Source organism: Arachis ipaensis, chromosome B7, assembly GCF_059453495.1.
Source record: "Arachis ipaensis isolate K30076 ecotype BB chromosome B7, ASM5945349v1, whole genome shotgun sequence".
Lineage (NCBI taxonomy): Eukaryota > Viridiplantae > Streptophyta > Magnoliopsida > Fabales > Fabaceae > Arachis > Arachis ipaensis.
In genome coordinates this window covers 72,571,274-72,643,362 of record NC_142442.1, presented here as the reverse complement: position 1 = coordinate 72,643,362, position 72,089 = coordinate 72,571,274, and the positions used below count along the sequence as shown (strand labels likewise).

General features: G+C 35.7%; 2 protein-coding genes and 1 non-coding gene across 3 annotated transcripts; 2 read left to right on the top strand and 1 right to left on the bottom strand.

The window, feature by feature from the left end:
• Positions 1-23,490: 23,490 nt before the first annotated feature.
• LOC107607265 (protein FAR1-RELATED SEQUENCE 5-like) lies at positions 23,491-23,811 on the top strand. The gene has a single exon (XM_016309238.1). The coding sequence runs from the start codon at positions 23,491-23,493 to the stop codon at positions 23,809-23,811; it is 321 nt and encodes a 106-aa protein (XP_016164724.1).
• Positions 23,812-23,949: 138 nt separating this feature from the next.
• On the top strand, positions 23,950-38,497 carry LOC107607266 (protein FAR1-RELATED SEQUENCE 5-like). Its single transcript, XM_016309239.1, has 4 exons — positions 23,950-24,035; positions 37,508-37,754; positions 37,874-38,025; positions 38,128-38,497. Exons 1-4 carry the CDS (start codon positions 23,950-23,952, stop codon positions 38,495-38,497), a joined length of 855 nt encoding a protein of 284 aa, XP_016164725.1.
• A 28,152-nt stretch (positions 38,498-66,649) lies between these two features.
• LOC148552980 (small nucleolar RNA R71) lies at positions 66,650-66,757 on the bottom strand. Its single transcript, XR_015892848.1, has one exon. It is a non-coding gene; the product is annotated as a small nucleolar RNA R71 (small nucleolar RNA).
• Between the last annotated feature and the right edge of the window lie 5,332 nt (positions 66,758-72,089).

The window sequence follows — 72,089 nt, the reverse complement described above, 5'->3', positions numbered from 1 at the left end:
TTGGAAGATAACTCTTTTTATAATTGAATTCTTGTTGAATCATAGAAAATTTAAATTAATTAAATAACAGCTTGAAATCAATTGCTCACAATTGTCTGATTATCTGGACTTAACTTGATACGAGACATATAATCATCTTATTTTTAGATACCTAGGGATTGTGTGGCTAATAAACTAGAATTGGATTTAACCTTCTAATTTAAATTAAGTGACTAAGGAATTAGTGGTTGATTTGGTTAGAGGAGATTAAATTACTAAGGAATTAGGATTTAATCACTTAAAGTTTGCCATGAATTAAATCTTTGCATAATTAAAGTGTGTGATAAGAATTATTAAACCATAAATCTAACATCTTCAAAGTCTTAACTGTTTTCTCATATTATTTTCACCAACCATTCACTGTTTGCTTTCTAGCATTCTCTAATTTATGTTTTATGCTATAGAACTTGAAACCACTCTTTTTAACTTGTCTAACTAGCCTAATCACTCAACCATTGTTGTTTAATCCATTAATCCACGTGGGATCGACACTCACTCACCTAAATTATTACTTGGTACGACCCAGTGCATTTTCCAGTTAGTTTGTGGTATTAAAAAATCCGTACCAAGGGGAAAGAGGTTCATTCGTCCGAGTGCATCACCATGGGGAGCTCTGGTATAGCCTGTGAAGAATAAGGACTGCAGGATGAGATTATGTGTATAGATGACTTGATGGACAAGTTAAAGGGTGCATGATATGAGGATTTATACCGGTTCGGAATTTAACAAAATATTCTCATTAATAGCATAGCCCAAACCGACAATTGATCCTCAAATCAAAGTTTAATTTTTGGTTGTCACAAGTCCAACCCAATAAAGATAACCGAGAGTATTAGTCCCAGGTCGTTCTCCCTAGAAATTGCAATCGAATGCTCAATTATTAGTTAGAGTATCATGGGGGGTTGGGTTGATGAAAGGGCAAGAAAATAAATGGCTAGAAATGTAAAGCAAACAACTAAAGAAGGCAAGTAATAAAGAGAGACATTTATGGCAAGGATTGAGAATATAGGCTTTCTGTCCTAGTCATCAATCATAATACAATAATTAACAAGAACTAATCCTATTTAGTCATCTCCAATAATGGAAGAAGGTATAATGTTATCTTCACATGAGAGAAAGTCAAATAAGACTAGTTAATCTCAATCCAAATGTCCTAATTAACTTACTAATTGAGTTAGCAAGAGATTAGAGTCAATGGAAATAATATTAACTATCAACTCTAGATCACCAACATAAGTTAGGTATTAATGACTCAAGATTGCCTAATTTCTCTTTCCAACCCAAGAATGCTCAAAAAGCTACTCTAACATCCAACCAAGCATTTTATCAAACACTTGGAAGACATAAAAGGAAAGCATAACAAATTGTAAAAATTAATAAAATCTACTACTACCCAATGCAAGAATTAACAATAGCAACTCAAATAAGCAAGAAAGGAACATAAAACATAAATTGCATTAAATGAAATTAAAATCAACAAAGTGCTCACAAACATGAAAAGGGGCAAAATAAAGGAAATAGCAAAAGAAAGTAGGAGAATTAAAGTACTAGAACAAGAAATTGAAAAGAAAACAAGATGAAAACAGAAATTAAACCTAGATCTAAGAAGAAAATTAACCTAAGAACCCTAATTCTAGAGAGAAGAGGGAGCTTCTCTCTCTAGAAAACTAACCTACATGATTCCAAACCTAATGTAATTGCTCCCCCCCCCCCTTTGACCCATCTTGAATTCTGCGTGAAATAGCCTCAGAAATGAGTTGGATTTGGGCCTGGGAAGCTCAGAAATCATCCCCAGCGAATTCACTTTAATGAGGTCACATGATCAGCGTCACGCGTGCGCGTGGACGACGCGTGCACGTCGCTGGCAAATTTCGTCCTCACGCCTACGCATGGGCGACGCGTGCGCGTGGCTTGAATGTTCTTCTCACATGTACACGTGGATGACGCGTGCGCGTGGCCATGAATTCTCCACTTTGTATGCTTTTCTCTTCACCTCTTCCATCTAATACTTGCCTTATGAATCTGAAATCACTCAACAAACTTATCAAGGCATCGAATGGAATTAAAGTAAATTAAATTTATCTATTTTAAGGCCTAAAAAAATATGTTTTCACACTTAAGCACAAATTTAGGGAGAGTTACAAAACCATGCTATTTTATTGAATAAATGTGAGATAAGTTGATAAAATCCACTAAATTAAGTACAAGATAAACCACAAAATTGGGGTTTATCAGTGCAACAGTATTTTCAAAGATTGATTTTCGATTGGGCTATCATCAGATCCGGGTAAAGGAATCAGATATATCTAAGATTTCTTTTATAACTAGATATGGTCACTGTGAGTATACAATTATGTCCTTTGGAATAACTAATGCTCCTATGATATTCATGGACTCTATAAACCGCATCTTACATCCATATCTAGACCAATTTTGGTAGTTTACGTAGACAACATTCTTATTTACTCTAAAATAGAAGCAAAACACGAAGAACATATGAGGATTATGCTACAAATATTAGGGATGCAAAAGCTGTATGCGAAACCATCGAAATGCAAGTTTTGGGCAACTGAGCTGGCATTTTTAGGACATGTGATAACCAAGGAGGAACATTGGTGGATCCTTCAAAGATTAAAGCTGTAGTGCAATGGGAGCAACCTATAATGGTCAATAAAGTTTGGAGTTTTCTGGGATTGGCAAGATAATATTGATGATTTTGAAGAGCTGAAGATTGATGGTTTAGAAGTTATAGTAAACTCTCGTTGCAAGTATAGTTACTAAACCAAGCAATCAACCTTTCTTACAAAAGTTTTGGTTGTCACAAGTAACAAACCCCTTTAAAATTGATAACCGAGTATTTAAACCTCGGGTCGTCTTCTCAAGGAATTGCAGGGAGGTGTTCTTATTATTGGTTATGAGTCTTGTAAATTGGGAGTTTTGAAAGTAAGAAAGAAGTATGTTAAATGATAAGAAAAATAAAATAGTAATAATAAAATAAACTCTTGGCAAGGTATAAGAACTGGAAGTCCTATCCTTATCAATTGTGATGAGAATTGGATTTTAATCCCACTTTGTTAACCTCTAACTACGAAGGTAAATCAAGTGGATTAATTAGCTTAATCCTCAGGTCCCAGTTAATTCCTATGGAAAGACTAGAGTTATTGGAGCAACTCCCAATTTCAACCACTGCTTTATTTGATAGCTCAAGCGTTACCAATTACTTAACCAAAGCCAAAAGGAAGAAAATATCTAAATTAAATTAAAAGCATCAATATAAATAAAGCAAGCAATCTTAAATCTGAAATACCTCAATTATATTAAATAAAATATTCAAATCTTAACATGAAAAAGTTCATAAGCCAATTAGGCAACATAACTAATACAAGCATTAAAGTATCTAAAAGTAAGAGATAAATATAAAGTAAAAGAAATATTGAACCTGATGAAGAGTTGAATCCTAAATCCTTTAAGAGGAATCCTAATCCTAAAACCTAAGGGAGAGGAGAGAACCTCTCTCTCTAAAAACTACATCTAAATTATAAAAAGTGAATTACGAAAAGCATGATTATGAATGGATGCATTCTCCCACTTTATAGCCTCTAATCTGTGTGTTCTGGGCTGAAAACTGGGTTAAAAACAGCCCAGAAATCGCCCCCTACGATTTCTATTACGTTCAGGTCGCGGGAAAGTGACGCAGAGGCATCGTCCCCGCGTTCGCGCAGATTGCAATTCGCAGATACGACGTGGGCGCGTCATTCACGCATTCGCGTCACCTAACATCGGAACAGCTATGGCAAATTATATATCAAATCGAAGCCCCGGACGTTAGCTTTCCAACGCAACTGGAAACGCATCATTTGGACCTCTGTAGCTCAAGTTATGACCATTTGAGTGCAGAGAGGTCAGGCTCGACAGCTTTAGCAGTTCCTTCAATTTCTTGTATTCCTTCCACTTTTGCATGCTTCCTTTCCATCCTCTAAGCCATTCCTGCCCTGTAATCTCTGAAATCACTTAACACACATATCAAGGCATCTAATGGTAATAAAAGAGGATTAAACATAGGGAACTTAAGGCCAAAGAAGCATGTTTTCAATCAAAGCACATAATTAGGAAGGCAAATGTAAAACCATGCAAATAGTATGAATAAGTGGGTAAAGAGTTGATAAAAACCACTCAATTCAGCATGAGATAAACCATAAAATAGTGGTTTATCAGATTCATCAAAGGAATTTCGCAAATAGCCTTGCCTTTAAAGTGCCTCACACGAAAAGAAATTATGTTTGTGTGGACAACTGAGTGTGACAGGAGTTTTGAGACCCTAAAGGAGAAGTTAACAACGACACCGAAGTTAACATTAACGAATCTGCAAGAACTTTTTGAGTTATATTGTGATGCTTCCTACAAGGGGTTAGGATGTGTGCTAATGTAAAATAGGAATGTGGTATCTTATGCCTCACAATAGCTAAGACCTTACGAGAAGAACTATCCGACACATGATTTGGAATTAGCTGCGGTGGTTTTCACTTTTAAGATATTGAAGCATTACCTGTATGGTGCTCAATTTGTAGTCTTTTCTGATCACAAGAATTTGAAATATGTCTTTGATCAGAAGGATCTTAATATGAGACAACGTCATTGGATGGAGTTTCTAAAAGATTATAATTTTAAACTGAGTTATCATCAGGGAAAGGTGAACAAAGTTACAGATGCCCTAAGTCAAAAAAGTTGAAGTATTTCTTGGATGATAATAAAAGAAGAGGAGATGATAGCAACTTTTGAAGGATTAAATTTGGGGATAAAAAAGGCACCACATGGAGTATTTATAGTACAGTTGCAATTGTCGTTTGATTTCAAGACCACTATTCAGCAAGTGCAGACCCAAGATTCGAAGATGTTGACTCTTTTAGAATGGACGAAAATAGACAAACCGGAAGATGTAAGTCAGGACAAAGAAGGGTTGTAGAGATACAAGAACTAAATTTGTGTACCCAACCAGGGAAATTTGCGATAGAAGATCTTGAAAGAAGCCCATCAAAGTAGATTTTCTATGCATCCCAAAATGACTAAGATATATCAAGATCTAAAGTAGATGTTTTGGTGGCCGGAACTAAAGAAAGCTGTGGCTGCCTTCATTTCGAAATGCCTTACTTGTTAGAAGATTAAGGTGGAATATCAGAGACCACCAAGAACCTTAGAACCCTTAGATATACCGCATTGGAAAAGGGAGAAAATCACGATGGACTTTGTTTCGAGATTGCCAAGGACGTCCGTTAGTCATGATGCTATATGGGTAATAGTAGACAGATTGACAAAATCAGCACATTTTCTCCCGATTCGAGTTGACTATACCTTGGAAAGACTTGCTCAGATATACATTCAAGAAATAGTATGATTACACAGAGTACCTTCATCTATTGTGTCAGATCGAGATCCGAAGTTTACTTTTAGATTTTGGGGAGCTTTTTAGAAGGCATTTGGAACAAAACTACATATGAGTACAGCATACCATCCTCAAATAGGCGAAAAATCAGAACAGATAATTCGTACATTAGATGATACGCTGAGGTCCTGTGTGTTAGACAACTAAGGAAGTTGGGATAAATATTTTCCGTTAGTGGAATTTGCTTACAACAACAGTTACTAACAAAGTATCGAATCTCTACTCAACAATACTTACCAACAGTTACTCATATATGGCTAAGATGACGTGTCATCAATGTTTTCTTATTTGTTTTCTGTGTGATGCTTTCTGTACTCCCTGTTTGTCTATTGTTTTCTGTACCTTACTTTTTCCATAATCTCTACTCATATATTGTTCGTTGGATAAATGATAAAGCAATAATGAACTTAACTAACAACTCCAATCTTACTAAGAATCCCCAAGTTCTTACCCCCTATCATCCCTTTAGATGGAGACAGGAGTACTATTCTATGAGCTAGACCTTCTATTTATCTAAAAGGATCTGATATCCGGCAGTTACTACGTGTTTGGCGGGGAACCTCGAGTTCGATTATATGTACAACGCGACAAACCCTTCTCATACCAACTGGATAGTACGATGGCAACAGTCATCTTTTTCCCAGCTCTTTAATCCACGCTTAGCCTTTATATCAAGCGGCTCCTGTGCCTAATGCAGGTAAGGGTTACATCCCAAATCCACCTCTAGAGGTCATCATACCTCCAGTACCTCAAGTGCCTCCTTCACCAGCCGAGCAGTTGCAAGCACAGTTCGGCCCAATGGGTAAAGCGTTAGCTCCGGTTTACGCCAGTTGTCCTATATTGGGCGGATATAGAAGCTCATTTGGTGGAGCATCTATACCAGTGGAGTCAAAAGAGGAGGATCCATAGGAGGAGGAGTTATCATCATCTGAGAATAGTTCATATGTAGGCGAACCACACGGGGATCTACCAAACAGCGATATCTGAGCTCAGTTAGGGGGACATCAGTTGGTATTTTTGGCGGTATCTTGGTTTAGTGCTTTTCAGTTTAGTCTCTCCCTTTTGTAGTGTACAAAGAGAATAGGAGAGTCTAGAAGTGCTAGGCTAGTCTGGACACCAGTTTAGTGGCTTATTGTATGGGCCAGGGCCTGAGGATATCATATGTTAATTTATGTTTATATTTATCTATTGGGATGTATACTAACAGGGTATGCAAACATTGTACTAAATATTAGTTGGTTATAACAGGATATACGAATTTTGAATGCTCTGTTAATTCGTGATATTGATTATTCCTGTATGCTTGCGATAATGGATCGATAAACATTTTCAAAAAAATTTACCCCATAAAAATGTCAACATTTTAATAATGAATTAGTGTCATATAATAAATATTAGTTAATAAATAGGAAGGTAAGTTAGTAACACTTAGCTTTTGGTGTGATCATGACATACTAGAGGTTGGATCGTTACAAATTGCGTGTGGTTGGGAGTAGATGAGTGATAAATCCATATTTGATGATAAATTTTGACTTGAATTAAATGGAATTTATCAATTTAACTTGAGCTTATTCATGGAAATTGTATGCCTTTGTGAATCTTCTCTTAATTGAGCCTAATTATTGAAAACATGTTTTTTATGGTTGAAATTGCCAAAATTAAATCACTTTTCTCCCATTCGATGACTTGATATATTTGTTTCAGTGATTTAAGATTTAAGAGGCAAGAATGGCTTGGAAGGATGAAGGAAAAGCATGAAAGACTGTGGAGGATTCATGAAGAATTGAAGATTGGAAATTCTCCAATTCATGAGTATGTATAGATCGTGCGTACGCATCATTCCAGATTCGTGTGCACACCAGGTCCTGCGTACGCATCAGTGGCAACACATGTCTCACTTAAAAGAGCACGTGGCTCACGAGTTTGAGCCAATTTGGGCCTAATCCAGTCATTTTTGAAGCTATACTATTGGAGCATGGAAGGGGAGCAACACACACACTCTCATAATCACATTTTTACAATTTTTTTGGTTTAGGTTTTGTTCATAGTTTTTCTATAGAGAAAAACTCCAACTTTTCTCTAGGTTTTCCTAGGTTTTACTCAATTTATGCTTTAGTTTTGGATTCTAACCTGTTTTAATTATAAGTTGCTCTTAATTTTCTTGTCCTTTACACTATACTTTACTTAAATTTTTTCGTAGTTGAAGTTATTTTGTTAGTTCATGAACTTGTCAATTCTTGATTTTCATTAATGAATTTGATGTTTTGAGTTTTCTACATGGTTGTTTGAGTTGTTATTATTAATTACTTTCATTGTTTAGTTATAGTTTTCATTAATTTTCATAATTTATCATGCTTTATTTTCATGCCCACTAAGTGTTTGATAAAATGTTTACTTTGATTATGGAGTAGATTTTTATCTCTTGGCTTGGGGATTGAGGAACTAAGCAACCTTGAATCATTAATGTCCAATATAGATTAGTAATTTTGGATTTGTTAGTTGATCTTGTTTTCACTGACGCTAGCCTTTTTCTATGGTTAATTAGTAAGTTGGCTAAGATTTCTGGATTAAGACCAATTATGCCTACTTGATTTTTTTCAATATTTAGGGGGTTGATTAAGTGGAATTAACTCATCACAATTTTCATGGTTGTGGTTTATGACAAGGATAGGAAATCTTAACTCGTAATCCCTAGCCAGGACCCCTTTTAGCATTTGAATTACATTCTTCACTAGTTAAATTCTTCAATCTTTTCTAGCTTGATTTAATTATCTTTTGGTATAATTGTCGGTTTAATCATTGGTCTTTACTCATGCTTGCTTAGTTAGTTATTTGTGATCCACTTGCTTTTTTATTCTAGTTTCTTGTAATTTAATAGTTGTTTACTCCTTTAATTCATAGTCTCTTTAATTTCCACATTGTGTTTGAAAATTCCTGATTTCATAACCAATGACGTACAGTCTATTGCAAGTTCAGGGGAGAATAACCCGGTTAATTGTTTGTAGCTTTGTGACAATCTTATCAAACTTTGATTTGGGTTGTTTGCTAGTTTGGAACTATACTCATAACGAATTTGAGCTTTTAATTTGTGAAAATTCTAAACCGAAGCAACCATCAATGAGGCTGGATAGTAAGTGTGAGACAATGACGAAGAGGATAAGGTTAGGGCTCGTGGCAAAAGATGAAGAATAAGGTTAGAGGATTGAGGATTGAGGAAAAAGAAAAAATGAGGTACTTAGGTGAGGTCGGAAGGCCTGTGAGGGGTTGAGAGCTAAGCCTCTAGGAAGTGGCAGCATAAAAAACCCTAATTTCTAAAAGATATATATACCGAGGTAGGTATACCCTAAACTCGATTCCGTCCTACCCTACCAAAGACCCTACCCTGATAAGATTTCGCCCCACCTCGCATCGGATCAGGTAGTTATCTGCTCCAACCGGGTAGGGGAGAGCAGGTACTCGCAGGTTTGAGTACTGCTACCGTCGCTATATTTATACACGTGTTAAGAGTATGACTATTTGGTTGTATTTTTATTGTATATAATCCTTTGATTACGTAGTATTACTTCCTAAATATTGATAAGAAGAAAAATAAGGAATAAAAGATACAACAGAAATAATAAGACAGATAAGGATTTTTATGACTATACCTCTAAAAAATCTATTCTTAGCAATTTAGGCCACTGGAAGGATTTTTCTACTAGACCTTCAAAGAACATGTCCTTGACAACCTAGATCAAAGGGATAAAATTCAAAAGACTAACACTAAGAATTACTTAAGCTGGATCCTTCAATTTCATCATGCAACAAGCAAAGTAAATCACTCATCTTATTTGAAAACACATAGAAAAACGTACATGAAGCAACCAAAAAAATTTTATTCATCAATAGTGCATAAAATGTCTTACAAACTTGCTTAAATAGATCCCCTCATTGATCATCCTAAAAGTGGGTCAAATCTTCCTAGAAAAAAAATTATGAAATCTGAAATTAAATAAATTAAAAATATGACTCCAAAATTAACTTTAACTAATTTCAATCATATTTGATCTTATTAGATTAGATTATATTTGTTTTAAAATTAAAAACCTAAAAGTATGATAACAATTTAAATCAGATTTGATTTTATTAGATTAGATTAGATCTGATTTAAATTTAAATACCTAAAAATACTACCAAATAAATCAAAATCAAATCAAATCTTTCGAAAAATTCTAAAACAAATTAAATTCATCTTAATTAAATAAATTCAAACTTTGTGCCTCCCAATTTAGCACTATTAATTTTGAGATGAATTATTGGTCTCCTTGATACCCAAGATTATTATAGTATAATTCTTTTAGTATTCAAATCCTTGAACATAATAAAATTACTATTATGCATGTTGTCTCTAAAATGAAAAAAATGCTCTCTTGAGTATATATAAAAAATTTTCATAATAACTTGTTATCAAAATCGTAAAAGCTTTAATTCAATTAATATTTTCATACAAGAAATTGAAAAGAAATTAAAGCTTTAGCAGTTGAAAACAAATCCTCACTTTTGCAGGTTAAAATATTGGTAATGCTAGGGAGACAACAATTAAATTTATTTTATTTAATATAACATTTATAGTTTTACGCATATAACATTCATGAAAAAACTAATATTTCTACCCACGAAAGTTCAGAATACTGACAAAACTATCCATAAAAGAATGAAATTAATTTTTTCCCTTTGAAAAATGAGTTGTGTGTGACAAATATCTAGATGTTAAATTTTAATTGACTCTATTAAAAAATTAACAAAAATTTCCAAAATTACCCCTGTCGTTGTCCTCACCTCTAAATCACTACCATTCTTTTTCTTTTCCTAAAATTCTAGACTTTCAAAATCTCCATCAACACCACCTCACCAACATCACTACCACCACCTTGTCCACGACAAAATCTCCAAGAACTCCCAGTAGCCTTAGCAATCTCCCACAGCATCGGCCACCAGACCTCCGCCGATTCCCGGGAACCAGGTGTGTTGTCTCCCATATCCTCGTGATCCCTTACTCATCATCGCACGCAGAAACCGTATTGACATTATACTAAATCTCCCTTTCATTGTCTCAGATGTTGCAGAAGTCGTTGAGAAAACAAAGGAAGCTGTAAGAACCAGGTTATCGGTAAACAGATTTTTCTAGCAAAAAAAATAAAAATAAAAATAAAAAGAGAGTTACGAGGTCAAACTTGGCTTTATGAGAGTAATTAATCCCTCTAAGTCAAATTTGACTAATGGATATTAAATACTATCTTACCATTGGCTAGTTGCCACACCAGAAATTTTTGAGCCGCAAAAACACTTTTAGTGACGATTGTGCGTGTACCGAGAAAAATTCTTGTAACCGGAAACCTCAGAACCAGTGGTAAAAGTAATTTCTACTCAAGTAAATGTGTCTCTAGATTTATATTAGCTATCCCTTTATGATTCACCTTTTTAAAAATAATTGTTAGCCATTAATCATTTTACCGCCCGGTAAAAGTTATATGAACCGAATTTCTGTCTAATATTCCGCAGATGACTTCTAGAGGTCCCGAATCCTCTTACTTACTACCCAAGTAACTTGGCCCCCATCTTTCAGCCTCTAGGCCGAGATTATCTCAGCCTCTCACCCCTCTCTGCTGTGTTTAAACCACAAGTAATTAACCGCGGTTAACTGCAGATAAACACGTCATTATGATGCTGACTGTGTGATGACTTGCATCATCTACCTTTTTTTCTTATCTAAAAGGGACCATAAAAGAGCATAATCTCATTAAATCATTGCAATTAATGAACTAAATGATAAATATTATGGTACATTTCTTTGAAATGGGTTTGTGCTGAATTTCAGGTGAAAAGAGCAACAAAAAGGAAAGAAAACAACAAATAAGGTTGGGCGTGTGGAGCTGGGCGTGCCACTTGGAACAAACGCCATGAAAGTATGTGGGCGTGGCACACCAAGAGCCAGGCGTGGCACGCCAGTTGTATTTTCTAGAAAGGGTTCTCAAAGCTTTAACATGGGCGTGGCACGCCAGGAGCTGGGCATGGCATGCCAGTTACATTTTCCAGAGAGCAAAGTTGAAGGCGAGGGTTCAATAAACCATAAATAAAACAATACAGAGCATCTCAACAACAACTAAATAAACTCTTCGTGACTTCTGCGCCCATATCCTGAAAGAGGAAAAATGTAGGGGGTGAGAACATCATCCTCGAAAGGGTTCTCGGTAGAGGGTTTTTGGGAATTACTGTAATAGGATACGTAAAGATAAACCGTACCAATGATTTATAACCGTCTTATGCCTCTTTTCAAAAACAATGGTTTACAATAAAAGAAGTCGGAAATCTTTTCTGAAAGAGGAACCGTTCAATTCTCAAAAACTCAAAAGTCTTTCAAAAAGGTTTATCTATGCTGAACCAAATTAGCATTTCATACTTTTCCAAACCAGAAACTCAAAACTGAAACCAACCATCGGTTCATTTCGTTTCAACCACTGCCCTAGGCCCAAGCAATCCAACCATCAACCAATCACCACAGTCCAACAGAGTCCTAGATGCAAATACAGATAGGAAGTTCAAGCACAAACAAACAGCTACAGCAAGTAGAACAATTAGCAGTTAATCACAAATAGTCACAAAGGCAAACCAAGTACAATATGCACACCCAAACAATGTCACATAAATGCATATGATGCATGCCTGTCCCTAGTGGCTAATGATATCATCTGTCGGTTACCAAGCCAACCCGACGTATCCGGTAGCTAACCCAGACACAGTCTCTCTGTTGCGCATTATTATCATTAGAGGGTATTTGCGCCCTGTCTCCATTAGAGGGTATCTGCGCCCTGTCGCCATTAGAGGGTATCTACGCCCTGTCACCATTAGAGGGTATCGGTGCCCTGTCACCCTTACAACCAGAGAGAAAACACAAGCATTTTCACATACAATATTCATCTCAGCCGTCCGGCTTATGGTTCAATCCAGAACCAGCCAATTTATCAATAAATACAGCCCTTCGGCTTAAACTCATAATTCATAATCAGCCATACGGCCCATAACTCATACGACAACCAGCCATAAATCAATACCATACACAGCAATTCCAGCCCATAACAAACAGCACTTCCACCATTCAACATCATCAAATTCGTAAAACCGGCATTTAAGCCATAAATCACTTTTCTCAAGCCATTTCACTTTGAAATCAAATTTCAACTCTTTTCAGCCTTGGCTTTAAAGATCTCATTTCTCAAATCATCTCAGGCTCGTAAGCCAAATTTACTCAAAGTGAGTTTTCTTTTTAAAACAAAGCCACTCTCGGCATTCTCTTTCCAAAACTTCCAGAACCATGGAAAGTTAAAGATTCGTTTTGGGAACATTCAAAATCACCCATCCAACAATGGGATTTTATAACAAAAGTTTCTCGGCAGAGTCCCAAGTCTTTAGGAAAGGTCAACTTATATAAATTCTTTAAAATTCATTGAAACTCTTAAAATCATAGATTCTCGGTTCAAGTAAATAAAACTGAATTTATTATGAAACCGACATACAAAATCACAAGTTCCAACCCGGTCCAAAAATCAACTCATTTGAAACGGAACCGGTTCATTTGAATCAAACCACTTTCAGGTTTCTTTTTGGAACCTATTTTTCTAACTCTTCCAAAATGCCTCAAACTTGATTACTCAATCAAAAGTCTAGATTCCTTTAAAATCACTAAAAGCTTTTTATATTGAAATCAATATTAGAGCATCATTCTTTCCTTCAGTGATTCAAACGGTAAAAATAGTTCCTTTCTAAATAAGCCGAACTCAACGCATAAAGTTCATTAAATAAATTAAGCTTGAAAACATAAATATTCTCTTAATAAATCAAATAATACAATTTCTCAAATCCAACCCTTTTTAAATAACTTTTCAAACAAGACTAGGATTTTGTAGAAATTTCGGCAGCACCTCCCCTAAAACTTGGACTTTTGCCACCCGGTTCGGGTCCCAACTAAACCGTTTCTCATTCCTTTTCAACAGCCCAAAACCAAAAATCAATTCAAAAGCAAGCTAAATCCAACAGTCGCCTCAGTGGCATATCTCAAGGAAACCATTTCAAAAATCAACTCAATATCAACCGATTTAACTTATTTCTAAAGCTTTAAAGAATCGGGTCAGCAATAAATCATTTATCAAAACCAAATCAATTAAAGCAACCCAGGCTGAATTTCAAGAGTATTCTATCTTTCACATCATCAAAATAATTGACTCACTTCAAACCAATCCTCAACGGATTAAACTCATATTTCAAATCTTTAAAGAATCAACTTCCAAACATTACATTTCACAAGCCACACAACAATTCAGCCAAACCAACATCCATAGTCATTCGAGTCAATCAAATAATACATAAGGCAGATACAATCACCGAATACATAATATCTCACACCAGTATCCATATGTAATAATTCCAATGATAAACTATAGTTTTCGAAAAGCGCCCCTACCTCAAAACGCAAATTCCATAACCCAAACGTCTCATAGAGTCCTTTCCGCCTCAACCCGAACTGACGGCAACCAAGACCTCAGCTCCCAGCCACTTTCACAATAACCAAAGCAACACTAATCGCAATATATAATAATCAGGACTCGACCCCACGTTATCAAAACTCATATTCATTAACCAAACACAACCGAAAACAAACGCGAGGCTTCTCGAAACATAATTTCTTACCGGAATAACAACACGAAGCAGCTGCGACTTCGAACCGGCCCCAGCAATAGCTCCGGCGGCGGCCAGAATCTCCGATGGATCAACTATAAAAACCACGCAGTATTAAAAACCTTCAAATCCAAAATGGCAGAAACCTCAATAAAACCCTTATCGGCAATTTCTCCGGCGACGACAGAAGTAGCCAGAAGCTCCGACGGTGGTTCCGGCGGCCACAACAACTTCTCCAGCAGCCATACACGATAGGAGACAACTTCTGCAGCCACTGGTTAGGCGACGGCAACTTTCGACAGCGGTGCTCCTCACGTGAGGCAGTCCGGTGGCGCCAAGACCTTTCTCAGCGGACCGAAGCAGCAGACACGGAGGGGAGTTTCATCTCACTTCTTCCTCGCTGCTGGTAAGGACGACTACCCAGCTCCGGCGACGGCGAACTCGTAGAAGCAACGGCTGTATTCAAGTGCGACGGCGGCGCGCAAGACAGCGCCCCTCTCTACGCGACGCCTCTCTCTAGGTCTCCCGCTCTCCTCTGGTCACGATACGAACGGTGGCGGCACGGAGGATTCGACGGTCCCGAGCAGCGCGGCGGGATGCGACGGTGGCAGTGCGGCCTCTCTCTTCCTTCGACTCGGACCTGACGGCAGACTCCAAGGCGGCGCGACGCGGTGAGCTCGCAGCAGTCACGATGGATTGTGGCGGCGGCACGCTCTTCTCCCTCTTCGGTCAGACGGCGACATAGTGGTGGTGCAACCCAGTACACCGGCGTGACTTCTTCCCCTTCCATTCCCCTTCTCCGCGACTAACAGTACTTCGTGGGTGTGTGTGTTGTGTTTTCTGATTTCCCCCTTCTTGATTCCCATTCTTCTTTTCCTCTGGTTCAAAGAACCATGCGTGTGTGCTTAGTTAGGGTAGGGCTGCGCAGCAAAGACAGTGAAGAAGAGGGTTTGAGGCTGCACAGCATGAAGAGAGAATAGAGGGAAGGGTATGCCAAATTAGGGTAAGGGTCAATATAGTAATTTTGCATAAAATTGGGGATAATATAGTAATTGAAACCCAATTTAAATCCAACACTAATTGTATATAGAAAATACAATTTGTTCATCCATTTTACAAATTATTTTCAATAAAATGCTCAAGTCAAATAATTAGAAATAATATACTTAATTTCTTAATTTTCCAAAATAGCAGTATTAATATTTAAAATATTACTTATCCAATCTAAATCATATAAAATCCTTATTATTTTATAACTATCAACTTTATAATTCAAATATAGAAAATAATCCAATAATTGTAAAATTGGATAATAATCATAACTCGTCTCAAATTCAATAAATCAAAACTTGCTTTAATTTTCTTTAATGGAGAAATTTCCGAAATTAAAGCTACAGAGATACTAAATTTGAAATTAGCTAATGATAGCCATTTTTCAAAGGTTTTGGGTCTTACATCCAGCCCTCTTTTACCACCTTTAATTAAGTTAGACTTCAGATTTTATTTAAGGAATTACCAAAGCAAATATTCAATTACATTTTACCATAAACCGCTTTCACCAATCTTTGCGTTTTTACCGAATTTGGCTAGGTAAACTCTTGTTCTTTCTCCTTTTCTTTTTCTTTTCAAAAGAAAAAGTAACCATTATGAATCATTACTCTCCTCTATGTATAGAGAACTTCTCTTGAAGCACCCATGGAGCACGCCTAGGGAGTTAAGGAGTTTCGAGCTCACAGTGGCTAAACTCTAACGTTTTGCGATACTTTAGGCCCAAAAATGAAACTCACCACCACCAGCTGTGTTTCTGCCCTTGTATCCATGTTTTCTAGTGTGAGAAAGGTTTATTAACTGAATTACATAAGAGGTAAGGGTTAGGATTAGTTAGAGTATGGTTGTGCTTGTTTTTGGTGCTTATATGAGCTGTTTTATGGTTAATTTATGCTTGTTTTGAATTTCTGGAAATTTTGTGAGTTACTACTATTTTGGCTTGATAAATATGTGTAAAATACTGTTATATTGCCTCTGGATTTTGTGTGAAAACATCCGGAAACATGGAAGCGCCTGGGGTTTAAGTTTCAAGTTTTAAACGTCACAAAAAGTGAAGAAAAACATAAAAGCTGCACCTCTTAAATTTCAGTCACTAAGAGCACGAAAATCATGATAGAAAAGAGTTAAAAAGTAGTCACAAAAATAGTTTTAATCCTATAGAACAAAGGAGGAAAGGTAAAAAGGGTGTTATGGTCATTTTTGGGTAAAAACAGAGTCAAAAATATAATTTAAATAAAAAATAAGTAAAATTCTGAATTTAGTGTTATTAAGGGTAAAATAGTAATTATATAAATTAGTTGGATCAAGATTATAATTATAAAAAAATTTCAGGCCTAAATAAAAGCTTTAGTAAAAGTTAGAAGTAAAACGGTAAAAAGTAGTAACTAGAATAAGTAAATAAAATTAATAAAGGATAAATTTGGTTTTAGGTCCCTTAGGGTGAAAATTTACATTTAATAAAATTATTAGGAATAATTTTAATCATAGGCAACTAATAGGATTAATCTGGTAAAATTTTGATGCAAAATAAGGTTAAATAGTAGAAACTAGAGTACTTAGGGGCATATTAGTAATTTCAGGTATAAAGTCAAATTAAAAATAAATAATTAACTTAATCAAGGGAAAAAGGTATATTAGAAAAAAATATGAAGATACAATGGTAAAATAATAACATTAGGGATGAAAGCATCATTAAAAACCTAATAAAAACGGTAAAAAGAAAAGTTAAATGAAAGGGCAAAATGGTAAAATGTGACAAGGCTGAGACATTTTAAGAAAGATTCGGGTACAAGTTTTTATAAAAGAAGGGAGGAGAAGTCCCTTAGAAAGAAATTTTGTTGAGATGTGCCGCAGAAGAAGAAACTGTAAACCCCAAGGTGCTAAGAAGTACTTGGCAGAGCGGACTTCCATCCCGCCTGGCCAAAGACTATATGAACGTGGGGACGCCCGCCATATGGACTGCTACTCACTGGGAGCACCTTGTATTTTTGGGCCATTCTTTATTAGTGCTGCGATTGTAGTTCGGGCACTAGTGCGCGACCGACCCAGTGGAGTAGCCATATCCGGACTTGGGCCGGGTAACGTCGGGCTGCAGGTAGCCAACCGACGCATGAGCTCATGACCTGCATAGGACCAGACATGCATCATACTTGGTTGCTGCATTTCCTTGCTTGTGTTTTCTTACTTGTGTATGTGACTGTTATACTGTAATTATATCTGTTTGTATCATTAATTACTGTGGTAACCCTGTGAACGACTAGACTTAGGCTGCGGATCCCCTTAGGTTTTTCGTATAGTACCCTACTAGGAACCCTAGGTTCTCACCCTCTTTTCCCCATGTCCGTAGATGGGGACCGGCGTGATCTTCTTTGAGTACCCATCGTATGGCAGATACGTGGACCCCATGATGGAGAGCGCGGTATTTTGGGGTAGTCCGCGTACACGCACCTACTATCTTCCCGATCGTCCTTTCTCTCACCCTCTGCTCAGCCAGGAGTTTGACCCTGACATGCCTTATGATACACTGCTATCCGAGCTTTACCCCAACAGAGGCCAGTATCCTTTTTCGCCTTACCCTCTGAATATGGCAGAGCCAATACCGCAGTCTCCGATTATTGACATACCTGAGTATCCACCATGGTTCAACCCCGAAGAGGATCAAATAGTTCCTGACGTACCTATGCCCGATGCTCCACCACCATCCCCTGTAGCTGAGCCAGGATTCCACAGACCAGGGGTTCCTAAAAGCTCTGGTTCTGCACCTACCTTCAACCGAGTTTAGCTCAGAGGCGTGGATTGACCAGATGATGGCGGATCTGTACTCTAGTTCTTTTGAGACCGGGGAAGAGGACTCTACAGAAGATGCGAGCAGCAGTAACATCATCGGCGCGTCAGAGTGATTCCCTCGCTTTAGCATATTGTGATAGCAGTTTTTGGAGATAAAGTAACAGGAACATCAGTAGTAGTAGTAGTAGTAGTAGTAATTGGTACGGAAGTTGTAACATGGGAAAACCACAGAAAACACAACTAGCCTCTATTGATTGAGAGGGTTGAAGACTCCTTTTCTTTTTTTTTTATGCAATTATGAATTCCACGGAACTTTATCGATTCCAATGGAAATCCTAGATATGGAATATTTTGAGCTCACAGTATTGGAGCGAAAGGGTATTTTGCCTAGTAGAGGCTTTCTTAGCGAAAAAGTATATTCATGGATGGGGAAAGAAAGAGTCTTCACCTCCAATTCTTAATTAAGACTAAAGATACAACTGTGGTAGCAGTCTTAATAATAGTGGTCATTGCCCTCGCTGTTGAATAGTCTTTTTAGAGGGCTAGGTCTTTTATTTATTTAATAATGTAGAACGGATCCCAGTCTAGGGTGGCTCTTGTGAGCCGGGGCCTGTAAGCATTACAGATGGAGTATGTACATAATATAGTAGTAATTAAGTATGATTGTGTTTTGTGATGAACTAAGCCTCCGGGCATTTTCATGTATGATATGTGTATGCTATGCTATGCTTTTTTGTTTTTTGTATTAACTACTTAATTTACAATTATTCTGACATGCGCGACTAGCTACACGATTCTCGACTAGCGCTACAGGCTCATATGTATACACCTAATATATGGTCTAAAGTATCTAAAGTCAGCTAAATAGTAGCACCTGGCTGCTAGCCTTGGTCATGACAGGCTAGAAGTTGGGTCGTTACAGAAGCCATCAACATCTTGAGATTCAAGGAAGGGAAAAATGTGTAACCATCCATACATTTCAAGAAAGGGACCTCATATTGTGTATGGAATCAAATGAGGTAAGGGTGTTAAAGAGTTCTGGAACATTCCTGGCATTGAGGTTGTGAACATTGAGAGAATGAATTTGTTGAAATTAACACTTTCTTAGGAGGTTTGTGATATAAACTAGGTCTACTTTTGAGAAAGATCATGTGAATATATGTATGGTGTGAAGCAGGCATCTATATATCTATTCTTTCTATCCATAATATCTTTTTTTTCTTTATTTGCTATAACTGTCAGTCATAGAATACACAAATCTCTTTGGTTTTTTTTTTGGGAGTGAAGAAGAAAATAGTGTTGACAGAAGATTTTGAAATTCAAAATTTGAAAAAAAAAAGGGGGAGGGGGCAATCATTTAAAGGTTGAAGATAACTAGTACGGGTAATTTGAAATTTTTGTTAATTTTTTAAAAAGTCAACTAAAATTTAATGTGTGAAATGTTAATTTTGTTCTTTTGTTGATAATTTTGTCAATGTTCTAAAATTTTGTAGGTAAAAATAATAGTTTTTTTTAACATTCATAATTGCACATTTATCACATCTAAAATTACATAATTATTTTAGCAATAATAATGAATATTAAATAAAATAACTTTAAGTTATTTAAATTAATTTTTTATTTACGCATTATGCTCATCACTTAAAGAAAAGATTTATGTTAATTTTTTTTTTTTTTGCACTAGACCAAGATGAAAGCTCAATGACTCATTCTTCGGGTTCTATAGAGGCACACAAGATGGGTGACCATTGAGCTCATTCTTCAGGTTCTACAGAGGCACACAAGATGGGTGACCCTCCTAAACAAGCAGATTTTATTTTCATCTTTTATGGAGAATTAAGGCTGGTTCTACTATGGGAAAAGAATAATGTGGTCCTCTAAGGACCTAGGAGGTTTTATAAAATGTAAAAGTTGTAGGGGTTGATTTATAAATATTAAATTAGTTCAAAAGCTGTGTTTTAGAAAAGTGTTTAGAAATAGATTTGTTATTGATTTAGATTACCATTCTAAACACTGGAAACGGGCAAAACGACGTCGTGTGAAGAGCCATATCTGATCGAACAAGAAAAAGAGCAGCTATAGAGAGAAATTGCTTCGATTGAGCTACAAGGAAGGAGTATCTTTGGCCACTTGATCTGACGGACTAGGGTCGAATCTCAGCATACTCATATCAATATCTCTCTGTTGCGCCTTCTATCCACCAGATCCAGTGATTCAGATCCACAAGGTTAGTGCAGTTTTTTGCTGTATGAATGTTTGAGCTAGGAATTGGGGAAGCCTATAACGACAACCACTAATCTTTAATGAGTGCTATATATTTCACCATGCTAATTTTCTTTCTTTCGTTGGAGCAAACAGATGTGTCTGGGTTGTTTTCCACAATTTTAGTAGTTTGTAAAGTCAATTTTGTGTTGAAATGTGATACTGTGTTAAGGTGTTGTGCATTTCTTTGGTTCAGGGAGGCTTACTCTTCCGAAGCAGTACAAGCTGAGATATTTTGAGCATACTTTTTAATATTGGTAAGTGGTAACTAAGAGCTTTGTTACACTCTTCTGCTTCTGTAAGGAAAATTAAGGGAAAAAAATAAAGAAGGGTCTATGCCAAATATTGGCTTGGGAAAAAAAATTTTATTTATTGATATACTTATTATTATTTGCAGGTTTTTTTAAGATGAATTGAATTGTTCAGAATTTAATATTAGGCTAGGATTTGGTGAGATTGAACAAATAAGGAAATAGATGAAATGATTAAACTTGAGTAAAATGGTGTTGTTCAAATTCAAACAATGAAATAGGGAAAATAATTTCAAATTCCTAGCTCCTATGGAATTTGAAACACATAGCCTTGATTCGCTGCTTTTTTGTTCCTGTGGATCTTTTATTTGTGTTTATGCTTTTTTTTGTATGTTCTCACTATTTTCCTTATCTATCCAGTTGTGTGAATTTGATAAGCCCCAATTAAATTTTGTTAAGAATATTTTAAACTTAAGTTCAATTTCTAAGTACTTTCGTTGAGATGAATACTACTTCTCATACTTGAATTTCATACATTTTGTATTACTTTATGATATAATCTATTATCATAAATTCACAATCACGAGTATAAATTCACTTTCATTACTGAGGGGGACTTTTTTGTTACAAATCTTTCGGTTTATTTTACGAAATGGGAGAATAGGAATTGAGGGATGACAAGAAAAAATTGCAAGTAAGTTAATGATGAAAGAGGGAAGAAGAAACGGATTGTGCTTTCTGTTATAAGCGAAAATTCCTCCAGGCGTATATATTTTATTTGCATAAAGAGAATTGGTTAAATACCCTTCTGAGAAACTTTATTCTAACTTAATTTTGTATTTTTGTTTGTCAAAGTTTTGAAAATAATACTTTCAAGGATGTTTCAGGTTCATAATGATGATGAGGTAAGGGCATTTTTCATGCTACTCTCCAACTCAAGCAATTGTTACTTATATTTTATCAATACCCATCTTTCATTGCTCTCTAATTTTTATAAATTCATTTTCAATTCTTCTTTTTATGATGTTGGAATCCCTTCAAAGTTGGCAGCTTTTCCTTTTTGCATTTTGCTCACCAACTGTTTGTAATTTTGTTTTTGTTAGCATGTTCAGATAGTGAAGGAGACATGGGGGGTTCATGTGGGAGAGATGCAATGCAATATACCCGTTACACTTGGGCTCTGGGGATAAAGTGTTGAGGCAACCCATTTGGTTCATAAGAAGTCTTCATGGCACAAACTTATTGTTGCTTCCATTGGTCCCCATGAAAATTTTTTCAATCATGGTAATCTCATACAAAAGTTATAAAAACTCTCAACTATACAAGTTTAGGTTCAAAATCGATCAAATTTACGATTCTACAAATAAAATTTTACAAGTTTGAGTTTTATTATTGAAGTTTAGGTATGAAACATGTATAATTTGGTCCTAGCATCATTAGTAGAATAACTAGCTATAAGTAGAAAAAATTTAATTAGTATTTAGAAGAGTTATGATGGAATATGATGAGAAATGAAATATAAGTTTCACTTTCTTAAATTCTCTTTCAAATGCTTGAAATTTGCATTGGCTTTTTATTTACCCTATTTTAGGTAAAACTTGTGAGTATGCGGTTGGCATTCAACAAAATCATGAGTTTCTAAAGGTGCAAAATTTATGAATGCAGACTACACATATTCTATGCCTTGAATTTCTTCATTTTTTTTTCTTTTTCATATTTCCTTTTGAAATCAATTAAGATAATTGTGACTGCCCTTGCATATGTCATTTTATTGAAAGATTTGCCTTTACAGGTTGTAAGTTTTTAAAGAAGTATGCAAATTCTCCAATAACAAGAAATACATATATGTCTTTAAAGTAATTACTCCCTTCATATATTAGGCTTAAATGTGTAATCTGTAATGATTTGCTTTTATTTCTTTCGTGTTGCTTATGTGAAGGTTGTCAGTTACTTCTTTGATTAGAATACATAGTTCCTTAAGTTTTATTGAACATAAAAATAGTTCATAAAGAACATATATTTTTAGTTATGCACTCATTGTGGATGTTAACATTTCTTTTTATTGGCATTACCATATTTATTGACTTGGGCCTGATTGAGGTACAGTTGGACAGCAAAGAAGCTGTTTGAGCTGCACTAAGTGAACCTGGTAAAGTAAATAGAAAGACACATTTAAGCTTTCTTGTATCCACATTGAATTAGGACACATGCATGAAAAAAAAAGAGAATAAAGAAAAAAAAATAAAATTGTAGCTGTTATATTGTTTTGCCTATGTCATTCTTATAGAAAAAAAAAGGCAAGCAAAGAAAATCCCCTTATGTTCCTTTTATTTCTAATTTTGAATTTGTATCAAAATGAAACTTTTTACCTATTTTATTCTTAGTTGATAAGTGATATTTGTTTTGTAGATAGTGTTAAGTAACATAACCACTTGTTATTTGTGATGATGGCTCCAACGCCTTCCCCATTTCTTCTATAAGAAAAAAATAGAATTGATAAGAAATAAGATTGTTTAGATCAATTTATGATGTCTTGTCTTTGTTTTTTTATCCTTGGGTTTTTCGTTTCTGATTTAATAATATCGAACAACCTAGAAGATAGTTGTTAGCGGTTTGGGATTTGGCGAGTAACAATGGAGGGGACCGAGGAGGTTTCATCTAATTTTCAAGAGAATGTCACTCCAGGGGTAAGCATATCATCGTAATCTTGATGGAATTTTAAGTAAGGGTATTTTTTAGGACAACCTCGTGGCATCAACTATGTATTGCTATGGTAATGGATTATTTCAGGTGAAAGAGGACCCGATAGGTAATGAGACATTTGTTGCAGAAACGGAATCTGTTCCGATTGGTGCTAGTCAGGCAGACGACCAAAGAGATGTCATCGTTCTCGACGGAATAGGTTCATTTGGTGCAATTGATTTTGATGCGTTGTGAGTTGAGGAGATTATGATGATAGAGTTTGTGGATTTGAAAAATGCTTATGACTTCTATAACGAGTTCGGTCGAATTAAGGGATTTTCCTTAAGGCGGTCGAAGGTAGGGCGCTGCAAGAAGGCAGGATCTGAAGGAGACATTATATGGCAAATTTTTGTGTGCTCACGACAAGGTGAACGAGATGCAAAGCATGTTCATAGAATTGATAGGAAGATGGATCCTAGACCAGTAACGCGATGCGGGTGTAATGCGCGAATAAAAGTTCATGTTGACTCAAGGAACGGGCGATGGTACGTTGAGTTCCTCTCCGATGAACATAACCATGACATGTTGTAGGCAAGGTTTAGGGGAATGATGCGGTCTCACCGGGCACTAAAAATGGGGGATTTACACCAGATTAATACGATGAGAAGCTCTAGCCTTCGAGCTCCGACAATATTTTGAGCTTTTGCAAACCAAAGTGGTGGATTCGAGATGGTTGGGTTCGAGGTGAAAGACATCTATAATGCAATTGAGAAGCAAAGAAGAGCTGGAACCAGTGACACGGATAATGCACTAACGTATTTACAAATGTTAAAGAATCATGATCCCTGTATGTTTTGGAAGTATTCGTTGGATGAACAGCGGAGGCTTGATGAGCGGATAATTTATACCCTTTTGGCATTGTTTTTACATAGTTTTTAGTATGATTTAATTATTTTTTATTATATTTTTATTAGTTTTTATTCAAAAATCACGTTTCTGGACTTTACTATGAGTTTGTGTATTTTTCTGTGATTTCAGGTATTTTCTGGCTGAAATTGAGGGACCTGAGCAAAAATCTGATTCAGAGGCTGAAAAAGGACTGCAGATGCTGTTGGATTCTGACCTCCCTGCACTCGAAGTGGATTTTCTGGAGCTACAGAAGCCCAATTGGCACGCTCTCAATTGTGCTGAAAAATAGACATCCTGGGCTTTCTAGAAATATATAATAGTACATACTTTACCTGAGATTTGATAGCCCAAACTAGCGTTCAAAGTCATCCTAAAACATCTTGGCGTAAAACGCCCAAACTGGCACCAGAATTGGAGTTAAACGCCCAAACTGGCACCAAAGCTGGCGTTTAACTCCAAGAACAGCCTATGCACGAAAAAGCTTCATTGCTCAGCCCAAGCACACACCGAGTGGGCCTTGGAAGTGGATTTCTGCACTATCTGCACTTAGTTACTCATTTTCTATAACCCTAGGCTACTAGCTTAGTATAAAAACTACTTTTAGAGATTTATTTTATATCTTTATCTTTTAGTAGTCTTTTGGTAAATCTTAGACTATTGTACACGTTTGGAGGCTAGCCTCATGGCCATGCCTAGACTTTTCACTTATGTATTTTCTACGGTAGAGTTTCTACACCCCATAGATTAAGGTGTGGAGCTCTGCTGTTCTTCATGAATTAATAAAAGTACTATTGTTTTTCTATTCAACTCACGCCTACTTCTTATCTAAGATATTCACTCTTACTTCAACCTGATGAATGTGATGACCCATGACACACATCATCATTCTCACTTATGAATGCGTGCCTGACAACCACTTTCGTTCTATCTGTAATAGCTTGAGTGTGTATCTCTTGGCCTCCTGGTTCACGACGCATGATTGCCTCTCCTGACAACAGAGAATTTCATTGTGTGAGATCAGAGTCTTTGTGGTATAGGCTAGAACCATTGGCAGCATTCCTGAGATTCAGAAAGTCTAAACCTTGTCTGTGGTATTCCGAGTAGGATCTGGGAAGGGATGACTGTGACGAGCTTCAAACCTTCAAATGTAGGGCACAAGTGATAGTGTGCAAAAGGACAATGGTCCTATTCCGACGCTAGCAGGAACCGACAGATGATTAGCCGTGCGGTGACAGCTCATATGGATTTGTTTTCATCCGAGAGGATCATACAGCTTGCCATAGAAGGAGGTAACGCATGGTTGGAAGAAGGCAATAGGAAAGCAGAGGTTCTGAAGCAACAAAGCATCTCCAGACGCTTATATGAAATTCCCACCAATGAATTACATAAGTAACTCTATCTTATTTTATATTGTATTTATATTTTTATTATCAAAACCTCATAACCATTTAAATCTGCCTGACTGAGATTTACAAGGATGACCATAACTTGCTTCAAGCCGACTGTAACACCCTACCATACAGGGTCTTATGCTTAAGTTATAATTCCAAGATGGCAAGGTATTACGACCTCTAGAATTAAAATTTAGTACGTATTGTAGTATGAATGATTGATTATAACTAGGAGCCTTTGTAGAAAAAGGGGTAAACAAAAACCGTAACTTGAAAGCGCAACACTCCGATCGATAACGTAACGAACAGGGATAAGCTAACACGAGATAATATATATACAAAAGAGTGTCAAAAACGGGAATATCAAAACTCAAATCCGGATGCGAAGATAATCGGTCCGAGCATAGCAATATATACATATAATAAAATAAGGAAACCCCAAAGGAAATCCAAAGGAACACAAAAACAGAGAACCTAGTCTCCAAAATCCCCTCTAAGAGGAGTCATCAGAGTTGGTATTATTCAATAGAGATAAAAGTATCTAAGAGAAATCATAAATTCAAAACAGAGTCCTGAGAACAAGGATCTTCACTAATCCAGAAGTCTCCAGCATGCCTCAACAAGAAGCCTCGCGTCCTGCATCTGAAAACTACAAAATCCGCATGGGTGAGAACCAAAGGTCCCCAGCATGGTAACAGTTCCCCATATATAACATGTAATAATAGAGGAAAGCCGAAGGCAATCCTAGGACTTCCTCCAGATAATATCAAAGCTTATAAACAAGCTAAACCATAAGTGGCAACTGACTAAAGATCCTTCAGTCTAACTAATACTTCCCTTTCCAATTCCTTCAGACCTCCCAACCACCAGCAGGAGTACAATGTAGCAAACACAGCTAAATCAAACAAGAGATATACAAATAGGAATAGATAAGGCATTTAGACAATTAGCAAGTAATATGCAGTCAAATAGGCAATCTCAAACAATTCATATAGTATGCATATGATTAATGCCTGTCCCTAGTGGCTGATGATATCATCTGTCGGTTATAGAGCCAACCCGACAAGTCCTGGTAGCTAACCATTGGACTGTCCGTCTGTCGTGTCTCCCCAACTCGAGTTATACTCAACAAATCGTGATCATAATCATGATCCATATCCATCACCCTCACTGGTGAATATTTATGGGGGTGAGCTCATCCGGGGCTTTCACAGTGCCCGGCCACCCTGACGACATAGGGTCAAAAGAGCTTCGAGTCTCAACCTGGAGCACGTGGTGGCTAGTAACTGCTTCCTCCCAGGGAAACCCTCATCTCCGATAGTGGAAGTGCAAACATTCACAATTCATTCAACAACATATATGCATTTATACTTAGCCATAATCATGGCTCCGCCGTAACATGGCAATGATCCAGCCATCCGGCTCACGGTTAAATCCAAAACCAGCCGATTCATTAACAATTACGGCCCTTTGGCCCATGGCATAACAAGCACTTCCACCGCCATCCTCTGCATCTCACATAATCATCTTTGATCCTCATTGATCATTCATTTTTCTCTTGCTTCACTCGCAAGTTACCACATTCACTAGCTCCTTGTCTCATTGCTAGGCATATCATAATGATTTAAGACATAAGTGGTGAGATCGGAGGCTTAGAAGTATGAAATTTGGCCTTTAAAACTCAAAAATCAACTTTGGGATGAAAATAGGGCCACGCATACGCGCACTCCACGCGCACGCGTGGATGGCCACAAAACTCATCGATGTGTAAGCGACATACGCACGGACGCGCGGATTGAAAAATAGCCAAACGACGCGCAAGCATCAGCCATGCGTACGCGTGGGTGCTCTTGCGCCCCAGGCACAAAACTGGCACAACTCTGGCACAACTCTCGGGAAAATAGCTGGGCATTTGGTGCAGCGCATCGATGCGCCCGCGCACACCACGCCCATGCATGGATGGTGCTTTCTTGAATAATGGCGCGTACGCGCCAAGTGCACCTACGCGCGGAGGGTCATTCTGCTAAAACTTTTCTAAGTTAAAAGCTGCAGAATTCACAGATTCAACCCCCAATCTTCCGACGGACATAACTTTCTCATTTTAAATCGTTTTCTGCCCATTCTTCCAGTGGCGTGGACATTCCGGATCCAATTTCATTTCTAAACAAGTTTGGTACAAAATGGGAATCCGTATTCCAAGTTATGTCCCGTCAAAACATGCCCGAAAACCATGTTTTCATACAAAACCACAAGGTGTCATTTTCAAAACAAACCATTTTCAACTCTTTTCAAAATCAACCAAAACATGCCAATTTCGCCTTTTTCGAAATCAATCAAAATGTACCAAAATCAACATCAAGCCATCCTCAACTCACACATTGACACTTTACCAAAATTCCGCAAACCACCGTCCAACCATTTTAACACTTCTCAATCAAATGGCTACAGGGCAAACACAATATCATATCACACATCCTTCCTCATCCCAATTTCCGATAATACCATTTCCAAATCAAACATCATTATACATAATCATCATCATACTCACCATCAACATGGTACCACCCACCAATTCAACCTCAATCATTCATCAAGCATATATCACAACATGTAGTTTCTCATATATCACACAATCAAGGCATCAATATTCATAATCACATATATGATCACATCATATATCTCAACCATTCAACAACATCATCAATTCAATGCCTATTTTAGGGCCTCTAGCCTAAGTATTTCCTACCACATTACATATTAGATACGAGAAACCGAAACCATACCTTAGCCGATTTCCCAAGCTCAATCGGAGCACTTCCAAACCACTTGTCCACAAGTCCTCTAGGTCTCAACACCTCCAAGAACAGATTTTTACCACCAAAAATCCCTTTTCAAGCTTTCCAAGGTCTCAATCAAGCCCCAATATTCACATATACACAACCTAAGCCACAATCATCATACCCATACACAACATCTCAATATCCAAACATTATAGAACAATAAATTACACTAGGGTTGAGAATCTTACCACACCCAAGGTCCAAGGAGACAAGATTAACCTTCTCCTTCAAGAGAGTTGGGTCCTATAACATCAAAGAGCCCAAAATCTCAACATTTTTGCTCATGAAACTCGAAATCAAGGCTGGAAATTCGAAGAGAAAACGTAGCTTACCTCAAAATTGATTGTATGGGTTTTGTGGAGCTCTTCGCGATGAACGCGTGGCCGCAAACGGTGCGGCGATCGGAGCTCTAGATCAAAAGTTATGGTGGTTTGAATATCAAGTGAGAGATAGAAGTTTGAGAGAGTGTTCTTCCCCTCCCTTACTCCATTTCAGCGTGTGTGTGTAACAAATGAGGAGAGAGAGTGCTGAAAACTAGGGTTTTGGCTTAGTTTAGTTGGGCCAAGGGCTCACTTTGGGTCCGGTTGGCCCAGTTTGGTCCGTTCGGTCCAATCTTGGTCCGATTTCTATAAAATTGGTACCGAAATTCTCGTCTCAATCTCCTCTATCATATTAAGCCGTAAAAATCACATTTTTGGATTTCTAGAATAAATTCTCATTTATGGGTTAATTAGCTGTTAATTAACCGGGTTTCACACCGACAATCTCCATGGGATCGACCCTTACTCACGTAAGGTTTATTACTTGGACGACCCAGTGCACTTGCTGGTTAGTTGTGTGGAGTTGTGAAAAAGAGTTGAGATTTAGATCGTGCGTGCCAAGTTTTTGGCGCCATTGTTAGAGATCACAATTTCGTGCACTAAGTTTTTGGCGCTGTTGCTGGGGATTGTTCGAGTTTGGACAACTGACGGTTCATCTTGTTGCTCAGATTATGTAATTTTATTTTATTTTTAAGCTTTTTATTTTTGAAAAAAATTCAAATATATATATATATATTTGTTCTTTAGAATTTTTGAGAATGAATTCTAGAGTTTCAGATGATATGTAAAACCTGGCTGGCTGCTAAGCCATGTCTAATTCTTTTTGGATTGAGACTTCCACTTATCATTGCAAGAGCCTTTGGATTTCCATCTAATTGGCTATTGTATGTCTGATTTGTATGCTGAAGCTTGGCTGGCCATTTGGCCATGTCTAATCTTTTGGACCGGAGCTTTCACATAAAGCTTGGCTGGCTATTTAGCCATGTCTAAATTTTTGGACCGAAGCTTTAGACTAACATTGCATGATTCCTGGAATTCCTATTAAAAATTTTGAATTTATTTATTCTCTCTTTTTCCAAATAATTTTCGAAAAATACAAAAAAAAATTAATAAAATCATAAAAAACCAAAAATTTTGTGTTTCTTGTTTGAGTCTAATGTCAAATTTTAAGTTTGGTGTCAATTGCATCTTTTTAATTTTTCTTTAAATTTTCGAAGAACACATGCATGGAATTGTTCTTCATTGATCTTCAAGTTGTTCTTGATGATTGTCTTTGTTTGATCTTTATATTTTCTTGTTTTGCATCTTTTCTTGTTTTTCATATGCATTCTTGAATTATTAGTGTCTATAGATTAAAAATTTCTAAGTTTAGTGTCTTGCATATTTTTTTTTCTTAAAAAATTTCAAAAACATGTTCTTGGTGTTCATCATGATCTTCAAAGTGTTCTTGGTGTTCATCTTGACATTCAAAGTGTATGTTCTTGCATGTATTAGTTGTTTTGATTTTAATTTCTTATGTCTTGTGTCTGTTTGATGTTTTTCTCTTTCTTCATTAATTTTAAAAATCAAAAAAATATCTTTCCCTTTATTTTGCTCATAATTTTCAAAATTTTGAATTGATTTGGTCAAAAACTTTTAATGTTTAGTTGTTTCTTGTTAGTCAAGTCAAAATTTAAAATTAAAAATTATATCTTTTTCAAAAATTAAATCTTTTTCATTTTTTTTATTTTCAAAAATTTTCAAAATCAATTTTCAAAATCTTTTTCTTAATTTTGTTTCATATTTTTGAAAATTAATACTAACATTTAATATTTTGATTCAAAAATTTTCAAGTTGTTACTTGCCTATTAAGAAAGGATCAATCTTTAAATTCTAAAATCATATCTTTTAGTTTCTTTTTAGTCAAGTAATCAACTTTAATTTTAAAAAATCAAATCTTTTTAATTTCCTTTTCAAATCTTTTTCAAAATAAGATTTCAATCATATATTTTTCAAAATCAATTTCAAAATCTTTTCTAACTTCTTATCTTTTCAAAATTGATTTTCAAATCTTTTGTATTTAACCACTTAACTTTTTGTTTGATTTTAAAGGTTTACTATTTCAATCATATCTTTTTCAAAACCACCTAACTACTTTTCTCTCTCCAATTTTCGAAAATCACTAACCACCTTTTCAAAAATCTTTTTAATTAATTAATTTATTTAGTTTTCAAATTTTATTTTATTTCTTCCCTTAATTTTTGAATACTAACTAATAATTAAAATAAAAATAAAAATATTTTCCTTTTATTTTAATTTAAAATTCGAATTCTCTCTCTCTCTCTCTCATCTCTTTCTATTTATTTATTTATTTACTAACACCTCTCTTCTTAAAAATTCAAACACTCTCTCCCACTCTGTGTTCGAATTCTTCATCTTCTCCCTTCTTCATTCTACTCTTCTATTCTTCTACTCACATAAAGGAATCTCTATACTGTGACATAGAGGATTCCTATTCTTTTCTGTTCTCTTCTTTTTCATATGAGCAGGAGCAAGGATAAGAACATTCTTGTTGAAGCTAATCCGGAACCTGAAAGGACTCTAAAGAGGAAGCTAAGAGAAGCTAAAGCACAACACTCTGGAGAGGACTTGACAGAATTTTTTGAAAAAGAAGAAGATATGGCCGAACCCAATAACAATGGTGGAGATGCAAGGAAGATGCTTGGTGACTTTATTGCACCCTCTTCTGACTTCTGTGGAAGGAGCATCTCAATTCCTAAAATTGGAGCAAACAACTTTGAGCTTAAGCCTCAATTAGTTTCTCTAATGCAGCAGAATTGCAAGTTTTATGGACTTCCATTGGAAGATCCTCATCAGTTTTTAGCTGAATTCTTGTAAATCTGTGACACTGTTAAGACCAATGGGTTAATCTTAAGGTCTACAGACTTATGCTTTTCCCCTTTCTGTAAGAGACAGAGCTAGGACATGGTTGGACTCACAACCTAAAGATAGCCTGAACTCTTGGGAAAAGTTGGTCAATGCTTTCTTGGCCAAATTCTTTCCACCTCAAAAGTTGAGCAAGCTTATAGTGGAAGTCCAAACCTTCAGACAGAAGGAAGGTGAATCCCTCTATGAAGCTAGGGAAAGATACAAGCAATTGATCAGAAGGTGTCCTTCTGACATGTTTTCAGAATGGAGCATAATATGTATATTCTATGATGGTCTGTCTGAATTGTCCAAGATGTCATTGGACCACTCTGCTAGAGGATCTCTTCATCTAAAGAAGACGCCTACAGAAGCCCAGGAACTCATTGAAATGGTTACAAATAATCAGTTCATGTACACTTCTGAAAGGAATCCTGTGAATAATGGGACAACTCAGAAGAAAGAAGTTCTTGAGATTGATACTCTTAATGCAATATTGGCTCAGAACAAAATATTGACTCAACAAGTCAATATGATTTCTCAGAGTCTATCTAGAATGCAAGCTGCAACAGGCAGTACTAAGGAAGCTTATTCTGAAGAAGAAGCCTATGACCCTGAGACTCCTGCAATGGAAGAGGTGAATCACATGGGAGAATCCTATGGAAACACCTATAATCTTTCATGGAGGAATCATCCTAATCTCTCATGGAAGGATCAACAGAAGCCTAATCAAGGCTTCAATAATAATAATGGTGGAAGAAACAGGTTTGGCAATAGCAAACCTTTTCCATCATCTTCTCAGCAACAGACAGAGAATTCTAAGCAGAGCCACTCTAACTTAGCAACTGTAGTCTCTGATCTATCTAAGACCACTCTCAGTTTCATGACTGAAGCAAGGTCCTCCATTAGAAATTTGGAGGCACAAGTGGGTCAGCTGAGTAAAAGAGTTACTGAAATCCCTCCTAGTACTCTCCCTAGCAATACAGAAGAGAATCCAAAAATAGAGTGCAAGGCCATCCACACATCCAATATGGCCGAACCTAGTGAGGAAGAAAAGGTAGTGATTTCCAGTGAGGAAGACCTCAATGGACGTCCACTGGCCTCCAAGGAGTTCCCTAATGAGGAACCAAAGGAATCTGAGGCTCATATAAAGACCATAGAGATTCCACTGAACTTACTGTTGCCATTCATGAGCTTTGATGAGTATTCTTTCTCTGAAGAGGATGAAGATATTGCTGAAAAGCAAGTTGCTCAATATCTAGGAGAAATCATGAAGCTGAATGTCAAGCTATTTGGTAATGAGACTTGGGAGGATGAACCTCCATTGCTCATCAATGAACTAAATGATCTGGTTCAACTGAAATTACCTCAGAAGAAATAAGATCCTGGAAAGTTCTTAATACCTTGTACCATAGGCACCATAACCTTTGAGAAGGCTCTGTGTGACCTGGGGTCAGGGATAAACGTCATGCCCTTCTCTGTAATGGAGAAACTAAGGATCTTTGAGGTGCAAGCTGTAAGAATCTCACTAGAGATGGCAGACAGTTCAAGAAAATAGGCTTATGGACTTGTAGAGGATGTCTTAGTGAAGGTTGAAGGCTTTTACATCCCTCCTGACTTCATAATCCTAGACACTGGGAAGGAAGAGGATGAATTCATTATCCTTGGAAGACCCTTCCTAGCCACAGCAAGAGTTGTGATTGATGTGGACAGAGGAGAGTTAGTCCTTCAATTGAATGAGGACTACCTTGTGTTTAAGGCTCAAAGATCATCTTCTGTAACCATGGAGATGAAGCATGAAAAGCTTCTCTCAATATAGAGTCAAACAGAGCCCCCACACTCAACTCCTAAGTTTGGTGTTGGGAGGCCATCATTAAGCTCCGAGTCTCTGTGAAGCTCTCTAAGAGCTTCACTGTCAAGCTATTGACATTAAAGAAGCGCTTGTTGGGAGGCAACCCAATGTTATTTAATTATATTTATTTATTTTCCATTGTTATTTTATGTTTTCTTTTGGTTGATGATCATGTGAAGTCACAAAAACAAATGAAAAATCAAAAACATAATGAAAAACAGCATCAAAAATAGCACACCCTGGAGGACAAGCTTACTGGCGTTTAAATGCCAGTAAGGATAGTAGAATGGGCATTTAACGCCTAGCCTGGCAGCATTCTGGGCGTTAAACGCTAGAATGGGCAGCAGACTGGCGTTTAACGCCAGGAAAGGTAGCAGAGCTGGTGTTAAACGCCAGATTTGGCACAGAATGGGCGTTTGAACGCCAAAATGGTGCAGGAACTCAAATTCCTTGACACCTCAGGATCTGTGGATCCCACAGGATGCCCACTTACCCCACCTCTTCTTCTCTCCTCTTCACACCTTTCCATAACACTCTTCCCCAAAATAACCTCCACCAATCACCTTCATTTCCCTCCCAAAGCCAACCCTATTACAAGAATTCCCTCTCCACTCCACTCCTATATAAGCCTCTCATCACTCTTCCATTTTCACACATCATAACCACCTAAAACCCCCTTAACCGAACCATTCACACCTCCATCTCCTCCATTTCTTCTTCCTCTACTCCCTTCTTTCTTCTTTTTGCTCGAAGACAAGCAAACATTCTAAGTTTGGTGTGGAAAAAGCTCTGCTTTTTGTTTTTCTATAACCATTAATAGCACCTAAGGCCAGAAAACCCTCTAGAAAGAGGAAAGGAAGGCAGTTACTTCTAACTCCAAGTCATGGGAGATGGAGAGATTCATCTCAAAAGCCCATCACTAAGAAAAGGATAGAGCAAAAAAGAGAGCCCACTCATGGACCTCAACAAGAGCATAAAGAAAGTCCTCATCATGAAATCCCTGAGATGCCTTAAGGGATGCATTTTCCTCCATAAAACTGTTGGGAACAAATCAACACCTCCCTAGGAGAATTGAGTTCCAACATGGGACAACTAAGGATGGAGCACCAAGAGCATTCCATCCTCCTCCATGAAATTAGAGAAGACCAAAGAGCCATGAGGGAGGAACAACAAAGGCAAGGAAGAGACATAGAGGAGCTCAAGCACTCCATAAGATCTTCGAGAGGAAGAACTAGCTGCCATCACTAAGGTGGACCCGTTCTTTAATTTCCTTGTTCTTATTTTTCTGTTTTTCGAAATATATGCTTTATGTTTTATTTATGTTTGTGTCTTATTACATGATCATTAGTGTTTAGTGTCTATGTCTTAAAGCTATGAATATCCCATGAATCCATCACCTTTCTTAAATGAAAAATGTTTTTAATTGCAAAGGAACTAGAAGTACATGGATTTCGAATTATATCTTGAAATTAGTTTAATTATTTTGATGTGGTGGCAATACTTTTTGTTTTCTGAATGAATGCTTGAACAATGCATATTTTTGAATTTGTTGTTTATGAATGTTAAAACTGTTGGCTCTTGAAAGAATAGTGGAAAAAGGAGAAATGTTATTGATAATCTGAAAATCATAAAATTGATTCTTGAAGCAAGAAAAAGCAGTGAACACAAAGCTTGTAAAAAAAAGAAGAAAAAAAATAAGCAAGCAGAAAAAGCCAATAGCCCTTTAAACCAAAAGGCAAGGGTAAAAATGATCCAAGGCTTTGAGCATTAATGGATAAGAGGGCCCACAGGAATAAAATCCTAGCCTAAGCGGCTAAACTAAGCTGTCCCTAACCATGTGCTTGTGGCGTGAAGGTGTCAAGTGAAAGCTTGAGATTGAGCGGTTAAAGTCATGGTCCAAAGCAAAAAGAGTGTGCTTAAGAGCTCTGGACACCTCTAACTGGGGACTCTAGCAAAGCGGAGTCACAATCTGAAAAGGTTCACCCAGTTATGTGTCTGTGGCATTTATGTATCCGGTGGTAATACCGGAAAACAAAATGCTTAGGGTCACGGCCAAGACTCATAAAGTAGCTATGTTCAAGAATCAACATACTGAACTAAGAGAGTCAATAACACTATCTAAATTCTGAGTTCCTATAGATGCCAATCATTCTAAACTTCAAAGGATAAAGTGAGATGCCAAAACTGTTCAGAAGCAAAAAGGCTACAAGTCCCGCTCATTTAATTGAAACTAATTTTCATTGATAAGTTTGGAATTCATTGTATTTTCTCTTCTTTTTATCCTATTGTGTTTTTAGTTGCTTGGGAACAAGCAACAATTTAAGTTTGGTGTTGTGATGAGCGGATAATTTATACCCTTTTTGGCATTGTTTTTACATAGTTTTTAGTATGATTTAATTACTTTTTATTATATTTTTATTAGTTTTTATTCAAAAATTACATTTCTGGACTTTACTAAGAGTTTGTGTATTTTTCTGTGATTTCAGGTATTTTCTGGCTGAAATTGAGGGACCTGAGAGAAAAATCTGATTCAGAGGCTAAAAAAGGACTGCAGATGTTGTTGGATTCTGACCTCCCTGCACTCGAAATGGATTTTCTAGAGCTGCAGAAGCCCAATTTGCGCGTTCTTAATTGCGTTGGAAAGTAGACATCCTAGGCTTTTCAGCAATATATAATAGTCTATACATTACCCGAGATTTGATGACCCAAAATGGCGTTCAAAATCAGCCTAAAACATCTTGGCGTAAAACGCCCAAACTGGCACCAGAATTGGAGTTAAACGCCCAAACTGGCACCAAAGCTGGCGTTTAACTCCAGGAACAGCCTATGCACGAAAAAACTTCATTTCTCAGCCCAAGCACACACCAAGTGGGCTCCGGAAGTAGATTTCTGCACTATCTGCACTTAGTTACTCATTTTCTGTAACCCTAGGCTACTAGCTTAGTATAAAAACTACTTTTAGAGATTTATTTTATATCTTTTTATCTTTTAGTAGTCTTTTGGTAAATCTTAGACTATTGTACATGTTTGGAGGCTGGCCTCACGGCCATGCCTAGACTTTTCACTTATGTATTTTCTACGGTGGAGTTTCTACACCCCAGAGATTAAGGTGTGGAGCTCTACTGTTCTTCATAAATTAATACAAGTACTATTTTTTTTCTATTCAACTCACGCCTACTTCTTATCTAAGATATTCACTCGCACTTTAACCTGATGAATGTGATGACTCGTGACACTCATCATCATTCTCACTTATGAACGCGTGCCTGACAACCACTTTCGTTCTATCTGCAATAGCTTGTGTGTATCTCTTGGCCTCCTGGTTCACGACGCATGATTGCCTCTCCTGACAACAGAGTATTTCATTCCATGAGATCAGAGTCTTCGTGGTATAGGCTAGAAACATTGGCAGCATTCCTGAGATCCAGAAAGTCTAAACCTTCTCTGTGGTATTCTGAGTAGGATCTGGGAAGGGATGACTGTGACGAGCTTCAAACTTGTGAATGTGGGGCACAAGTGACAGTGTGCAAAAGAACAATGGTCCTATTCCGACGCTAGCGGGAACCAACAGATGATTAGCCATGCGGTGATAGCGCATATGGATTTGTTTTCATCCGAGAAGATCATACAGCTTGCCATGGAAAGAGGTAACGCATGGTTGGAAGAAGGCAATAGGAAAGCAGAGGTTTTAAAGCAACAAAGCATCTCCAGACGCTTATCTGAAATTCTCACCAATGAATTACATAAGTAACTCTATCTTATTTTATATTGTATTTATGTTTTAATTATCAAAACCTCATAACCATTTAAATCTGCTTGACTGAGATTTACAAGGATGACCATAACTTGCTTCAAGCTGACAATCTCCGTGGGATCGATCCTTACTAACGTGAGGTTTATTACTTGGACGACCTAGTGCACTTGCTGGTTAGTTGTGCGGAGTTGTGAAAAAGAGTTGAGATTTAGATCGTGCGTACCAAGTTTTTGGCGCCATTGTTAGAGATCACAATTTCGTGCACCAAGGCTCCACAATATATTTTGGTGTGATGGCGCAAGTCAATATGATTTCAGTGTTTTCGGCGATGTTATAGGGTTTGATGCGACGTATGGGAGGAACAAGTACAAATGTCCCCTTGTGATATTCTCTGGCGTGGATCACCACATGCGCACTATTGTGTTTGGATGCACAGTTCTCTCGAAGGAAGGGGAGGAAAGCTATGTGTGGTTGCTTCGGGCATTTCTGAAGGCCATGAAAGGAAAGGCTCCTAAGTCTGTTATTACCGACGGTGATCAAGCCATGAAGAGTGCAATCAAAGCTGTATTTCCAGAATCACATCATAGGTTGTGCAACTGGCACTTGCTACGCAATGCGACCGCTCGAGTAGGTATTCCACGGTTTATAACCAAGTTTCGTCTTTGTTTAATGGGGATTTGGAGGTCGATGACTTTGAAGATATATGGAATGAGACAGTTGAAGAATTTGGGTTGCAACAAAATTCATGGGTCAAGGATATGTACGAGAAGAAACATATGTGGTCGAATGCCCATATTAGGGGTAAGTTCTTTGCTGGGCTCAAGACAACATCAAGGTGTGAGGCACTGAATATGCAGATAGGAAAGTTTATACACAATGGCTACAACTTGAGGGAATTTATTGAGCATTTCCAATAGTATTTAGAGTTCATGAGTAGGAGAGTAGTGGTTGCTGATTACAAATCTGCTTATGGAGATCCGGTTGTGAAAACAAGATTGGAGGAGTTAGAGTGGTTTGCAGCAACAGTATACACACGAAAGGTCTTTGTCTTATTTCGGGAGGTGTTATTACTAACTAGCAATGTCAGAGTAGTTTCTTCGAAGAAGACAAGCACGTGTACATTGTTTGAGGTGGCCATGTATCGCCAAGGTAGATCATGGAATATTTCTTGGGGCGAGATGGATGATGAATTCAGATGCTCTTACCTGCGTATGGAATCCATTGGAATCCCCTGTGTGCACATAGTTGGTGTGCTTATTAGACTTAACATGGTTGTTATTCCAGATAGTCTTGTACTGGGTCGTTAGACAAAGAAGGCAAAACAACCACCGATAAATAACCATGTTTTTAGTGGAGAGATTCCTGATGCAGCCTATATGAGTATGCATGCGGCAATGCTCGATGACTGTAGAGAACTAGTGAAGCTTTCTTGTAGTTACTTTGAGGATTACTTCGAGGTGAAGACCAAAATGGCTAATGAACGAGACGCGTTAAGAGAAAAGATCTGGAAACACTACAAGAAAAAGCAATATTTGTAACAAAAAAAATTGTTACAAAAAATCGAAATTTTGAAACAAAAGTTTTTTGTAACAAAAAAAGGGGCCGTTGCAGTATGTCCTGTTACAAAAAGTTTTTGTAACAAAAAATGGAACTGTTACAATTCAAAATAATATTTTGTAACAAATTTTTCTGATACAAAAAACCAAAGGCCGTTACAAAAGTGGTAACAAATTTTAATATTCAAGGTATTTTTGGTAACAATCTATTTTTTCCTATCATAAAATTTTGTTACAAAATGTAACATGATTTTGTAACATTTTTTTTCTTTAGTTACAAAAGCAAATTAATTATTTTGTAACATTTTTTTTAATACAAATTGCATGCATAATTTACTAAATTATTTTTTAAATTAACTAATATATTAACTATTTTAATAAGCAAGTCTACGTCTATATAATATGCAAAAACATACATAATTCAAACAAGATCCTTTTAGCTAAAATTGTTTTAAAACAAAATAATATTAGTTTGTACATTGATTAGTTCTACAAGTTATATGTCTTGCATAAGTTCAACAAAAATTTAAAAGTTCTAACATAGATTAGTGTCTCTATGAATCAAAATATTCTTGAGCCCTCAAGGTAGCATGTGGTCACCATTTCAGAACTCCTGTAAATAAGAAAAACCGAAACAAAAAATTAGAAACAAGATATAACACTAATTATAATTTTTTCCATTAAGTTTTATCCAAAATGTTTAGAAAAATTTTGGCAGAACCTCCCCTAAAACTTGGATATTTCCACCGTCTACGGTTCCAACAAAAATAACCAATTCACAACTTATGTCTCATCCAATACACAACCAAATTTATCGAATCAAATAATAGGACATTTATCATTTATCAACTATGACACAAGTAAAATATAACAAATAGATCCATATACAATTAAGCTATACTAATAATATATGAATCATCTAAGAATATGTATTAAAACAATAAACAATTTTTGGAGTACCTTTAATTGTCTAGTTTCTTTCATCGTCAAAACACGCTATGAAAGAGTACGACTTGTTGAGCTTTCACTCTAGCTAATTCTTCCTTTTGTTGTGTTTGTTGCTCTTCAAGTTTTTCTTTGAGCACATCTATTACACAAGCAAAATTCAACTAAAAAATTTAATAAATAAATTCAGTTCATTGTATCTACTAAACAAGTTAATGTATCCTCTAATTTGGGTGACGACTTTGTAAACCATTGATCATGGTTGCATGCTGACTATGAATAGAGAGTTTCTTGTCAGTAGAATGAACACGCTTTGCTTGATCATTTCCTGCTGCATGTTAAATGGTTTGATAAGTAGAATTGAAGTAAGTTTTCCAATAAGTCATCAAATTCATATAAGTAGTGGAAGCCCATACCTTCCTTGTTTAACAGATTTAGTCCCCTTTCATGCAAAATTTTAAGAGGAAATGCATATGCAGCCATCAAAACATCTACATCATTCTCAGTGGCAGTACATGTCACCCTTCATGTCTTCTGAAGACTGCCAATAATGACCAAAAAATAAATAATGAATGAAATACTGGTAAAGAATCCATCCTAAGGTAAAACAAAGATTCAAGGCCCCACCTAAGGATGGAGTTTGATATATACAACATCAATTTTCCTTCTTGTTGAGGATGGAGTTTGATATATACAACATCAATTTTCCTTCTTTCAAATCAAGGAGAAAAAGAAAAAGGAAAACAAAACACCTCACAATGAATCAAGTCCATGCAATAAAATATCATAATTCACTTGAGTTATGTTCACTAATTGACAACATATATATTTAAATATAATGAAAAAGATAAAAAAGAGAAGATATATACTGAGATAGAGTTGGTGAAGCATAGTGGGTAAGATGCAGCACAATTTTTGTATGTTCATAATAACTTTGCCACATTAATTAGCTTAATAAGCAACACCTCAAAGCTTAGTGTTGCTGCTACAGCATCATCCATCAGCTTTTGCATTGAATAAGAATGCAGCTTTTGGTGTCAAAAGATAGAATCCTATTCTATTCTATCCCCATTATGTATCTGAGTCCAAAATGATCTCAAAAGTTCAAAGCCTATTCCTGATTTCAGGGCCACATCAAGATCAACACTCTATATCCCTCTTTCCATATAAGTCATGGTCACACATTACTTCACCATCAATTAAATACACTAAGCTACATTATATAAATCAAGCATTGTATAAGGGAAGCTGTTATCTCATCAGGCATGGATTCCATAACAATTCATACACAACATTTTTTGTCTTCGTGTCTTTGAATTATCAAGGAATTGAACCATTGACGTGTAAATAATTGGTTTCAAGAGAACCATATCAATTTGGCCTCAATTATCTAACTAAAATTACCAAATGAATCGAATAATGTCTTAGTAATGAACAACCACTCCCAAGTAAAAATGGAGCAACAAAATGAAGAGTATCATAACAAAATTCAGAATTCTCATTAATTATTCATCAAACAATTTCCAAATCCACATAATCAATCAATATCACTAATCAACAATTCCAAACACATTTCATAGGCACAATTCAACATCCATATCATCAATTAATCACTCACAACAATTAACAAAACCGGAGGCGAGGTTACAACGAGGCAGCAGCGATAGCATTAATTCCCACAGAAACAGCAACAGCTCCGATGCCTCTTATAGCAGCTACGTCATTATAAATTGCAATTATAGCGGCTGAAATAGTTTCAAGAAACCTAAGACAAGGACATATACAAAAATTGAATCAGAACAAGCGTGGCAAAGACAGAAACGTGTAAATGGACTAGAATCAAAGAAAAAATCAGACCAAAACTATTAGCGATAGCTCTAGTACTGGCTCCTGGCGGCGGCAGAGGGCTTTAGTGATGGCTGAGCAATAGGCAGAAATAAATGGAGACATGGCGAGTTGTATGGAACCCGATTAGCGACCCCGGCAGCCCTCTTTGGCAGCAGCAACAATCATAATTTCGGTAACTAACAAAGAACGGAATGGAAACAAGATAGTAGAAATAGGATAACAGTAGAGTAAAAGTGGAAGTAGAACAAGTTAAAGGAGCGGAGGACCTAAACCAAAATAAAGGCAGCAAAGACACCTCCATCAGTGATTTCAACGTGGAGCTCAGTGGTGGTCACGGCAGCTTCCGACGATCCCAGCGATGGCAATGGCAGTGGTGGTGGCCTCCGACATCCTCCTTCGCGTCTCTCTCTATCTCGTTCCACTTCTCGACAGTGAAAACGCAGGGCAACAGTGAAGGCGCAAACAGCACCCCTCCTCCTCTTCTTCATGGCTGGGACGAGGTCTACAGCGGCAACGGCGGTGCTGGAGGCTTCAGTGGTGACCAAAACGGCCCTCTCCTCCTCTTCTCGTTACGTCTCCTTCCTCTGTCCCTATTCCCCCTTCTCTGTTCCCCCCCCCCCTTTTAATATCCTTCTATTCCCCCTTCAAGCTTCCCTTTTCTGAGTGTGTGTGACTAATTTAGGGCACAAATTAGGAAATTGTGATATTAGGATTTAAATGAGGAATTGTGACTATTTTTTAGGATTTAGAGCTTTTTTTCCCCTGTTTCTGTTTGTCTTTCTCTTACTTTCTTTCGTTTCTTTTCACTGGCCAAGAGTTTTGAAAAAGGGTAGGGCTGCCGGCTAGGTTTAGGGTGGTGGAGTGAGTATGACTTGTATTAGGGTTAAGGTTTGGATAGTTTAAGTATTTTTAATAAAATTAAAGGTATTTAAAAATTAATTTTAATTTAATAATAATTATATAAAAATATTATTTAACTATAAATTTTTAAAGAATTTTTAAATAAATACACTAATTTTAAGAAATAGAGAAAATTAAATTAATTATTCTCAAAATACTATTTTATTATTAATTTATAAATTATTTTTAAATAAATACTAATTAAGATAAAATTAGAGATAATTAAGTTAGTTTTTTATTCATAAAAATTAAAGTATTGAATTCAAAAATCTCAAATATTTCAATCAAATTATATAAAACTTTTATATTTTTTAAATTACTAAAACTTTAAATTATAAATAAGAAAATGCCCCGTTTAATATAAAAATTTCTAAAAATTTATTTTGAATATGATTTATTATTTAATTTTTAAAATATTTTTAAACTCAAAGTATTATTAATTTGACTTAAATATTTTTAGTAAAATAAATTTTTAAATATAAAATCTTAAATAAATATAATAAATCATAAATAACTCATTATGTTAATTTTCAAAAATTTGAAGTCTTACATTTAATATGTTGAAACAAAATTTTTAATTAGTTACAAAAAAATCTTTGAATTTTGTGACAAATGAATAACTTGTTACAAAAATATTGTATTTTGTGACAAATTAATTTTTGTTACAAAATATTTTAAATTTTTGCAACAATATAATCTTTTGTTATAAAACATTATAACATTTTGAAACAAAACAACAATTCGATACAAAAACCAACATAATTTGTAACAAAAGGAATTACATTGTTACAAAATATTGAAATGTTTTGTAACAAATTTTTTTGTTGTTACAAAATATTCTTATGTTGTAACAATAACTAATTATTGTTACGAAAAAACCATAATTTGTAACAATTTTAAATTTGATACAAATTTTTTGTTACAAATGCACCATTTTCTTGTAGTGAAAAGGTTGGCCACCACTGCTGAGGGTGGCGGCGATGATGCGTCCATACACGATCCTCCGAGAGCCAGACATAAAGGGTATGGTCGTCACGTTATGACGACTCGTGGGAGGTACCGGCGTGTCCAACGCTGCAGAAAGTGTGGAAAGGCTGGCCATAACGCTCGTAGATGCGTCGACGGGAATAGTGACGACACCACGCATGAATTAGATGCTTTGGGATCATCCCACAACATGGACAAATGATGCGAAGGCGGAAGTCGGCCGATTAAGAATCAATATAGGAAATACGTTGCGAGTATAGCTCTTAACCAGCAAAAATCCGCCTCATCAATTTAGAAAGGTTGTCACAAAAGTTTAGAATAAAAATACTGGGAGTATGAGTCCCAGGTCGTCTCCCAACGAATTGGTAAAAAGGGTGCTAACTTATTAATCAGGAGTTTTCTAGGTAATTTTGAGTTTGGGCAATAGGCAAATAAATAATTGTAAATTAAAGTAGTGAAAATTAAAAGAGATTTATAATATTCTAATTAAAAAGCTTTGACTGGGGGAATGATTAATTAGAAGTTCTATCCTTGTTGGGATTCTCTCAAGTGTAGTATAAAGAGGTTGTTGTTTTCACTTAGTTAACTCTTACTAAATAAAAGAAAGTCAAGCGATTGAGCTAACTCTTATTCGTAAATCCTAGTCCTCTCCCTTGGGAAGATCTAACGTTAGTAAATATAAAATTAGCCAACAACTTCCAATTTAAATAATCACTTGAGCATTCCAACTCAAGTGTCTCCTCTTACTCAACCCCCATGTCAAGTTGGGAATCTACTCCATTGACATGAGAATTACTTGCATAGAATTAAAAAGGGAATAAAAGAAAGACATGATAGACAATAACTGCAATTTAATTAAAAATAAAAGTAATCCTTTGCATTAACACTCTATGAAAATAATCCAATTGTAGCTCTAAACAAGAATTAAGAATATGGAATAAATAAAAGAGTAAGGAAACAAACTAGAATAGTATCTTCAATGGAGGTGATGACTCTTCAATATCCAAAGCAAAAGCAATAAACTATGAAACTATGAATGTAAAGAAAACCTAGAAGAAGAGTAATTTATCTCTAGATTCAGATCTAAAACTAAAACTACGCTAATGAGAATGTGTATTGAGTCTCTGCACGTTCCGTGGCTCTAGTCTGTGTTTCTGGGTCAGAAACTGGATCAAAACTCGGCCTGAAATCTCCCCCAACATTTTCTGCAGATCGCGCATGTCATGCGTACGCGTCAGTCACGTGTGCGCGTCGCTGGTCGTTTTGGTGTGTCACGCGTACGCGTCAGGCACGCGCACGCGTCTTCGTACAAACTCCAATCCACGCGTATGCGTCAAGCACGCGCACACGTCACTACAAATTTCTCCATATCGCGCGCTCGCATGAGCCATGCGTGCGCGTCGATGCTCGCTGGTTATCTCCTTAGTTTCTTGTGTTCCTTCTATTTTTGCAAGCTTCCTCTCCATTCTCTAAGTCATTCCTACCCTATAAGGCCTAAAACACTTAACACATGGATCACGGCATCGAATGGTATAAAAGAGAATTTAAATATACAAATTAAAGATCTCTAGGAAGCAAGTTTTCAACCATAGAACAAAACAAGAAAGGGATTGTAAAATCATGCAAATCATATGAATAAGTGGGTAAAGACTTGATAAAAACCACTCAAATGAGCACAAGATAAACCATAAAATAGTGGTTTATCAACGAATCACAAGAAGCTGAGGCTTCACAATCGATGGGATACGATGGTCTGAGCTTCTAAATGAGTTTGAAGAGGTATTAACTTATGTTACATTATTGTTTCATTGTTGATTGAATTTCATTCCATGCTTTGAGTTTGCTAATTCCACAATTATACACAACAAAGCCTAATGATAGCCGAAAGAGACAAGTTCTACAAGTTCTACAGCTTTATATTTTTATTGAAAAAATTAGATGAAGGAATTGTTTCGTTCCTATCATCATTGAAATTGAAAATTCACTAATGTATCAAGTCAAAGCCTGATATCTTAGAAAAGGTTGAATAATAAAAGGTTCTTTTTTACCATTTTTTTTATTTACTTTTGTTTAAATAATAATATTTACTTGGATACTCAATAGTAGGCAACAATTTTTTATTTGTTCCTGCTCAAGCATAATGTTCTAAGTGAGAATTAGTTCTTGACAGTTGCATGTTATGACTCTTCTATACTATGATACAAAGTTATATGTTGCATGAGATGTATTTCGGATATACTAAAGACCTTAGGTTTTACAGCAATTGTATTCACAATCTGTCATTATCTTTTGAACTCTTCTTTCCCTGACTTGGCATATGTCTCATTTGGTTATTCTCAGGCTTTGGTCACATATATATGTGCTAAAACTCTTTACTATACATGTATAACTGCTAAAGTAATTGAGTTCTACCAATTCTTATACAGACTTATGTAGAAAGAGATAGAATTGTTACTAATCCTCTGTGCAAGCCCTTTAGTATTTGCAGGTTTATTTAATAATTTTGTTTGTAGTTATATGTGTAGGAGTACAGATAGGGTTGGGGCGTTTAAGGATGTCTAGTTCAATATTAGATAGAGTAGATAGTTCAAAAGAAGGTTGACTTCCATGTGACTTTCTTACTTATGTGAGTTCTCTTCAGCTTATTCGTTGAATTGCTTAGAAAGTCTTTTCCTAACCTTGGTATGATGTCTTGAATTGAAGAAAAGATCATGTTGTTGGATTGAAGTTGATTTTCTTGTTTCCCCAATTTTGCTGTGCATTTGCAGAATTACTGCCAAAGGACTATAGCAACCACGCAACCCCTCATCAAACAGCTGTCCATGGTACATACATCACTACAGGAGAATTTTAGGACTAGCTCTAGAGTAGTGTAATTTTTCCTATATGATGTACCCACTATGAAGAACAAACTGTACAACTTCACTTTGTTAATGTTGATGGTAATTTGTGTGCATCATTTTAACATGATCAAAACTTGGCTCTGATAACATAGAAGGCTTCCAATGTGTTTTTCGACATTTAAATGATATACATTGGGCTTTTTTTGTTAATGAGCTTAGGTCAAACGAAGCTTTTTTTTAGTTTAACTATCAAGTAGTCAAGTGGGCCTATTTGTTAAAATATTTCATTATAAGGAATGCCCAACAATTAAGTAGAATTTTCTTTTGCTACGCCTAGGAACTTGCACAATTTCTACTGTCCAAAAAAGAAAAGTAACTTAAAACAATTTTTTGGAGAAAATAACAAGGAAAAACTCCTTTTAAGATTGTTCCTTTTTTTCCAGGTGCAAGAAAAAAAAAGATTATTCTTTTTTCTGATGAGGGAAATTAATCAAATTATTAAAATGACCAAAGCATAATAAACCACAATTCTAGCAGTACCCCACACATAATTGAAGGATGTCCAAAGCATTCATTAGTTTCTATGAAGTAGTCATGCCCCACACACCCTACATAGAGAGAAGACAACATAATAAACCACTATTCTAGCGTTCTTGTGTGCATAAGTTGAAACAGTTGTGTTAATTGAAAAATTAGATAAGCCAAAAGACTAGATCCATTATATCATGCATGTCTCATAATGTTCACACAAACTAGCATAACATGTGGATATTAATATATAGCAATAGTAGCTGTTGATAATAGCCCTCACAACAGCAGTGACATTCATACCTAACAAGGAAGACATTCTAAAACCTACATGTGCACTTGCATGCTAATGATCCCTTGACATAGTTAAGCCAATTTAGATGACCATCATGGCTGTTGAAACTATATTTGGGTAATAAAAAAATGGACATCTAAGTTGGCACTAATATTGTTCACGGACCATGCCAGCATAGAGTGCACTAATAACATTAAATCTTCTACTAATACGTTACAGTAACAAGAATATTAAACATTCATAATACTAAGATATAAGTAGGTTCCTAAGGCAAGCATACAACAACCACAGGTCCTCATGGTCTCTTGCAGTCCTTCGAGAATTCCAGTCAACCAGGGACCGCTTAAAAAATTTAGCTCGCATTTCATTGAAGTGCTCCGTACCCAACGCAAGAGCAGTGTCCATCCTTATCTTGTCAGCTATAGAGTCAATGTTGTTCTAAAAAAGTGAGTGACAAATAAAAGATAATGTAACAGTTATGTATGCCATCTCTAGTAGGATTAGATATTGTGGAGACAAAAAAAATTAAGGGAAGAAAACCTTTCGCTGCCCAACAGGGTTTGGAGTAAATAGCTGCTCCATTTGGAGCCAGAGAAGCATCCACAATTTGTCATAGTAGCTGCATGGATAATCATATTATAGAGCGCATCATGATTCAATGATGATAATATTAACAAAAAGCTAGCAATTGTCAGAATACCCTACCAATTATTCATATTTGAAACCTGAAGGACAAAACTTGGGTGCCATTCAGCTAGAGGTGGTCTGCTGCCTAAAACATTCAGGTCAGAGTACAAGACTTTCATGACCTTATCTAGTGCCCTTGCCTATAGATAAACCATAGAAGAGGAACTCACAAGATATTGGAAGACAAATTAAGGATCAATTTATATAATGTGTGAAGCATGATTATTCATAGAAAGATAACAACACTACTAAGTAGACAAAGGTGCATGTTAATGTTGAACTATACTTTTTGGTACAATAAGAAAATATTGACATAGTTTCATTAGCATATGCTTGTGTTTGGCAAACATTCAATGCACTATTGCATTATAAATCAGGTTGAGCAAAACCCACCGCATTCCAAGTTCACACCATTTTTTATTCTAATGAAATAAACTTAATTTTCTTATTTATCCTTTTTTTTATCTTGTACAGTATGAAAAGTCCAACTTTCCAATGGGAGAAAACTACAATGTGGGAGAAACCACTCCAAAATAATGGAAATGGAGCATAATAGGAGTGATTTACTGGTACGGTGTTTATTTATGTGGTTAATAATTTGAAAATAAGTATTTTCCACTTATGTATAATAAAAGGAAATAAAAATTTTTAATTTAACAACAAAATGTAACATAATTAATAATAATATATTTGAGGTATTTTGTATAGTGAACACATTATAGTCTAATAAGCTTGGAATTATATTATCATTTTCTATTAAAGAAAAAAAGAAAAATAGGGTGGTTAGTATTACAATCATATAAATCAACATATCAACCATGCAACCGAGTAACTCATATGGGGTCATACTTACCACATCCGAAGCCGCATGAACCCTCCCTATATGGGTTTCAAGTGTTGGAAAACTATCAAACAGCCATATCTTTCCGTTTGGGATGTCCACTGTCATAAGATAGTAGTGCTTTTCTTTTGAGGGTTTCAGCAACTTTCATTTGAACATAAATCTGAAAAATATACATGACAATCATGTGAGAACGTATCAGCATGGTGCAAACATAAAAATCAATGAAAGGGACATACGGTAAACTTACATATTTCAGTGCAATTGGTTTGGGGAAGTAATCATCGGCATAATACGTGATAACATGCTCATCGTCGATCTCCGGGTCTAGTATGAAGTCCTACAAGGAAGGAGCAAAACAAAGTTTATTTATTTTCATCCAAAATGTGAATGTTAGGTAAGTTTTGAACTGAATAATAACATACTGAGAAAATGACTGGGAGGGACCAGACGGTGCATTCATGAAGTTGAGCTTGTGTCCATGCAGTTTTATAGGATATGAGCTCCATGACAAAGTCCGATGGATCATTCCCTGGAAAAAGGCAAGAGAATGCTTCACGGTCCATACTATGAGATCCTCTCTTGAAAAGAATCTCATTCGAACTCAATGAGGTACCAAATAAATAGGCTGCTGCCTGAGCCTCCTCAAGGCTATACCACATTGCCCTCGTAATCTTGAAGTTCAAACGGATGAACTGTTAAGACATGGAACAGGTTGTTAGGGTTTAGCTAATGGGGGAAGATAAGCACCTAATAGTTAATAGACAATGCTTCTTACCTGCGGAAAGGTAACCCCGACAGTAGTGCAGCTCAACTTCAGTGGTGGTTCTCGCGTTGGCTTGCGCATCTTACCATTCCTCTTCATATCCTCTGGAGAGCGTTGAGCAATCTTTGCAATCTTTGAAGGTTTTGGTGTTCCAAGCACGGAAGGTGCACGGCATCCAACATTCTTACCAAGCCCACCCTAGATAAGTTGAAAACAAAAGGAGCCTCTACATTAACAATGACAAATGAGTTTAAAATAGGCTCATGGGAAATGAGGTAAACATAATTACCATGACTTTACCCCTCATTTCCAAAGGGATGTATGAAGAGTGGACTGGGGCAGCTGCTGTGGCACCTGAAGAGGAACCTCCAGTACCGGACGTGCTGAACATACGGTTCTGATCTTAATGAATAATAGAGCCCAACATAATGGTGTCATCATTCCAGTTGCCAAGTATCCCGGAGTGCAGCAAGGGTTCCATAGAGGGTATGGGGTCACCCACAGGTTGGTCAGCTGGTTTTTCGGGGATATAGACCTCCTTCTCATTTGTTGCAACCGAAATGGTAATGTTCTTGCCACCGACGACGTCATCATCATCAACAACAATGACATCAGAGGCGGCATTGTGAGAGTTGCTTGGTTGTCGATCTTTCTGGCCGAAAGTTTTTAGCGCTTGGTCAACCAAACTTAGGGCTCCTTTCAGGTCGTCGGTAATAGCACCGACCTGCTTGGCGCCTTGCTCGTAAGTCTATTTATGAGGAATAGATTATGGTTTTGGTAAGTTAGTAATGTCAATTTCGGAAGCAAAATATGATTATGTAACTCAGGGATTTTGTCAAACACATTTACCTGAAGAACATTGAACATATTCTTGGCAAGACCCCCCATGGTTTCATTCAGGACCTTCAACACAGCACAAATATCATTGTCCTGAGAAAACAACACATATTTCACACATTAATATCATATGACTAAAAAATTATAGTGTAAAATAAATGAGAATGAGTAGCAAAGAGCAATGTACCGCAGGAGGAGGTGACCTATCTTGGTCTTCTCCCACAGCCTTCACTGGCTCATCAGCATCCATGATAGGAGGGAACCAGTTCTTGGGTAGTGAATAGTAAAGCAACAGAAGCACTTTCTGAATGGTGTGAATTGTAAGGCACAATCTTACTTAAAAGGATAGTGAAGGGTTGTCTTGGAAAGTGAATGAATAGAGGTAATGAGTGAAATTTTTTTAGGCCATGTCATAGGGTGGTGTTATGGGAAAAGAAGAAGCATAATATCTAGCTTAATCTCCCCTCTGTGGTCTGTAGCAGGAAATCTGACGGTTAAACCATCTTGCATCCTTGAGAATAGAAGAATCTCAGTATAACCTTCAGGTCTCCTATTCTCCTAACCTCTGCCAACACCCTACTTGACCTATGTGAATGAGACATCTTTCGGTATCTTCTCTTCTCTTTTCCTAACCTGCCAACACCATACTTAACCTAAGTGAGTAAGACATGATGGTGTCATTAATCATCCACAACACTCAAACATCAAACAATATGTTAGCATCGAATCCTCCTATTTGACATGTGTATAAAGTTGTTATAATTTAATATACTTAATGGGATAAAAAAGATGTAATTGATCATGTACTTAATGGGATAAAAAAGAACATGTAATTGATAATGTCAAATACAATTATGAATCCTTGAAAAATGTAATAAAATGGGTAATGTGGTTATTTAAATAAACTTCTTGGACCAAAAATTTCTAATATATTGTTTAATTCCTTTTTTTTATAGACCATCAAACCATGTCTTTTGTTGAAATAATTCATAAAATTAAATCTTTAATTTTTATTAAGCTGGGTTATATTTTTTTTCATATTATAATTTTAAATTAATAATTACAACAAAAAAATTTTGAAAAATTTGGACTCACGTCAGAGGAACAGAAAAGACTTCGGGTAGTAAACTCTAATATTTGTGTTGTCAAGTAATGCAGTTGGGCGTTATAAGCTCTTGCTATCTATTTTTTAAAATGGTGGGAGAATAATTCTAGTTAGAATTACCATAGTTATGTCGCTCATATTCACGCATTCTTCAAATTTTGATTGAACTCATCATTCCTAAAGAGGATGCATTATTCTCCCAATATGTAACTAGAAACCGAGTACCGCCCGCTAATATGACGAATATATTAAATCCAATTTACTAAATCCAGTAGACGTTCATAATAATTGTTAACTTGCTAGTCATAATAATGATTTAAGTTTAACTTGCAGCACTAATAACATCTTACACAACTTTTTTCAACTTAAATACAACTGCCACTCATACCACAGTAGACACAATAAGTACCACTTCTAATTCTACTTAATTAGATAATGAAAGAACAAGGATACGGCAAGAAAGAACAACAAAGACACAAATTAGTTCTTGCAAAAAGTAGTTTATGCAACCTACCCCTTGCATGTAACGGAAATGCCATCAATCCTTTTGATCCTTCATCTTGAACACAGTAGAGAGCTTTTCAATAATTTCTCCAATCTGAATGAACAACTCCCACTTTTCCGTCTCAAGCCAAGACACACGAGTTTACAGTGACCCCACCACCTCCACTAGCTTACGAATTGTAACACTCTGCATAAAATCAAAAAATGAATCCCTTAAGCCTAATAATATGTAATACACATAAATCTCATAGTCGATTTAAGTACAATGTTACCGTTCCTGAACTGGTGCTGAAACTACGGCTGGTTGGCTGGCGAAGGGTGCGAGCTGGAACCGTGTTCGGACTCGAGACCACCTGGTAGGAATGGTGCCCTCGTCGTCATCTCCAAACGCGGGGGGTGGTTCACATCCAACCCTGCAACATCTCCACCTCCAAAGGAAGACTCGGCCGACATTCCTCCATGGTAGGCGATCCACGCGTTCAGTCCAGCCTCGTAGCTATGGTACCAGCGGTGCAAATTTCCCGAAAACCCGTGACCTGCTGCCCTGTCGCCTCCCACGTTGGATAGATTCTGGGGATTCGCCCCCTGAAAACCACGTAACAGTTGCCATTGGTGCGGAATACCATTATCGATAACCTAGCTTCACTGCACTCTTGAGTCCCACAACCCCTTGGTTACAGCGGCGAAGACATTGAAGAATGGAGGGTTAGATTTTGTGTGGGGTTAGATCTAACCCTAAATCCCTCCTATGAATCTCACGTGACATGATTTGACTAAAAAATATTACATAATATAAAAAATAACCAAAACAGTAAAAAGTGATAAATAAAATAATTAATAAAATAATATAACAAATACTTAATAATATAAAAGTTTTTTAATATGTTTTATTTTTCCTATTAAAAATAATAAATTAAGTAAAAAATAATCATAATTAAGTAAAAAGTTAAAGCCAAAATAGTAATAAAAATAAAATTATTGAGAGTACTTAAAAAGAGTACTATAATGTATGTTATTTTTAATTTAATAAATAAATATTAATTTTAATATAATAATAAAAAATTATAACATACTAAAATAGAGTACTATAAAAAATATTATTTAAAAAATATAATAAAAATTTAAAAATTACGCAATAGTAAACTTTTGTTAACCATTTTAAAAAATAATTTAATTTAAACGGATTACATTCATTTATTTTTAAGAAAGGGATTGTGAAAGAGAGAGGGTAAGAAGCAGCAGAGAAGGAAGGAAGAGGAAAATTTTCAAGACAGAAAAAATATAAAAGATTAAAGAAAAGGAAAATGGTTTGAAAATTGAGTGTCCCTACTGGTTAAAAATGAAGATGGGTTGAGGAAATTTTGGGGGGCTTAATTCAAAAAAATGAAAATGACATTTTGTTTTTTCGAATGGTGGGAATAGCGCCTTTATGTTTTCCGTCCCTTTTTTTACTAACTCTCCCACGCGCCAATATTATGCTTAGCTTAATTGGATTTTTTTAAATAAATAATTTATTTATTTTAATTATCAAAATAAATAATGTGTAGCTTATTTATTAATTTAAATGGATAATATATTTTTTTTATTATTTAAAATAGACTGTTTAACTTTTTTATTGTGTTAAATTGTTTATTTTTTTATTATTTGAAATGTTCTATTTTTAAAAGTTTGGTCCAGTTTAAATTATTATTATTTTTTATTATTTTCAATAATTATATTTAATTATTTATAAATACATATATCTCGTTTACACTGTAAACGATATAATTTTTTATTTATCTTGTTTACACTGAAAATGAGACATACAAAAATAAAAAAAAAATACAGATATCTCTTTTACACTATAAACTAGATATATACAAAATTATCTTATTTATAGCGTAAACGAAATAAATAAATTTGATGTAAATTAATAAATATGCTACAAATTATTTATTTTGATAATTAAAATAATTAAATTATTTATTTAGAAAGAATCCCACCTTAACCCTATCTTTCAATTCCAAATTTTTATTTTCCAAAACAATTCCTTTAGTTAATAAAAAAAATTTATCCAACAACAAATTAATAAGTATTATTAAATTACACCATATATTAATTAATCATCATTAATTAATAATAATTTAAATTTTATTTTATAAAGATTTAAAATTTATGCAAAACTTATGCCAGTATAATAGTATAATTGTGCATTCCTAACTAGTGAAATAGACAAGGAGCCGAATGAGGTAAAAAGTTTTGGATCGAGTGAGGTTTAATAACATTTTATTAATTGAATATAACCCTTAGGGTTGGTAATCTATATTCTACCCGCGGATATCCAACCCGAACCAACCCATTCGAGTAGAGTTGTCTAACCCTTGCACCTTAAACCCTAAATTCTACACTACAAATTCTAAATCCTAAACCCTTGCACCACAAATCCTAAACTCTAAATCCTAAATCTCAAACTCTAAAATCCTAAGACATAAAATCCTAAACACTAATCCCTAGACGCAATATTCAACCATAAATCCTAAACTATTAACTATAAACCTTAAACATTAAATACTAATTATAATATAAAAATATTTTAATATTTATAATAACATTGACATCTAATATTTTAAAATTTATTTATTTTTCTCATGATAATAAAATTATAACATACTAAGTAAATTCTTTAAAACGATTGTATTTTATATATCTTATTCACCAATATATATATATATATATATATATATATATATATATATATATAAACTTTTTTTAAATACATAAATCATAAACGTTTAAATTCTAAATTGTAAACTATACATTTTAATAACTACATATGTGATGAGTAATACAAATAATAAACACAATTTTTAGTAACTACATATATCATGAGTAATACAAATAATAAAAATGTAGTATTATTATTTAATTGATCTAATTATTATTCGTAACATTCTATTAATTAGATAAATATAGTCCAGTATTTAAATTTTTAATATATTTAAAAATGAAAATATTTAAATTTATTTTCTAAAAAATATCAGATGAATACATTATTTTTGTAATCAAGTCTAAATGTCTAATCAATTAATTTTTTTTATCAATTTTTAAGGTTATGTTTGTCTACAGGCACATGACACTAAAATAGGGACACGAAGACATAAAATTATATTTGACAAATGAGATATGAATAGAAATATTGTATCGAGAAACACTGCATTAGTGTATTGTGTGTCCACTCTGACAGGAGGACACAGAGACACGAACAAGAGACACAATTTATTTTTTATTTTTTTATTATTCTTGTTAATTTTTCATAATTATATTTTTTATTATTAAATTTTTCTTTCCAAATTTATTAATTAAAAAATGATAATAACTTAGACTTTTATAAATTGTGCTAGTTTATTATCAAATAAAATATAATAATATTAATTTTGTGTCTATCTTTTATGTCTTATTTTTAAAATCTTGTCTTATTCTATTTTCAAAACTAAATGCAACTAAGCCATTAGACCAATTTAATTAAACTTAATTACCGAAATACCTTTGTTATATAATATCACAGTTAGATTAATATAGTAATCAAAGACAATTGAACTACATATATATTATTTACAATCTAATTTTAGCCATTTTAAAATTAAAAAAATAATATATTAATCTTTTTAAAATTATATTCAAGGAATTGTTATATGTTTTGGCTGAAATCAATGATTTGAAGAAACAATGTATATAATCAAGGATTATTATTATTGTTATTATTATTATTAGTATTATTATAGTAGACACTTTTGCTTGTGAGTTTTTTTTTTTTTTTATAATTTGTTTTATAAGTTTTTTTTCATAAAAGAGTAAGTAGTAACGTAACAATTTTTGTTAACTAGTGTCAAATATAGTTTAAAATATTGGTTCTTTATACACATGTCCATTAAAGCCCCAAGTTATAAAAAGCCCATAAACTTAACCCTTTCCTAATTGCATCTAAATAAAAATACTTTCATTAATGATTGAGACTTTTTTAAAATTATTGTAAACTTTGGGCAAGAATATAAATACACATATTAACCTGTACGATTGATCAATTATTTTGGAGTGCACACTCTAAACAAAGTTTCCTCATCCATGTGACATGCAATATCAGAACTGTAAGATTTAAATCCGTGATAATCACAAACTGCAAAGCTCCTTTCTTATCTTCTAGTATTGGATGTTGACAACTTGCATATCTTCTGCAAAATATTTTATTTATAAAGATCCGCTAAGGATAGATCATAATACATATTTTGTTTGGCTAAGGATAGATCATAATACATATGATGTTTGAAAAAAAAAAGTGTTAACTTGTCGTCTGGTTTGGCCGACTTCTTTAATCTTCCGTTCTATCTTGTTACTTCATCTCCTCAATGGTCATTTGAGAAAGAGTTAATGTTTAAATTGGTTACTTACGAATTTTAATACAACAAAAGATTAATTTATTAATTTATTTAATAGGGACAATTTTTGAAGATTTTTAAGAAATAAAAATTGTTAAAAAAACAAAGTATTTAGGTCTAATTTGAATAAATAATTTAATTAAATTTTTTTGAAAACAAAACTTAAATCATAAATACTTGTATTAAAAATAATTTATAAATAAGTTATTTTGTGTTTGGTATTTTTAGTAGTAAAAGCACTTATTTTAAAAAAAAGTGATAAAAAAATTTTTATTATAAAAAAATTCATTTTTTTTAACTTCTCTATAAGTATTTAAGGACTTATTTGAGTGAACTTCTAAAAAAGATCTTTTTTCAAGTTATCTTTTTTAAAAATATCTTGTGAAAAAATAAAAGTAATTTTATGTTTGGATATCTCATATAAAAAAATCTTTTTATCTATCAATTATATTTGGATATAACAATATAAAAGTACTTATTTATTTATTTATTATATAAAAAATATTTTTTAAAGAAAAAGATATAAAATGTATCTTGTCAAAAAATTTTTTTATTTTTTTATTACTTTTACTTTTACTATTAAAAAATTTACTAAATACACAAAAAATTAAAAAAATATTTTTTTTATTAAAAAAGAATTTTTTTTATCAAAATAATGACATCCAAATAAACACTAAATAATTTTTTAAAAAATTACAATTTAATTTTAAAAATGATACTAAACATTAATAATATAATTTTTTATAAATTAAAAATAAAAAAAATTACTCATAAAACTATCAAAATTGGCTCTAATATAAAATTACTGGAAATTAATTCGAAAGTTTATTATCAAAATTATGATAATTTTTTATATAATTATTTATATATTATGTTAAGATCAGACTCACTTTTAAATTTTGAATTTTGGCAAGGCCCCATTAGTGCTGATTTTTTTTTATATGAAAAAAATATTAGTATTTTTTTAGAAATTGGATTATTTGGTGTAATTACACTTGGGTAGATTTTGTAGATGAGAAGTTAACATGTGGAGGGTATGCTGGACACGTGGCAGCATCCTGGCCAATACATAGGAGCGTGTTGGACACGTGGCAACATATTAACCAACACGTGGGGAGCATGTTAAAACACGTGGATGGCATGTTGAATGATTTTCACAATACTGTAATACACTTTAAATATCAATATTCAACCAAAACACCATCTTCATTTCCATATTAAAAATAATTTCTGCCCGTTACTTTCCACCCTCAAATATCATGACTTGGTAAATTCATGGAGTGTATATATGCTGCAACGAAGAGTAGATTCTGCATAATAGTCTTAGGTGAAGGCAGGCTATCGGCCGGGCCTATGCCTATCTACAACTACAAAAAATAATAAATGAATCTATTATTAATATTGTTATCAATTTTATTTATATTTTTTTTCTAATTTAAGACGCAACCACAAAGCTTCAAAATCAGCAGCACCTACATCATAGACTCATAGTATCACAATGATGAATTGAATCGAGACTTATTAGTTATTATCTGTGAAAATTATGAAAAAGTGAAAGAGTTGAAAGCAATTGAAAGAAAGAGAGAGAAGAGATTAATTTCTGAGATGAGTAATATTGATCTAAAATTGTTGCAGAGTGATTCTTTGTTTACACTAAAAGTTCTATATTTATAGTGATAGCATGCCCTATGTAACTTCACTAGTGTCTATATTCTCTACACCCCCTCAAACTAAGGGTGGGATTTGGTTGCATCCTTAGTTTGTCCATGAACACAGTAAATAAGGGAACTGGTAATGGTTTTGTCAAAATATCAGCGACTTGAGCATGGAAGGTATGTGAACAATGTTTAGCAATCCTCTTTGAACATGATCACGAACGAAATGAAGATCAATTTCGAAGTGCTTGCTTCTGCTATGCATAACTGGGTTTGCAGCAAGAAGAACAACGCCTAAATTGTCACAAAACAAAGTGGGAGCAACTGGAGAAGTAACACGAATTTCTCATAGAAGCTTTTGAACCCAAACTAACTCAGCTGCTGTGTCTGCCAAGCAACGGTACTCTGCCTCAGTAGATGAACGACTTACAGCTTTTTACTTTCGGCTGCTCCAAAAGATTAGATTGCACCCAAGGTAAATACAGTAGCCACTTGTTGAACGTCGATCATCAAGGTTCGTGGCCCAATTGGCATCTGAAAAGGCAAGAAGACGAAGATCAGAGGATTTAGAAAATTGAATACCATAATTAATCTTACCTGAGAGATAACGCAAAATGCGTTTGACTGCCTTCCAATGATGAATCATGGGTGAATGCATGAATTGGATAATTTTGTTGACTGAATATGCAATTTCAGGATGAATGAGAGTTGCATATTGAAGGCTTCCTACTATTGATCGATAGAGACTAGGATTATCAAATGAATTTGAACCCTGCAGTGTTAGTTTTTCAGAAGAAAGCATAGGTGTGGGCATTGAATGTGACTTATCCATGGATGCCTTTTTAAGAAGATCACAAATATAGGTAGTTTGTGAGATATGTAAGTCTCCTGAAGGCAAAAAATTAAATTGCATGCCTAAAAAATAATGCAGTATCCCTAAGTCCTTTAAAGAGAATATTTGATTCAATTGAGAGATAATAGACTCTATTTTAGATTTATCATTACCTGTAATGACTATGTCATCAAGATAAGCAAGAAGAAAAAAAGTAGAAGAAGTTGTAAAACGAACAAATAAGGAAGGATCAGATGAAGTATTTCGAAAATCAAACATGGATAGAATACTACACAGTTTAGAAAACCAGGCCCTGGGAGCCTGCTTGAGACCATAAATGGCCTTATCAAGTTTACATACTAAGTCAGAATCAGAATTGAAGAGACCAGGAGGTGGTGCCATGTACACGTTCTCAGTTAGATCTCCATTGAGAAATGCGTTGTTGAAATCAAATTGTCTAAGAGACCAACCTTTAGATAAAGCCAAAGATAAAAATAACTCTAATCGTTGTTGGCCTAATGACCGGGCTAAAGATTTGAGAATAATCGATGCTCTCAATTTGATGGCATCCTTTGGCCACAAGGCGAGCCTTATATTTTTTAATAGAGTTATCAGGTCCAAGCTTAATGGCAAACACCCATTTAGACCCAATAATGGTGGAATTGGGTGGTGGATGGACTAAATGCCAAATTTTGTTTTTCATGAGAGGAGTGCATAGCTTGAGAAACTATCCTGGGAACATTATTAACCAAGTCAAGATGATTAGAATGTGCAATAAGAGCCTTAGGCTTAGAGATACCAAACTTGGAACGAGTTACCATAGCATGAGTATTGTGAGAAGATGAAGATTCTATGATAGGTAACCTTGGAGGCTCAATTTCAGAACCAGAAATTGATACTGGTGCAGAATCTGTAGTAACTGTCTCAGAAGGTAATTGATTAATAGTTGATGAGGCGTTGTTAGTTAAAGGAGGGGAATTTGTATTAAAGGTAGGAAGTATAGTTGAAGTAGGTGGAGCTAAACTTTGGGTACAAAGTAACTGCGATGTAGGAGAATTTGAAATAGGAATCTGAGGTAACATCTCATGCTCATAAAAAGAGGTTAGTGATGAATTAGAGACAACATTCTTATGAAAAAATGAGGGAAAAGGAAAAATATTCTCATAAAAAATAACATTACGTGCAATAACAACTATACCATCTTGTTTTAAATATTTAAACCCTTTTGAGAAAGTAGCATAACCAAGAAAAATGCATTGTTCAGACCTATAGTCTAATTTATGTTTATTAAAGGGTCTTAAGTTTGGATAACAAGCACACCCAAAAACCTTCAAAATAGAATAATCAAGGGGCTTGAAATGAAGAACCTCAAATGGTGATTTCATATTAAGTATCCTGGTGGGCAATCGATTGATAAGAAAAGTAGTAGTCAAGAAGGCATCCTCTCAATATTCCATTGACAAATGTGCAGCAGCAAGTAGGGTAAGTCCCATTTCACAAATATGTCTATGATTCCTCTCTAAAACACCTTGTTGCTGGTGAGTATGAGGGCATGACAATCTATGAATGATGCCATTATTATTGAGAAAGGTTTTGAATTCATTTGATAAGAATTCTTTAGCATTATCCGTTTGAATAGATTTAAGAATTTGACCTGTCTGAGTTTCCATCATAGATTTGTATTGTTGTAAGATAGTAAGCAATTGAGACTTGGTAGTTAATAAGTAAATACATGTGTATCTAGTGAAGGCATCTACAATACTCAAGTAATAACGAAAACTAGAATGAGATATAGAAGGAGCAGGCCCCTAACATCCAAGAAAACCAATTGTAAGGGTGCAGTATAAGTGGTTTCAGAATAGGAAAAATGTAAAGTATGCATTTTTCCTTTACAACATGCTTCACAAACAAAAGATGCTGAATCAACTGTATTAGAAAATGGAAGATTACGCTTTTTAAGAATAGATTCAACAATAATTGGAGATGGATGGCCTAGGCGTTTATGCCACAACTCCAAATTTGTCCTACAAGTGGCTAAAAAGGCATGAAAGTTTGAATTGTCATAACATGATTTTGGAATACAAAATTGATCAAACACATATAGCCCATGTTTAAGTTGTCCCTGAACGAGCACCTGCTTGGTATCCTGTGATTTAACCACACAATGAAACAGATGAAATTCAAAGAAGACATTATTGTCCAGACAGAATCTTGAAACACTAATTAAGTTTTTAGCTATTTGAGGAATATGCAAAAGATTCTTTAAAATGAAAACATGATTGTTGGATGAATTCTGAATATATGAATAACCAGATTTAGAGATAGGCAAACCTGAACCATTGGCTATGTATAATTGATCAGGTCCTGTGTAATCTAAGGGTGAAATCAAACTGGATGCGTCATTAGTGAGGTGGTGAGAGGCACCAGAATCAGGATACCAGGACATATCTGAATTTTGAGAAGAAGATGCAAGAAATGATTATAGTTGATGAAATGAAGCTGGTAGAGGAGGTGGTTGATTGATTGATGGGGAGGAGTTTGACGAATTTGTAGTAGAAACTCCCTGGTAATTATGATCAAATCAAAAAAAGCATTGAAGGGCGGTGTGTCCAATTCTACTACAAACTTGAAAAATCTGCCTATTATTGAGTTGCCAAGAGCTTCTGCCTCCACAAGAGAATCTGCCACCTCTAGCACCCCTTCTACCTCCATAGGGACGATTAGAGTTTCTTGGATTTGGAAAATTTGTTTGAGAAAGATTTGCTTGAACCATTGTTAAAGAATTTTGTTTGAATTTTTCAATGGTGTCTTCATGAGATACGAGGAGATTTGCAACCTCTCCCAAGCTAAACAATTCAGGTTTAGTTTGGATGAGGCTGATGCAGCTAGAAAACTCTTCTAGCAAGCCTTCACAAATAGTCTCAATATAATCTTCATGGCTAAGCTGAAAACCAATTGCTATTAACGAGTCTGCAATTTTCTTGATTTTTGATAAATACTCAGATATGGTAAGGTTCTTTTTCTTAGTGATCTTCAATTGATTATTCAATTGCTTGATCTTTGTTTTAGTTGATTCTGCAGAATAGTCTTGAAGTTTCTGCCAAATCTCCAATGCTGGTTTACAATGAACAATTCGATTCTTGAAGGAAGAATCGATAGATGCTAAGAACCAAGAACACAGATCATAGTCTTGTTGCATCCATTCTGAATATATTGAAGAAATCTTGCCAGCAGTCTTTGTTTCTTCAGATTCAAATTTAGCAGGCACCTTCCCTTCAATTATGTGATCTTCCAGATTCTGTCCTTTGATTGTGAAGAGTGCTTGTTGCTGCCATGTAACAAAATTTGTTTCTTCAAGCTTATCCAAGATAGGAGCAAAAAAATTTTTTTGATTTGCTGAATTCACAGGTAAAGCCATGGATCAAACTAATCCTCTGGATACCATGTGAAAATTATGAAAAAGTGAAAGAGTTGAAAGCAATTGAAAGAAAGAGAGAGCAGAGATTAATTTATGAGATGAGTAATATTGATCTAAAATTATTGCAGAGTGATTCTTTGTTTACACTAAAGGTTCTATATTTATAGTGATAGCATGCCCTATGTAACTTCACTAGTGTTTATATTCTCTACATTAACAGAACCATAAACAAACAAGAAGGGTCATAAAATTTGGGTGCATCTAAAACAAGTTCAATAATTTTGTGCATATTAAATGTGTTATTTTTTATAAATTATTAAATTTTATTAAATAAAAATGATGAGCGGATAATTTATACGCTTTTCGGCATTGTTTTTAGTATGTTTTTAGTAGGATCTAGTTACTTTTAGGGATGTTTTCATTAGTTTTTATGTTAAATTCACATTTATGGACTTTACTATGAGTTTGTGTGTTTTTCTGTGATTTCAGGTATTTTCTGGCTGAAATTGAGGGACTTGAGCAAAAATCAGATTCAGAGGTTGAAGGACTGCTGATGCTGTTGGATTCTGACCTCCCTGCACTCAAAATGGATTTTCTGGAGTTACAGAACTCAAAATGGCGCGCTTCCAATTGTGTTGGAAAGTAGACATCCCGGGCTTTCCAGAAATATATAATAGTCCATACTTTGGCCAATAATAGACGACGCAAACTGGCGTTCAACGCCAGCTCTCTGCCTAATTCTGGCGTCCAGCGCCAGAAAAGGATCCAAAACCAGAGTTGAACGCCAGAAATGGATCAAAACCTGGCGTTCAACTCCATAAATGGCCTCTGCACGTGGAAAGTTAAAGCTCAGCCCAAGCACACACCAAGTGGGCCCCGGAAGTGAATTTATGCATCAATTACTTACTCATGTAAACCCTAGTGACTAGTTTATTATAAATAGGACCTTTTACTATTGTATTAGATATCCTGGATTGTAATTTGATCCTGTGATCACGTTTTGGGGGCTGGCCATCTCGGCCATGCCTGGACCTTCACTTATGTATTCTCAACGGTAGAGTTTCTACACTCCATAGATAAAGGTGTGGAGCTCCGCTGTTCCTCAAAGATTAATGCAAAGTACTACTGTTTTCTATTCAATTCATCTTGTTTCGCTTCTAAGATATTCGTTCGTACTTCAATCTGAATGTGATGAATGTGACAATCATCATCATTCCCTATGAACGCGTGCCTGACAACCACTTCCGTTCTACCTTAGACTGAATGAGTATCTCTTAGATCTCCTAAACAGAATCTTCGTGGTGTAAGCTAGAATGATGGCGGCATTCAAGAGAATCCGGAAGGTCTAAACCTTGTCTGTGGTATTTCGAGTAGGATTCAATGAATGAATGACTGTGACGAGCTCCAAACTCGCGATTGCGAGGCGTTAGTGACAGACGCAAAAGGATAGTAAATCCTATTCCAGCATGATCGAGAACCGACAGATGAATAGCCGTGCCGTGATAGGGTGCGTTGACCATTTTCACTGAGAGGATAAGATGAAGCCATTGACAAGGGTGATGCCTCCAGACGATTAGCCGTGCCGTGACAGGGCATTGGATCATTTTCCCAAGAGATGACCGAAAGTAGCCATTGACAGTGGTGATGTATCACATAAAGCCAGCCATGGAAAGGAGTAAGACTGATTGGATGAAGATAGCAGGAAAGCAGAGGTTCAGAGGAACGAAAGCATCTCCATTCGCTTATCTGAAATTCTCACCAATGAATTACATAAGTATTTCTATCCCTATTCTATTAATTATTATTCGAAAACACCATTATCAATTTATATCTGCCTAACTGAGATTTGCAAGGTGACCATAGCTTGCTTCATACCAACAATCTCCGTGGGATTCGACCCTTACTCACGTAAGGTATTACTTGGACGACCCAGTGTACTTGCTGGTTAGTTACACGGAGTTGTGAACCATGGTCTTGGCATCATGTTTTTGGCGCCATTTCCAGGGAAAGAAAGAGCAATAAATTTTACATAATTAAAGTGTAATCACGATTCCGCGTATCAAGTTTTTGGCGCCGTTGCCGGGGATTGTTCGAGCCTGGACATCACAATTTCGTGCACCAAGTTTTTGGCGCCGTTGCCGGGGATTGTTCGAGTTTGGACAACTAACGGTTCATCTTGTTGCTCAGATTAGGTAAATTTTCTTTTTGTTTTCTTTTCAAAAATTTTTCAAAAATCTTTCAAAAATTTTCTCACCTGTTTTCGAAAAAAAAATTTATATATTTTTATTCAAAATTTTTAAGAATGAATTCTAGTGTTTCATGAAGCATGTGAAGCCTGGCTGGCTGTAAAGCCATGTCTAAATTCATTTGGACTGAGGCTAGCAATTTGTTATTAAGAGCAAGCTAGTTGTTGCTAATCCACCTGCTGCTGTTCCTGATTTACATGCTGAAGCTTGGCTGGCCATTGGCCATGTCTAGTGTTTTGGACCAGAGCTTTCATTGAAAGCTTGGCTGGCTAGTGAGCCATGTCTAATTCCTGGACTGAAGCTTTAGACTAAGAATGCAAGATTCCTGGAATTCATGTTAAAAATTTTTGGAATCCTTATTTTTTCTTTTTCATATAATTTTCAAAAAAATCCAAAAAAATTAGAAAATCATAAAAATCAAAAATATTTTTTGTGCTTCTTGTTTGAGTCATGAGTCATGTTATAAGTTTGGTGTCATTTGCATGTGCATCTTGCATTTTTCGAAAATTTCATGCATTCATGGTGTTCTTCATGATCTTCAAGTTGTTCTTGGTAAGTCTTCTTGTTTGATCTTTGCATTTGCATGTTTTGTGTCTTTTCTTATTTTTCATATGCATTCTGGAATTCTTAGTGTCTAAGCATTAAAGAATTCTAAGTTTGGTGTCTTGCATGTTTTCCTTGCATTAAAAATTTTTCAAAAATATGTTCTTGGTGTTCATCATGATCTTCATAGTGTTCTTGGTGTTCATCTTGACATTCATAGCATTCTTGCATGCACCACATGTTTTGATCTAAAATTCTCATGCATTGCATCATTTTTTTTGTTTTTCTCTCTCATAAAAAAAATTCAAAAATAAAAAAAATATCTTCTCATCTTATCTTTTTCAAAATCTTTTTCAAAAATCAAATCTTTTTCAAAAAAAAAAATCAAATCTTTTTCAAATTTCTTAGTTATTTTCGAAAATTTCAACAATATTTTTCAAAAACATTTTTCTTATTTTTATATCAAATTTTCGAAAATAACAATAACAATTAATGTTTTGATTCAAAAATTTCAAGTTTGTTACTTACTTGTTAAGAAAGATTCAAACTTTGAGTTCTAGAATCATATCTTGTGATTTCTTGTGAATCAAGTCATTAATTGTGATTTTAAAAATCAAATCTTTTTCAAAAACTAATTTCAATCATATCTTTTCAAAAATATCTTCTTATCTTATCTTTTTCAAAAATATCTTTTCAAAATATCTTTTCTAACTTCCTAACTTCTTATCTTTTCAAAATTTGTTTCAACTAACTAACTAACTTTTTGTTTGTTTCTTAACTTTTTCAAAACTACCTAACCAACTCTCTCTCTCTCTAATTTTCGAAAATATCTTCCCTCTTTTTCAAAAATTTCTTTTTTATTAACTAATTATTTTTATTTTTGATTTTAAAATTTTTCGAAAAAAAAAATACTAACATTTTTCAAAAACTATTTTCAAAAATCACTAACTCTTTTTCAAAAATTATTTTTGAAAATTCCTTCTCTCTCATCTCCTTCTATTTATTTATTCATTTACTAACATCTCATCTCACATCTCTGCCCTCCTCACAGTTGTGTTTCTTTCTTTACATCACATTCTTTGTCTCCCTCTTTTCTTCCACTCACAAAGGGATCCCTATACTGTGGTATAAAGGATCTATATTATTATTATTTTTTTTGTGCCCTCTTCTTTGTCATATGAGCAGGAGCAAGGACAAGAACATTCTCGTTGAAGCAGATCCAGAACCTAAAAGGACTCTGAAGAGAAAATTAAGAGAAGCTAAATTACAACAATCCAGAGATAACCTTTCAGAAATTTTCGAACAGGAAGAGGAGATGGCAGCCGAAAATAATAATAATGCAAGGAGGATGCTTGGTGACTTTACTGCACCTAATTCCAATTTACATGGAAGAAGCATCTCCATTCCTGCCATTGGAGCAAACAACTTTGAGCTGAAACCTCAATTAGTTTCTCTGATGCAGCAGAATTGCAAGTTTCATGGACTTCCATCTGAAGATCCTTTTCAGTTCTTAACTGAATTCTTGCAGATATGTGATACTGTTAAGACTAATGGAGTAGATCCTGAAGTCTACAGGCTCATGCTTTTCCCATTTGCTGTAAGAGACAGAGCTAGAATATGGTTGGACTCTCAACCTAAGGATAGCCTGAACTCTTGGGATAAGCTGGTCAAGGCTTTCCTAGCCAAGTTCTTTCCTCCTCAAAAGCTGAGCAAGCTTAGAGTGGATGTTCAAACCTTCAGACAAAAAGAAGGTGAATCCTTCTATGAAGCTTAGGAGAGATACAAAGGACTGACCAAAAAGTGTCCTTCTGACATGCTTTCAGAATGGACCATCCTGGATATATTCTATGATGGTCTGTCTGAGTTATCTAAGATGTCATTGGACACTTCTGCAGGTGGATCCATTCACCTGAAGAAAACGCCTGCAGAAGCTCAAGAACTCATTGACATGGTTGCAAATAACCAGTTCATGTACACTTCTGAAAGGAATCCTATGAATAATGGGACGCCTATGAAGAAGAGAGTTCTTGAAGTTGATACTCTGAATGCCATATTGGCTCAGAATAAAATATTGACTCAGCAAGTCAATATGATTTCTCAGAGTCTGAATGGAATGCAAGCTGCATCCAACAGTACTCAAGAGGGTTCTTATGAAGAAGAAGCTTATGATCCTGAGAACCCTGCAATAGCAGAGGTGAATTACTTAGGTGAACCTTATGGAAACACCTATAACTCATCATGGAGAAATCATCCAAATTTCTCATGGAAGGATCAAAAGCCTCAACAAGGCTTTAATAATGGTGGAAGAAACAGGTTTAACAATAATAAACCTTTTCCATCATCCACTCAGCAACAGACAGAGAACTCTGAACAAAATACTTCTAATTTAGCAAATTTAGTCTCTGATCTATCTAAGGCCACTGTAAGTTTCATGAATGAAACAAGATCTTCCATTAGAAATTTGGAAGCACAAGTGGGCCAGCTGAGTAAAAGGATCACTGAAATCCCTCCAAGTACTCTCCCAAGCAATACATAAGAGAATCCAAAAGGAGAGTGCAAGGCCATTGACATAAGCACCATGGACGAACCTGTAAGGGAAGGAGAGGACGTGAATCCCAAGGAGGAAGACCTCCTGGGACGTCCAGTGGTCAATAAGGAGCTTCCCTCTGAGGAACCAAAGGACTCTGAGGCTCATCTAGAGACCATAGAGATTCCATTGAACCTCTTTATGCCCTTCATGAGCTCTGATGAGTACTCTTCTTCTGAAGAGAATGAGGATGTTACTGAAGAGCAATCTGCCAAGTTTCTTGGTGCAATCATGAAGCTGAATGCCAAATTATTTGGCATTGATACTTGGAAAGTTGAACCTCCCTTGTTCATCAATGAACTAAGTAATCTGGATCAACTGACATTGCCTCAGAAGAGACAGGATCCTGGAAAGTTCATAATACCTTGTACCATAGGCACCATGATCTTTAAGGCTCTGTGTGACCTTGGTTCAGGAATAAACCTCATGCCCCTCTCTATAATAGAGAAACTGGGAATCTATGGGGTGCAAGATGCTAAAATCTCATTAGAGATGGCAGACAATTCAAGAAAACAGGCTTATGGACAAGTAGAGGACGTGTTAGTAAAGGTTGAAGGCCTTTACATCCCTGCTGATTTCATAGTCCTGGATACTGGAAAGGAAGAGGATGAATCCATCATCCTAGGAAGACCTTTCCTAGCCACAGCAAGAGCTGTGATTGATGTGGACAGAGGAGAACTAGTCCTTCAATGGAATGAGGACTCCCTTGTGTTTAAAACTCAAGGATCTCCCTCTGCAACCATGGAGAGGAAGCAGAAGAAGCTTCTCTCAAAGCAGAGTCAAACAAAGCCCCCACAGTCAAACTCTAAGTTTGGTGTTGGGAGGCCACAACCAAACTCTAAGTTTGGTGTTGAACTCCCATATCCAATCTCTAAGTTTGGTGTTGGAGAGTCTCAACAATGCTCTAAACATCTGTGAGGCTCCATGAGAGCCCACTGTCAAGCTATTGACATTAAAGAAGCGCTTGTTGGGAGGCAACCCAATTTTTATCTAACTATATTTTTCTTAGTTATATGTCTTTATAGGTTCATGATCATGTGGAGTCACAAAATAAATATAAAAATTGAAAGCGGAATCAAAAACAGCAGAAGAAAAATCACACCCTGGAGGAAGCATCTGCCTGGCGTTCAACGCCAGAACAGAGCATGGTTCTGGTGCTGAACGCCCAAAATGGGCAGCATCCTAGCGCTGAACGCCCAGAACAAGCATGGTTCTGGCGTTCAACGCCAAAAATGGCCAACAAATGGGCGTTGAACGCCCAAAATGGGCACCAACCTGGCGCTGAACGCCCAGAGTTGTGTGCAAGGGCATTTTACATGCCTAATGGGTGCAGGGATGTAAATCCTTGACACCTCCGGATCTGTGGACACCACAGGATCACCTCAAGATCTGTGGACACCACAAGATCATCTCAGGATTTGTGAATCCCACAGGATCCCCACCCACCTCACCCCATCTCTCTCCATTTATGGTCATCCCTTCTGTTTTTCATTCACCACTCACATCCATACACGCATCCCTCCATCTCCTCCATATCTTCTTCTTCTTCTTCCTCTATTCTTTCTTCTTTTGCTCGAGGGCGAGCAACATTCTAAGTTTGGTGTGGTAAAAGCATAAGCTTTTTGTTTTTCCATAACCATTAGAGGCACCTAAGGCCAGAGAAACCTCAAAAAGGAAAGGGAAGGCAAGTGCTTTCACCTCTGAGCCATGGGAGATGGAAAGATTCATCTCTAAAGCCCATCACTAAGAAAAAGATGGAGCAAGCAAGAGAGCCCATTCATGGAGCTCAAGAGGCGTATGAAGCTCATTACCATGAGATCCCTGAGATACCTCAGGGGATACACTTCCCTCCACAAAACTATTGGGAGCAAATCAACACCTCCCTAGGAGAATTAAGTTCCAACATGGGACAACTAAGGGTGAAACATCAAGAGCACTCCATCATCTTTCATGAAATAAGAGAAGATCAAAAAGCAATGAAGGAGGAGCAACAAAGACAAGGAAGAGACATAGAAGAGCTCAAGGACATCATTGGTTCCTCAAGAAGGAAACGCCACCATCACTAAGGTGGATTTATTCCTTGTTCTTATTTCTTCTGTTTTTCGTTTTTATATGTTATGTGCTTATCCATGTTTGTGTCTTCATTACATGATCATTAGTAGTTAGTAACTATGCCTTAAAGATATGAATGTCCTATGAATCCATCACCTCCCTTAAATGAAAAATGTTTTAATTCAAAAGAACAAGAAGTACATGAGTTTCGAATTTTTCCTTGAACTTAGTTTAATTATATTGATGTGGTGACAATGCTTCTTATTTTCTGAATGAATGCTTGCACAGTGCATATGTCTTTTGAAGTTGTTGTTTAAGAATGTTAAATATGTTGGCTCTTGAAAGAATGATGACTAGGAGACATGTTATTTGATAATCTTAAAAATCATAAAAATGATTCTTGAAGCAAGAAAAAGCAGCAAAGAACAAAGCTTGCAGAAAAAAAAAAATAGGCGAAAAAAAAATTATAGAAAGAAAAAGAAAAAGCAAGCAGAAAAAGCCAAAAGCTCTTAAAACCAAGAGGCAAGAGCAAAAAGCCAATAACCCTTAACACCAAAAGGCAAGGGTAAATAAAAAGGATCCCAAGGCTTTGAGCATCAGTGGATAGGAGGGCCTAACGGAATAAAATCCTGGTCTAAGCGGCTAAACCAAGCTGTCCCTAACCATGTGCTTGTGGCGTGTAGGTGTCAAGTGAAAACTTGAGACTGAGCGGTTAAAGTCAAGGTCCAAAGAAAAAAAAAGAGTGTGCTTAAGAACCCTGGACACCTCTAATTGGGGACTTTAGCAAAGCTGAGTCACAATCTGAAAAAGTTCACCCAATTAAGTGTCTGTGGCATTTATGTGTCCGGTGGTAATACTGGAAAACAAAGTGCTTAGGGCCACGGCCAAGACTCATAAAGAAGCTGTGTTCAAGAATCATCATACTGAACAAGGAGAATCAATAACACTATCTGAACTCTGAGTTCCTATCGATGCCAATCATTCTGAACCTCAATGGATAGAGTGAGATGCCAAAACTATTCAAGAGACAAAAAGCTATAAGTCCCGCTCATTTGATTGGAGCTATGTTTCATTGATAGTTTGGAATTTATAGTATATTCTCTTCTTTTTATCCTATTTGATTTTCAGTTGCTTGGGGACAAGCAACAATTTAAGTTTGGTGTTGTGATGAGCGGATAATTTATACGCTTTTTGGCATTGTTTTTAGTATGTTTTTAGTAGGATCTAGTTACTTTTAGGGATGTTTTCATTAGTTTTTATGTTAAATTCACATTTCTGGACTTTACTATGAGTTTGTGTGTTTTTCTGTGATTTCAGGTATTTTCTGGCTGAAATTGAGGGACTTGAGCAAAAATCAGATTCAGAGGTTGAAGAAGGACTGCTGATGCTGTTGGATTTTGACCTCCCTGCACTCAAAATGGATTTTCTGGAGTTATAGAACTCAAAATGGCGCGCTTCCAATTGTGTTGGAAAGTAGACATCCCGGGATTTCCAGCAATATATAATAGTCCATACTTTGGCCAAGAATAGACGATGCAAACTGGCGTTCAACGCCAGCTCTCTGCCCAATTCTGGCGTCCAGCGCCAGAAAAGGATCCAAAACCAGAGTTGAACGCCAGAAATGGATCAAAACCTGGCGTTCAACTCCACAAATGGCCTCTGCACGTGGAAAGTTAAAGCTCAGCCCAAGCACACACCAAGTGGGCCCCGGAAGTGAATTTATGCATCAATTACTTACTCATGTAAACCCTAGTGACTAGTTTATTATAAATAGGACCTTTTACTATTGTATTAGATATCCTGGATTGTAATTTGATCCTGTGATCACGTTTTGGGGGCTGGCCATCTCGGCCATGCCTGGACCTTCACTTATGTATTCTCAACGGTAGACTTTCTACACTCCATAGATAAAGGTGTGGAGCTCCGCTGTTCCTCAAAGATTAATGCAAAGTACTACTGTTTTCTATTCAATTCATCTTGTTTCGCTTCTAAGATATTCGTTCGTACTTCAATCTGAATGTGATGAACGTGACAATCATCATCATTCCCTATGAACGCGTGCCTGACAACCACTTCCGTTCTACCTTAGACTGAATGAGTATCTCTTAGATCTCCTAAACAGAATCTTCGTGGTGTAAGCTAGAATGATGGCGGCATTCAAGAGAATCCGGAAGGTCTAAACCTTGTCTGTGGTATTCCGAGTAGGATTCAATGAATGAATGACTGTGACGAGCTCCAAACTCGCGATTGCGGGGCGTTAGTGACAGACGCAAAAGGATAGTAAATCCTATTCCAGCATGATCGAAAACCGACAGATGAATAGCCGTGCCGTGATAGGGTGCGTTGACCATTTTCACTGAGAGGATAAGATGAAGCCATTAACAAGGGTGATGCCTCCAGACGATTAGCCGTGCCGTGACAGGGCATTGGATCATTTTCCCGAGAGATGACCGAAAGTAGCCATTGACAGTGGTGATGTATCACATAAAGCCAGCCATGGAAAGGAGTAAGA

What these genes read in the sequence shown, in the direction of transcription:
- LOC107607265 (XM_016309238.1), top strand. Translation starts at nt 23,491, where the DNA reads ATGATAGAGTTTGTGGATTTGAAAAATGCTTATGACTTCTATAACGAG.
- LOC107607266 (XM_016309239.1), top strand. Translation starts at nt 23,950, where the DNA reads ATGGTTGGGTTCGAGGTGAAAGACATCTATAATGCAATTGAGAAGCAA. An exon ending in GACACGGATAATGCACTAAC is followed by an intron (nt 24,036 to 37,507) that starts GTATTTACAAAT and finishes ATATGATTTCAG; the next exon opens with TGTTTTCGGCGATGTTATAG. An exon ending in TGAAGAGTGCAATCAAAGCT is followed by an intron (nt 37,755 to 37,873) that starts GTATTTCCAGAA and finishes GGGGATTTGGAG; the next exon opens with GTCGATGACTTTGAAGATAT.